Genomic DNA, 72,089 nt, shown 5'->3' on the forward strand with positions numbered 1-72,089 from the left:
GGAACCGGACATGGGTAGCACTTCAAGCACCGCGGCAGTCCTTTATGCTCACCACTGAACTGTGTCAATATTGGATGTGGCTGTTGAGATCACCCATCAGCAGCGCTTCATTAAAGTTAGCCCAGCGATCTACATACTCCCTGATGCAGTCAATGATATTCTCATTGCTTGCTCTTCTCCTGCGGTTGACTGCAAGATACACAATACACAACAAGGCACTGGGATGGCCAGTATGTCCCCGCTCGCCCACATATGTTCACTGCATGTGCTCTATCAAGTGCGGTCCAAGAGTAGTGGGATCTCCACAGGGCACCTATTCCATCGTCTTTGAGACTGTTCTGAGTCATGGTTGAGGACAGACGGGTACAACTGCGAGTGGATTGTATCAGTGGCTTTTCGTTCTCGTATAGGTGGGTCTTCGCAACAGCATACACAGGAATATCTTCCGCATCTATCTGCTTGTACAGTTCTTCCCATTTACCGGCTTTGCGCGCATTGAAGTTGAGGAAACCCACTTTCTGCGTTGTCTGGTGTGACAATGCTGGTTTCAGCATCAGTGAGGTATCCGCCAGCAGTCTTTGAAGGCATTCAGGTAGCTTCGCTCCCTAGCTTCGGCCATTGGAGGGGCAGGTATCGATGCACCAGGTTGCTGTCTATGCGGGAGAGATCGGAAGCATAACCAAGAGTAGGTGGCCTCCATGGGAGCGTTGCGGCCAGTAGGGTAGCTTGTTAATTTTTGAAATATTTCAGTATTTTCTTGAAAGATTTTCAGCAAAACTTATTTGTATATTTTTCTCTGACATTAATTATACCCTAGATCAGACAAGAGTAAGTTATAACTAGCTGTGTTTCCAGATCTGTTTGCACAGGGCAGTGAGCACAGCTTTGCCGCAGTTCATTTCACTTTACCTGGCAGTAATACCGAACGTGGTCCTGTGGTTTAAATAAAGGTGGGCGTCTCTGATAGTCACTTTGGGACATTAAACCTCATAAACCAGCCAACTAAATAAAGATGCTCGCATTGTTATTGAATAGCTTTTACTCTTGCTCAATATGTGGTGCTTTGTTATAATTGGCGAAGAATTTCTGCTTTTTCCCCAACACGTCCCTTACTGCGCCAATGTTCAGTTTTAGCCCTTCGTTGTCTCTTCAAGAGTTCAGATACATCTTTAAGTGTTTCACCATGGTTGCTGTCCTGGCGCCTTTTTCCCAAGCAGCCTTTGGTTGGTGAGTCTCGCAAGTTTAAGCCTGCAGTTTTTCACTCTCAGTTGGCTTATACTTTGTGAGCATAACTTTTCCGAGACTAGATTTCCCGTGTTGTCACTCATATCTGTATATGTCACAGGTGACATGTTGTGGCAGTCACTGTGGCCATCCTCAGTATGTGTTCTTACGTCCTCATCGACTGCCATCAATAGGCCGTCTCGGTAGTGTTCAGGGAGTTTGTCAAATCTCCATGCCTCGCATAGCAAAAACGAAATTACACAAAAGTTCTTACATGGGAGGTGGTGTTTGTGAAAGTCATGGCGGCTGTAGCTCGGTGTAGAGAAGTTCAATGTATAGACCTCTTTCACTCCGGCTACGTCACGAAAATGCGGTGGCGCTGTCGTCGTTAGTGACTTTCGCGTGGTAGGCAAAACAACGCTTCACTCGCCTTGCCTCCCATGATTGTGCGATGGCTTGCTGTTGCCGGGAAATGCAGAGTACCATGCCGACTAATCGCTTCACTATGACATGTGCTGAAAGGCACACAAGAGGAAGTTTAGTAAGCTTGCAAAGGCTTCTTGCCAACAATGGTCGCCGTAAACAGTTGTGGGCCGCCGCGGTGATGCGCCAAGGCTGAATACCGACGCCTCACTCGAGTTTGGCCTTTTTACGACGCGTGATGGGATCTTGGTGTGCGGGCGCGGGTGCGCTGGTAACATACATAGACGAGGCAGTCATATATATGTTGTATTGCGTAGGCCTGTTTCTTTGTTGGAGCATGCATAGATGTTTACCTATGTGAACTGTTCCTCAAGACCGTTTTTTTCACTTTGGTAATTGTATGTATGCGCAGTGAGCTGCTACTCGAAAGATCTGTGTTGCACTCCTTGATCCGTGACATATATGTTGCATGGCTAACCTTCGCCCCGTTCACGTCAAATTATTTTTATTACTTCCAGATGAAGACTCCCTCTTCACGTTAATAGCTAGTGATTTGGATCGGAGCTGCATTTTTTTATTTATGCCGAGCGCTTTTATTTGTATTCACAGCGGCTGATTGTGAATGAGAGTTGTGGGGTTTATCCTACATTACCGCGGCCACAGTGGCGAGACCGAACTGGGCCACCCTAACTACGGAACCACGGGTGAAGGTAAAAACGGCCCCTGAAAAGAGGTCCCCGGAAGATACAGCCACGAAACAAAGGCCCCTGGACTATATGGCCCCGGAAAATACGTCCAGAAAGGTCCCCTCAGGAAGCGGCCCCTAGGAAAAAATGTCACCGAAGAAATTGACTGAAATCTGCCCGGAACTCACTTCGCAAAAAATTAAACATCTTATGATGCCTTTTTTTTTTTTTTTTAGAATAGATGTGACCATTGTTTGGGTACTGGGTCCTCTGAGTGCTTTACGCGTTTACAGAAACTGGAGAAGACTTAGCATGAAAGCATATCGAAAAAAAAAAAAGCCCCACCACTACATAATATCCAGCGAGTATTATGCGGTGCATAGTTTCCAGTTTCCAAGCTGGGAAATATCGCTCTTTAATATAGGCCTAATCACCCGGCTAATATTACACATTCAAGAGACGTGCTTGTCCTCCACCGCACAAATTTCGGTGCCATAATGGTTTTATTCTTTTTTTTTTTTTTGAGAACGCACAGCATCAGTACCATGTATTGCAAATTTCAAGCGGACGGGTAGAAAGAAGCACTGTAGCCTACATTACTGCGGCTAGACTCGAGGAAACTCAGTATAGGCCTTTAGTAAAAGGACTACAGGACGTGAAAAAAAAAAGCAAAAAAAACAAAAAATGGCGGGGTTCAAAATATAAATACTGTTCAAGCTAAAACCATAAACACAAATGGCAGATAAAAACAGTTAAAGTTGATTACAATGAGCGAAATTTATCGCTGATAAATCAAGCACCGGGCAAGGCGAAAGCTCGAATTTGTAGTACGTTTAATTGCATCTATTTGGGGACATTTTATCCGAGGCCATTTTTTCCGGGACCACTTTTTCCTGGGACGTTTTTACCGGAACCCACGTAACCACATTGGCCGCTGCAGCTCGTACTTGTAATGCAAGCTAACAGCGTGACTACCCGTGATAAAATTGCTACCATTAACGACGACAGCCGCCCACGAACAGAGCAGATATAACAGACGCGCAGCGTTGTGATTTCAATGAATAACGAAATGATACGCAAGTCCGTGCAGTGTTAAGGCTACTGTTGCCATGCTGACCTAAATCACCTTACCCATACAGCCGCTCGACGCTAGTGAGATGCTTCGTGCTTACCAAGAACACTCATTTGCCGCTCGGTGTGAAGAATCATCCGATAACGCAATGATGCTTTGAGCGGACTACATCGTACGTGGTTTGCGGCGCTATAATGAGCGAAAAAAATCACTGTCAGCGTACTCGACTCAAAGTAGTTGTAAGCATCTGAAGCTTTGTAATTCTCTATGCGTTCCGCGCTTAATTTTCTCTGAGAAAACAGCAAATAGATGTCAACGTCGCTCATTTTTCCTGGCGGCAGCAACGCTTCTCTTGTGCGCCTTGAACCGAATCTCCATCGGTACGGCTTGCGGGTTCGTACGCTGCACGCCGTTTAGGTAGAGTTTTTCAATGTATCGCTTCTGTCCTCACCGCTGAGGGTCACGAATACTAGCACATGGTCATTTCGTCTGCCAAGAAGGCGCCTACAAATCACAATAACACGGCCTTAACAAGCTTGGCCACAGTGCCGCGGCCGCGGTCGTGCTTTTTGCCTACCGTGGGATCGCTGACAATAGCAGCGCCACCTCGATCATCTTGTTTGTTTGCAAACATGAAGGAGGTCTATAGAAGGTCCCTTCAGGGGTAGCACTTCAAGAAAAGTACCATTCTGGCAGTGGCAGCTAACTTGCTCTTTATGTGGTGTGCTACGCTGCACGGTCTGTGTGCAAGTATGGTATGATGTTGTCATGGTGCAATTTGTACTCTGAAGGAATGCCGAAATTTTTTTCTCTGAAAATGTACTTGTCTATCTGCAAGAAGTTTGTGTGTTGTAGCGTTTGGAAGGGGCCAGTCAAGCCGCGGTGGCCACTATGCGACCTCAGACCTCGGGTAGTGCTCTTTCAGCATCTTATTTTGTGCCTCAGTGCCATTATTTGCTGCGATTATAAGGCCAGGCCTGAGGTAGACTGCCCAGATGTCATTACATTGCATTGCATAATTACTTAATTACATTCATAATTTATCCCGGGACAAATATATGCGAAGGGAGTAAAGGGGGGACATGGAGATTGAAGTCAAATTCTTTAATTTTTGTAGTAGAGCAATGAAACATTGCATTCTTTTTGGAAAGTGTGCTGAATGGCTAATTACAAAGTTTCATTAAGATATTTCCAGCAGTTTTGACATTAGAAATTTGTTTTATTATTTTTCACCAAAATTGCAGGAAACCTGGTGCGACAAAAAAACTTTGTAGAAGCCCATAGTTGGTCTTATATTTTAGCCATGTGAATGGTTCATGCAGTGACATTCTCCAAATATTTTTATTAACCTGATTTCTTTTTACACAGAACGTTACATCCATGCTTGCATAATGCACTCATTTTCACCATTTAAACATAGATAAAAAGTAAAAAAGTGATAGTGTATTTTAAGAATATGGGAATGTCACTGCATAAAGAATTTATCAAGGAATATAATGCAGCAATCCTCATGAAAATCCATCAAGCTATTGCTTTGCTACGGTTTCTGCAAGCAGGCCAGTCAGGTCAAAACACACTTTTGAGAAAACTGGCACTAAAGCTTTACAGTCACTGCATGTCCATCAAAATTCCCCGGGGCTGTAATATTTAGTGCCTTTGCTTGCAGGGGTCTTCTTGGGTCTTTGCTCTTTCATTTTTGCTGCATTGCGTGATTTTCTTTTTCTTTACTGGTCTTTTTCTTCATCTCTTTGAAGGGCGAGGCTACCAAGTTTGAGGCCCACAGTTATTAATATACCGTAAAAACCCGCGTATAATACGAGTTTTTTTTCCAACTTTCAGCGTTCCAAATTTCCGCCTCGTATTATTTGCGGATCCCAACCAAAATGTCAAAGTTTTGCGAGAAGTTTTGGTTTCGTTGTTGCCGCGTGGCTACGGCTTGGCTTTGTTATCGATGTGCGGCTACGGCTTGGCTTCGTTGCCCTAACGTGGGGCCGGCGTTGCTGCGACCCGGTTGGAATAAGCTAGAAGCTTGGTGCAACCGGGTGAAAATAAGCAAACCGTTATTGCAACCCATGGATTGGCTTGGCTTTGTTTATTATTTGCGGATTGGGGTTTTTGCAGGAAAGCCAAAGGCAGATCACGTGTCGTGTGTTTGTAAACGACGTTTGGAATGTGTGGTCGTGTGAATCGCGATTTTTGCGTCGTGCACATTTCGTGCCTCAGTGCTCATCTTGCAGTTTCCTCATGGATTACGTTAGTAACGACAGAGGCGATAGACGCAGTAGAGGCTTCGTGCATCCACGGAAGTTGAAAGAGTGCTCCTACCTGCGAACCCCGTCGGTCTCTCCGTTCATTCTGCAACAAATCATATTTGCGTGTTGCTTCACGAACAGGGCGTCTTGGATTTATTTTTGAAGCATGAGTGGTGCACAGTGTGGCATACTAGAAACCAAGAGCGTATGTAAAAGGCCTGTATATGGGGATCGTGATTTGGTTTGTGCTGCCATGGAAGAAGAATATTCTCAACGTGTAGGTGGTCTTGGCTTTCGTTTTGAAGGTTGCGGTGTTTATGTAATCACCGTATGTGATCGCTTGGCTGATTCTGGAAGGGTGTTTATGTGCTCTTTCTTTTGCAATGCCGGGCACTCCAGATAAAACGAGTCTTTTCGAAGCTGCGAGCAGTTTTCCCAAAACTGCCTTAGCGAAAGGACACTTCTATTTCGCGTTATTCACGAGGTGTGCGCGTTCGCGTAGTGTACAAGAGTGTGTAAAAAATATTTAGCATTCACCCGTTCCTACGTTCCCTAAATCGCACAGGGTATAGGCACTAAGATGGAGCCGAAATGGTGCCTTTCGCCTTCAATATATCCCAATATTAACTTCGAAAAAAATATCCAGCAGGTTCGGTACTCGATTTTCTTTTACCGCTTTTCCCAAGTTGCGTCGCCTGTGTGCACGCATTTTTCACGTTGCCCGCATTCTGCTGAAGCTGCCTGAATTGAACAAACCTCTATCCACTAGTTTGATCCAAGGCTTTCTGACCGACCGCTCGCTGTTTGTTACTGCTAATACCCAGTCCTCTTTTTCAAAGTTTTCTTTCAGCTATGTGTTCCACAAAGCACTGTCCCTTATTCTTAACGATCTCCCTTCAGTAACTTCTACCATCCACATTTTAGTTGATGACTGTGTACTTTGCTGCTCTGTAACCAACTCGTCCGACGCTTCTGCCTTATATCTATGTCTAATTCGCATAAAATAGTGATGTGCTATGTGGCCTCCGTCCCTGAGAAGCTTTAAACTGTTGATTTCTTCTCACCACTGCCAAAACAACACATCCTACTTACAAAATTAACACTAGTACTACTTTTTCAAAGAATTCGTTTAAGTGCCTTGGTGTTCACCTCACTAATGGCTTAACATTGTCTTGCCTTGTAAGCCATGTAACTAATTACTCTAATAGAACTGTTGGATACCTCTGTCGTAACCTACCCATGGCTGGCACCTTCTTGTGTAAAATTACTAGATTACAAAAACCTTGTGTGATCACAACTTTAATATACCAATCATATACACTACTGTAACTTTACTGAACCTTATGAGCCTGTTCAAAACCATGCCACCAGTTTCATTCCCTCGAATACTCCTTCAGCATCTCTTCCATGAAATCTCTGTTACAGTCTCTGTTCTCGTCACTGTACTTCATGCCCCTGCCTTTATCACAAGCTTTTCATACAAGACCTCATGGCAGTCGTCTCGGCTAACCTGTGTATAGAACACCTTGCACAGGTCATCGTAAAAGTGGCATTTCACCGCATGCCCGCACAACTACATTTCATGAGTCATTCTTCGCAAGCACTGTTCACAACTGCAATTATCCCTCATCAGCGATCCTGTAAGCTTCAATACTGCCATCGAAGAACCTGTCTAATCATAGCCATGTATACCACTAGCCTGTCGCCATTTATCACTGTGCACAAGCCCATTCCTTCTGTAATGTCTTGCATTAGGACCTCTGAGGTATCAATAAACACATAAATAAAAGCATGGTTAATAAAGATTCCTTACAATATGGGAACTGTGATTATGTTCGGCAGGAATATATATATATATGTAACTGGATCATGTTGAACGGTGTTAAGCTTGAGCTTGGCACAATTGTCTTTCCTGTGATATTAAACTTAGAAATTAGGATACTGAGTGATAACACTGACATAGTGGCTTGCCTTTTGAACTTAGAATGAACTTAGAATTTAGAATTTGATTGCAGTATTCCTTTCTTTGCATTCATCCTAAATGCAGGGGTGGAAGTGCTGCTTCATTCTGCTCCAGCCTGCTTTCCCTCCTCCAAAATTGCTCCAACTCGACTGCATCAATGTTCTGACATTAAATTTAGTGGAGCACGGTTTTGCCGCACAGTGGGCCATTACTGGTATTGACAGCAAGAACCGCAATCTGAGACAATTAAGTTAAGCGACTATGAGAAGCGCAGCTGGGCAATGGTCTGTTATGAGTTCTGTATACAGGGTATCTGGCTGGTGTAGTCAAAACAATGGCAGCACACCGGTAGCAGAGGTGTAATGCATCTCACCCGAGCCTAATACGTACAAAATTTTAATATTACTTTTAGTATGCAGCATAATGTTTGCTTATAAGCAAATTTGAGGAATTCGTTACGGAAAATGTTCTGTGCACTTGATATGGCACCTACTCCCGGCCTTTTGAATCGCCTGTGGTGAGGGAAATGAGATCAGCGAGTGAAGCAGGTGCACCAAACTACTACGAGGTAGCGAAGCACTGGAAGTGGTAGACGAATATGTGTACTTAGGACAGGTAGTAACCGCAGATCTAGATCATGAAAGGGAAATAACTAGAAGAATAAGATTGGGATGGAGTGGATTTGGTAAGTATTCTCAGATTATGACTAGTATCTTACCGGTATTGCTCAAGAGTAAGGTATACAGCAGTTGCATCTTACACTTACTCACCTATGGAGCTGAAACATGGAGGCTAACGAAAAGGGTTCTATTTAAGTTGAGGACAACACAGATGACTATGGAATGAAAAATGGTAGGTGTAACGTTAAAAAATAGGAAGCACATAGAGCGAGTTAGAGAAATAACTTGAGTTAATTACACTCTAGTGGAAATCAAAAAGATGAAATGGGCAGGGCATGTAATGCGTAGAGAGGACAACCGATGTTCGCTTAGGGTAATAAACGATTCCAAGGGAAGCAAATCGCCGCAGGGGACAGCAGAAAGTTAGGTGAGCGGATGAGGTTAAAAAGTTTGCAGGAGTAAAGTGGATGCAGCTAGCACAGGTAGAGGAGTATCGGAGAGGCCTTCACCCTGCAGTTGGTATAGTCTGGCCGATGATGACTACGAGCCATTGGAAACTTGTCCAGCTGCAACAAACTACACGATTTGTTTGTAGCGATTCTGCTGTGAATACAAGCAGGTGCTTCACCATCTAGCCTGTCATGCCTACGACAGACAAAAGCACACTTGGAACTCTTATGGAGGTGATGCCACTTAGGTGCCAGTCACTAAATGTGTTTTCAAAAGTGTTGGAAAGTCATACAGGGTCTATCGCCAGTGTGTTAAAACTAAGATAGCTCAAGCAATAATTTGAGCAGCCACAGAGGGCCATAAAGTAATGAATTTGAAGGGGAAAAAGGCTATACAAAGTGCCACCTATCTTCCCTGAAGGCGTTACTGGCCAGTACCCAGAAATTTATCGGCACAGGCGCAGGATCAAAAAGAATATGCACAAGATAGAAAGCAGAAATGTACTGTTCATTGATGTGAACTTCAAACTAGTGGTAATACTTGAGCGCATCAATGTTGCAAAGTCCACCTTTCAATCTTACAAAACAGTATAAATCTCTTAGTTAAACAATCTTCAATTATGAAGTGTAGAAGGCAGCATTCCATTTGCTGCTATTGAACCCTTTGGCTGGTTTTGCCGTACAGGTGCTGCGGCTGCATGCCGTCCCGCGGCGTTTTTGCAGTACGGGTATTGCGCTAAACGCATAGCGTTTGAAATAGTTCGACACTGGAGGTGATTTTTTTTTTTTTTTTTCCGGAATATTCGACAGTCAAAGAGTTAAGTGAGGAAGCTAGAATTCTATTATTAAAAGCGAGTCTAGAATCTTGCTCCAAGACATAATGTGATTGCTCCGAAACTCTAGTTTTATTGCTTCAAAGCTGCTCCGAAGTTACTTTATTACTGGTCCCTGAGCTGTTCTAAAATGCTTGAGCCTGCTTCCACCTGTGTAAATATGATTACTTTCTTCCTCTGTACGGCGCTTCAACCAAGAAAAAGCTCAGTTATAATTTCTTTTCCGTGTTTTTTTGTTTGTGTGACTAAACTATTTAAACTAATATTCTGCCTTAAGGTCTAAACCAATTTAATAATCTCCTTAATAATAAGCGAAGCATATAAGCAGAAGGAGCGATCACTTTCACTTTGACATTAGATGTTGCAGAAAGTCAAGTTCATCATGGTTGACAGCAAAGTCTTATTCATTGTAATTTATGGCTGTATCAATACTTGTGCATGTTACTTTTGGAATGAGGTCTTTGAGATTGAGATAGATGTGGTCAGAGGTAGGGAGATGAACACAGCACTGACTGTCAACTGAGGTTTATTGGAAAACAGAGGAATTTATGCACATTTTCATAACATGTGACTCAGCCGAAGTCAAAACGTCATATACATGTATACCAGTTTTCTCTCCTAACAAAGCATTGACAAAAAAAAAAAAAAAAGTAACAATAAACAAGAAATCACAAAAATCCAAAACGCAAGTGAAGTAGTATACATCATGAGCAAGCACATGCCTCACCGCTAAACATTCGATGAAGACAAATGAAAAAGCCAGGTTGAGCTGTATATGGGCTTCTGTTGTCAAAATGTAAAGTATGAATAAGCAGGATTAAGTCGTGTCGTTAGCCTTAAAAACCACCAGATATAGAACCGAAAACTGCCATACAAGAAAAGATATAACATACTAAGCGTTTTGAGTAAGCCTACGCTACTTACAGGATCTCAAGTTCTTTTTCACTGAGCATTATCGAAGGTGCACTGACGCACAAGCCCTTTTTCTGTTTGATGACTCTTGCCTCCAGAATCTCTCTTGTAATCTGCTTGTTGCTTCTACCAATAATCTTTGTTTTGTGAAGCCCAGTGCTTAAAGTATGGCTCAATCGGAGGGGGTCTGTAGTGATTCGAGCATTGGTGGAAAGGGAAATAAAGAGAGAAAGTGGCTGGTTGCCTGTTTTGCAAATCGTTTTATACAAAGGGGAGAAACCATTACTTTTCTCCATCTCTGGTTTTTATTAATACTCAATGTGAAACTGTTGAAATGGTAGAGAAAAAATCTTCCAATTACACCACTGACAAGAACAAAACAATGGTTACCTGGTTTGTATTCTTACAGTCCTCATGCTTGAATTCAAGCTTGTGGGGATCTCGGACCCCTCTTAAATATTATGGGGGGGGGTCTCTGACACACCCCCTGGCTTTAAGCCCTGTAGAAGCCGGGGCATACAACCTGTGCACCTGCTGCAGTGCAAAGCAACGTTTCCTTCGCAGATGTTTCTTTTTTGCAAGTTTTTCATAGGTATAATTGTGTTCTCAGAGCCGTTCATTGAGGCATCTACCCATTTGTCCAATGTAACGTTTCCCACAGCTAATGGGATCTCATACACCACACCTGTGCTGCAGGGTACAAATAAAGTCTGGTGTTCTATGCTGCATGCACGTCGCTGCACACCACAAGTTTGAGTGATCCTACAAAGCTTCGATAACTTTTCCGAAGCTGTAAGAACTACTTCGATATTTACTTTTTTGTCTATTCGTTTCAAATCATGCAATGTGCTGTGCAGATAGGGTATTGCAACCAGATTTTGTTGTTGTATTCTGTCCACTGTGTTAGGCATAGCTTCCTTGCTGTTTGTTTTCATTTTTTTATAGGTTCCTTCAGCAACTGAGATGACACCATGTTCCGGATAGCCGGCTTCTTGCAACCTGTCAATTTGATGAATGAAGCTGCTTTCCAGGCATTTTCGAGATTATCTCATTCTTCTTTTGACTCCTCTTCCTTTCTTCTGTCACTAAATCTCATGTCAAACGTAAAATGGGAACAAATTTTCTCACAATCCCGGCACATTTCATTTTCCTCACTTTTGTTTCCCGACCTGGTGGGCTTGACTAGTCTTGCATCAGCTGACGGACTGGTTGGCCTTGGTGACCCGTACTCAGGACATTCTCGGTGCCTAATACTCCGTGTCATTAAAGTTTCTTCCTTCTTCTCCCAGTGCATTTCTTTCTTTACCGTTTCCACCTAAAGCATCTTGTCCCAACTATATCTCTCATTTGCATTAACCTAGAACACTGCTTTTCCTTTGCACCATTGCCATTCAGTCCCCCATTTATCTTGACTCTCCTCCTTTTAATTGGTGTACCTGGCTGGAGTCCTCCATGTCGAAGTGACAGATGGCCCTGGTTCTACAAGTTGCAGACCTCTTTGGCACTCATTTTTGTAGCCAAATAAAGTTTATTACTACTACTTCTACTAGGTCTTGAAGTACACTTTAAAGAGTTGAGGAAAGGTCTACAGGGACCAGCATGGCTGAAAGCGAAACTTAAAAAACACAATTAGACCTTAAACGTGGGTCATTTTATTTTGCAGTTCATAACTTATATTTTGGATAGTTCCAAAGAAGCTCTGAATGGTCGCGTTTGATCGTGCTTGTATACCTTAACATTTCTAACTGAAGGTATGAATGCATTCTAGAAAAGAAAGCAAAAGCCTTCAGGGCTAGACTTTTTTTGTGCTTCTAAGTGTTGCAATTTTTTAGAAAAATTTGGCATTGGCAGAACAGCCAAGTTGAGTATTAAATTTGGGTAAAATGAATTCTGCTTTAACCATACACTCTAAAATTGCCCAGTACTCTTGCTGAATTTTGAGGGTGCTATTAAAATCACTTATTTTCAAAAGCCTTTTTCTGTTTCTTCTTTGGCTGCATATATTGCAGCTAAGTCTCTTGATTTTAAGCGAGTATCTCAATTTTAAGGCACTTTTGATGACTCAGTACTCGCGCCTTTTCCTTTCTTAGAAATTATTGCCTCAAATTCAAGTTATTTATTTCATACAAAGAGGAAGCAGCCACAGTTAAGCAATTACTGTAAGTGTCTTGATGAGCTGGCCCATCAGGTGATGAGGAATGTTTTATATATACTGATTCACTAAATGAGAAGCATGGGCACGTTCAACTCAAATAAAATTAGCTACCTTTTCTTAATCTTCAAAAGGCATTTGATACAGTGACCCTTAAGATTTTAACTACCAAACTGAACTACTTAATTGTCTTCTGCTGTCCATTTATTGCTATTCTTATGAATTTTTGCATCAGATTAAACAACCAAATCAAACCTGGTGATAATGTATCAGTAAAGGGGGTTGTAAAGGGTGGGGTTTATTCCATCTCCCATACTTTTTTCCTTAATTTAATAGCACAAGACTCAAAATTTAAACTTCCACGAGTTTGTCCTTCTAGAATGAACAAATTATGTCACTAAGTGTTCTGACAATGCAATTTCAGTGAATAAGAATCTGTTGGCATTATGCAGGGGGTCATGTCGACGCCCATGTCAGTATCTATATCAGTGTAAACTTTCCCAAAACATAATTCTGTTGGCGTATTTAACGCAAGAAATTTTTATGCGCGGGCTAAATTGAAACCACTGTGATGATCGAGCGCGTACCTGGCCATAACCTTCTCTATTTTTTCGACCTGGCTCTCTTATGAGCCCGTTTCATATGTGCGGGTATACCTTGCTCTCGAAGCTTGCCGTCCCTCCTGTGCGCTAAGAAGGAGCAAGTGACAACTTCGGAGCAGTACGCTGCCATCTACGCTACCTGCTCGGGTAGTTCCAGCCGTACACAGGCGAAACCGAAACTATACAGCGGGTGAGCGCAAATCGCCACGCTAGTCATGCATGCTGAATACGCGCCACGCACCGCCGCGGGTGTCACTCCTTTCATAATGTTCGGGAGCGCCCGGGAGGAATGGCTAGCGAAGCGATCGTACAACGTACACCCGTACATATATATGCCGCGCGTACTAAATTTTCCTCGACCGAGAGGTTTCGTTTTCTGCCATACGCGGCCTAAATTCGCGTGCTAAAAGCGGGGACGATAATGGTGGTTCCAAAATTTAAAAGACTGATATAGATATTATAATTGCGACCTCAGCAAACCTATAGCTGTTAGTAAATGAGGCGCTAGTGCGCATGACTAGTTAAAAAGTATTGTCAGTTATATACCAGCGCCTGCTTAATTAATTGTTATCGCACCGCATACACGGGCACAATTAAAAGCCTCCAGCCAAACCAACCCGTGAAACTGCATGTTAATTCTGCAATGCCCGCAGTCCCGGCATAGTTTCTTTTTTCACGACTCGCACCCGCAGCAGCGGAGGCTGCAACGAATTGCATGCCGCCCGTAAGCGTGTACGTGGCGTCGATCGGCATTGCAGTGCACCGTTGTGATCATTTAAGAGCCAACAGATCCTGTACGTCTTTGTTGGCCAGCGTGTATAAACGAACTGTCTGGCGACTCGAGCAGGGTAAGCCATGCTAATTCGACCAGGAGGCGACTTCGTGGCAGGAATTGCATGGTTGCGATTTTATAGGAAGTCGAGACTGAATTGCGATGTCCCAGTGGAAGCTAGGTGGAACGGGACTGCATGGCCATGCCACAAAAACGTAGCAGCCGCGGGCAAAACCAAGCACCCAACAACGCAACAGTGTCTTCTCCCTCCCCCGCTGTGCTGGTGCAGTTGACGTACTCGACTTCTGTGTCCAAGGGTGTGGGATTCAATCCTGACTGGGGTGACTGCTTTTCGATGGGAGCGAATACTAACAAGGCGCCCGCGTGTACTGCGCGGTACGGTAAAAACCCAGCCAGATGGTCGAAATTCTCGGAGCCTTCCACTATATACGGCGTATCTCACAGCCTGATCGAGTTGCTTCGGGACCTCATAAACCAAACCAAACCATCTTTTGCAGTGCAGTTTAATTCGTCCCCCACGTACCCACCTCGCATACACAGCATATGTAACGCGACTCATTCGAACATTTGACCTCGAGAGCTATTATTCGAACTGAAGTGGAAGCGCGAATTTTCATGTGGCACTTGATCTCAGTGCGTGGTTATGCATATGTTTGTTGTGAACATAAAATATGGAAAAAGAAGTAAATTTTTTTACTATATATTTTGCGCGGCCGGATTTACAAGCAATGGTACATCCAGCAGCCAAATGACCGTGTTGTTTAAATTATTCCATGGTCGTCTCTAACAAATCCAATGCGTAAGATATGCATCAGAGTGCATCGCCGAACTTTCTTCCTCTGATGTGCTCTTTATTCGCTTCGCTGGTTACGCGACTGCCATAGGGCTGCGCTGTAAACTGAACTCGATAAAATATTTTAATTATGTGCTCAATTAGTAGAGCTGGGCTTACCTGCTTAGTACAATAATCAGCGAAAATTGATGTCCATTAGCAACCAAACTGGAAAGAGGGTTGAATCCGTGCCGCGGAGGGCGTGGCGTCGCTGGGAGAACCGACGGCGACGATGCGCCGGCCGACAGCTTCCAGTCGATGACCAGATAGCATGCTCGGTCTGTAGAGGTTGAGCACTGCACAAGTGCTGCCGATATTTTACGTCGCAGTCGACAAGGAAGAAGTGAAAGGGATGAAGTTGACTTACGTTGAAGTTGACTGGATATCTGAATTCCTCCAAAACCGAGAGTTTTACTGTGCACTAAATGGCGTCCATTCTGGCAGATATAAGCAAGCCAGGGGAGTGCCGCAAGGAGCAGTCCTTTCACCAGTCCTTTTCAACATACTACTCAGCTCAATACCAGTTAATTATGACGTTCGCACTTACGTATATGCGGATGATATTGCGTTTTTTGCAACTGCATCGGATATTCAATCCCTTTATCTCCACTTGCAAACGTACCTAAACTCTATTGAGAATTGGTTGTGTGGCTTGCGTCTCACATTAAATGTCAACAAAAGCGCAGTCCTCGTATTTAACATAAAAGATTCTGTAAGTCTGTCTGTAATGTATCAGCAGCAAATAATACCACAGGTTAAATCATTAAAGTATTTAGGGGTCACTTATGATGATAATCTTTCATGGCAGCCCCACATTAACCATATTGCTACGAAAGGGGCTCGGGCCGTGGGCATGTTGCGCTGAATTAGTCGTCCCAGGTCTGGAATGCGGAGAGATGTCCTTTTAATGATTTATATTATGTATGTGCGTCCAATTTTAGAGTTTGGTTCAGTCTTGTTTTCTGGATCAGCAACTTATAAAATTCGACCGCTAGTTCTGTTGGAGCGAGAAGCACTTAGGTCGTGTCTGGGACTTCCAAAATTTGTTGCCAACAATGTGCTCTACCTTGAAGCCCGGATTCCACCCTTGATATATAGATTACAAATTCTAACCGTTCAGACGTACTTAAGGATATACGAATCAGAGTTTCACCGATCTATGTCTATTTTTTGCTGTCAACCGACCTCCTTTTTCGGTGTCCATTGGTCTAAATTTCACACCCCGCAGGTTGTTATGGTCAAAAATTTGCTGGACCCTTTAAATGTTTCCCTTCCTAGTATTCTACCCATACAAACCATCGGTTCATCTATTAAAATTGTCTTTGACGACATATTCCCGAATAATGCTAAAAACTTATCATCCGTTATTCTAAACGGATTATTAGAAGACCATTTAAGAAGTCTTTCTGCTAGTTTAGTTGTAGCTACTGACGCATGTCAAAGTAATGAAAAGGCGGGTGTGGGTATATATTGTCCACATTTAGACTGGTCTTTTTCTGTCCGGCTTCCGGACTTCACCCCAATTTTTGAGGCAGAGTTTCTGGCGGTGGTACTCGCTTTACGAAAATTAGACTCCTCTTTTTCTAAAGTGGCAGTAATTTCCGACTCTCTATCCTTGTGTTCATCTCTCTCTTCGTCGGTGGATTCTGCAATAGTAAAAACCTTTGTCTCCCTGATCCCTAGACATTTGAAAATTGTACATATGGTATGGGTTCCAGGCCACAGCAATGTGACTTTAAATGAATATGCTGACAATTTGGCAAAGGAGTCCCTTAATGGCCCCGTATTATCTATCCTTCCGGCGACCGCGTACATCACCGCAGCGAGGTTTCGAAGAAACGTCCTATTAAATATGAAAAATGGACATCTTTTAAGATCTGATGACTACCTGCATCTAAATTATTCTTGGAATAGAAAATTATGTCATTCACGGCAACTTGAGATTTCACTAACAAGGCTGCGATGCCGTATCCCACCTTTAAATTTCTATCTTTACAGGTCTGGTTTGGCACTGTCTCCCGTCTGCGCATTTTGCGGTGAACAAGAAACATTAGATCACTTTTTATTGTTTTGCCGCCGCTTTACTACGCTGAGAAAGCAGTTGATGGAAAGGCCATTGCAACAGCTTGGCCTTAGTTTAAGCAGCCCGACATTGTTATCATTTGGCGCCACAATCCTTGGGCACAGTCACAGGTCTGTGTTAACTGCCATGCAAAATTTTTTACTGGGCTCAAATCGTTTGCCTTGCTAAATATTTAAACATCACTTGCTCTAAAATTGTAGTGTCAATCTCCCGTGAGTGTTACCACTTTTCATTTTATATTTCACTTATCTCCCGTTTTGTTTCCTTTGCTCTACCCCTCAAATCATTTTTTTTTTATGCAAGTATATTAAAAAAAAAATTCTTTGCTACCCAATTCTTGGCCGATCCCCCTCTGTGGGTATGTGCCATAAGTTATTTGGACAACAACAACAACAACAACGACTTACGTTGCACTCTCTCCAGGCGTTTTAATTGAGCAGTGGCCCGTTCATGTTTGGTGTCAGCGCTGCGTTTTCCTTTTTAGTATCAATCAAGCAGCTCGATCAGAACACTGTTAATTGTGCTTGAGGGAGTATGTATGACAAACTCTAAGTGACGACTAGATATATCAAATTTTCTTTATTAAAAATAGTAGTTGGCAGGGCTCTTACCTGCAGGTATACGTAAAGCCTGATAGCATCTGGTTTAAGCACCCTTCCATATATATTTCATGGAAATCAGGTTAAGCCTAGCTGAGTCCACTTAGAAAGGTACCCTCTCGCAAAACGTGGCTTGCCAGTGCGAAAGCACGAAGGTGCTGTATAGAAACTAGCAGATGTCGTCCTTGCATGATGGAAACTGGCAGCTTGAAATATGAAATCTATGTGTGCCAGGAGGAATTCTATGTAATATTAAGCATTGCAATACTTTGCTTGAAAGCATATGCTTATTTTTTGCTCATTAGTTTCATTCACAGTGCACATGGGGTGTCCACTCAGAGACATCTACTCTATTTTCCTTTTCCAAAAGCTTGCTTTGTCCCTGACAGAGTACTGCCAAATGTTTCACTTTTTTAGGCTAAGAAATTTCTCACTGCAAAATTGGAAAGTGTACCAAGCAATTAAGTAAGGCAACAATGCTATGCTTCAGAATACTCAGGCTACTAGAGGCATTAAGCTGAAGGTTTCATCATTAAAATCTTGTCAAACATGAGGATAGCCCGAAACTGAATTGATAAACTACTGAAGTTAATACTTCATTTATGGTTCCAAAAATGGCTGGGATCACACGTGCATGCTGATGGTACAGAGTTGCAACTTTTGCTGCTATACGTACCTTAATACTATTTCTCAATCTTTTGGAACGCTTTCATATTGACAATGCTATTTTTTTAACTGCTGATTTTACTTACAATTACTGTGCCTAAAGGTTAAAGGTGTGGGAAAGGTTATACCAGAAACTGAAATACACCTAAATTGAGCAAATGCAACAAATATTTCGGGGGCACTTCAGCACCGCTGTTAAGGAAAACATGCCACAGCATTTACGACTCCTGTATCCTCATCCCTGTACATTTAGTTGGCTACTTGTTGACTCACCAATCTTAGTTTGCGCTTTTATCACACATACCAATTTGTAAGTTTACTAATTATCACATGATGTGAATGAACTCGCAACTCACACATCTGACTTGGAATTCTGAAAGGCAATGAGTTTTTCTCATGCCAAAAGAGCTGCTCGAGTAGGCAGCTGGACCATACCATGGTCCCCACATCACCCAGACCAATCCATCCGGTCATACCATCTGCCAGTCATCCTTGTCGCTCAAAATGCCTTTTTTGGTAAATATGGCCTTTTAATGCAATCACATTAAATTAGGTGAGGGCTTCAACTATTGTTATATGGTAAGAATTACTGCACACGCTTTTGTTTATGCCCTTTTAGTATGCTGCCTCACCATCCCAGTAGCATAGAGGCACAGCAATAGCGTATTGAGAGGGTATCCAAGGTTAGAATCTCATTGCTACAAGCATGTCACCTCGCTATTGAACACAATTCACTTTGAAGGGCCAAGATTACAATATTTTAGTAAAGTGATTAGCACTGCCAAATGTTTGAGCATTACACGAGGTGACAGTATGGGTGTAAGTATCCCACAGACAAGGACATTGCAATTAAGTTGCTGCTCATTAGCAAAATATTGAATTAAACCACTCTTCTGCAATTCAACAAACACTGCCCACTTTGCCTTTCCATCACCAGGCCCCGTCTGCAGTTCCAAGCATCTTCATTGGGGCTTACCTCTAAATATTGTCTACGAAACATATCTGTGAACTTTTCTTACTTCACTGGTTTTGCAGATTATTTCCTGTCTCAAAAGGAATAACAGAAATACATGTGGTTCTATGACACATATAGTAAATACTTACCTTTCTAGGTAGGCTACAAAAGGGAAGTAATGCAGAAGGTAGGCAGTCTAAACATAAATGTGCGTGTCAACATGGTGTTTTGGCACTGGAGTGTTTATTACTCCAATCATGTGCATTATTAATGAATGAAAAGGCACATAGGTAGGAATACTTTATTTTGACACAGAAGCTATGGCCAACGTGTGTAAGTGAAGTGCAGACTTGTGAGTACACTGTTGAGCCAGTAGCACAGGGAGCAGTCAACTTGGACCAGGGAATGCCATGCTTTGAAAGGTGGGCAGCTGTTGTGATCTCTCGACTAGCATCAGTCACGTGCAGGATCGGCTGTCATGGGGAGAAAAAACAAAAGTATGCAAGCTCAGAACAATAACAAAACACTCAGAGAAATTCAGAGACGTACTAAATTTAAATAAAAAGATAACAGGCCTGCAGACTATGCAGCAGCTCATATATTCTAATAGTGGATTTGCATATGGTCACTACACCCTCAAAAAGGAAAAGCACAAATGCTGAATTCATGACTCGTCAAAGGAACCAGACCAAAAGAAAAGCGTGCACCATGTAGCATAGCTCAAGAATGAGAAAAGCCAAAACAGCAAAAAGGTTACCCTAAGTAAGGCCAGTACTAGTGCTCTCTGCATGCGTGCGACAATGTATCACTGCAGTGCACATGCACAGCAGAAATGTACACCGTGGGTGGTAAAGAACTGATATGAAGTTATCAACACTGGCCGCAGACATCAGAACAGACAGCTGATTGTGCTTTGGTATAACGCAAGCGTGCGGACTTTGGTAGGTTGTGAAGCATATAAATAAACGCTGAGACATCTTGAAAACCATGTGTGCACATTTTCATTTGCTGCTGCATCCAAGAAGTTTCACTTGCACTGTTCATTAAACGACATGCGTTGCTCTCGAATTGTAGCGTTTGTCGACTACACAGCATGATTCCAGAATCGCGACTAATTCAGCTGTGGACTTTTCATTTTCTAAACTTGCGAAATCCTTCCTATGGGCTGTGAAAAAGAATGAGGAACTGTTCCACCCAAATGTAGTCGCTCGCACATGAAGCAGCCACAAATCATTTTGTGCCAAACAGTAGTTTCCATACAAGTAACAAGAAGTTCTCAAGCTATGTGACAGGATCATAGCTATTTACTTTGAGGGTGGCCACAGCAAATAGGCAACAACCACAAGATGGCCAAATCCCTCACTGAACTGCAGCACCACAACAGTTGCTACAATGCCAGCATCATAAAACCTCTGGCTGTCTTTGATATATAGTCCTCATCACAAATACACCAGCTCATGTTGTTAAGGAGGCTGTCCATGAGCATCTTACTTCTCAAAGCAGCTGAAAGTATTGCAAACTGAGACCAACACTTGACTAAGTGCAGTAGCAGCACTACTAACATTCAGTGTGTTAATGGAGTATAGACACCCTGAAACAGATAAGACAAAAAATCAATTATAAATTATTTAGCGGTTGAAGATAAAAATCAGGTGATGATCTGTACAGACATGTCGTTAACAAGCAAAATGCGACCAAGATTAGGTGCATATGCTCCTGTAAGATGAAGTACTGCACTCGCCTAGCCCAAGCAGTGCGAGTACCTCCAGTCAAAACGCTTTCAAGTGCCATCATCCATGAGATGGTTGCCCAATAGCAATCGGAATTTTCATAATGCTGCGTTCCTTATCTTCAGCCAGCATTTTTCACTCTTCCCAATGGATGCAACCCTCCAAAACTCCAAACTCAAGACATCAATTCAGTCATGCAGAACTGTCAATAATGACCTGAACCACAAACCAACTTGGAGAGGTAGAAGCAGGCTCGAGCACTTTGAAGCTATTAAAACTGAAGTTTTGAAGCATTCAAATTGTTTTGGAGCACGTTTCTAAAGTCAAATGATTTTATTAGCTGAATAATTTATACCTGACATACCAAAATAACCTATTTGATTCCTTTTTATTCAAAGATCAATGCATTGCTGAAAATATAAGACTAACAGCCAAAACATGTACAGATATTTAAAATAACACAAATGACCTTAGAAACAATTTGGAACAAACTAGCAGAAAATGCAATGCTTGTTTCCATACTTGATGCCCGAACGATAAGTTTGACTAAAAACATGACTATTTCAGCCTGAGAAATGTGGACTATACCACTATGATGTGCTCAAGCACCACTGGACTAGTTCGGAGTTCACATCAATAAGCAGCACATTTCCACTCCCTATCGTGTGCATATAATTTTTTTTATCCATGCCTGTTCTGATAAAATTTCCAAGGCACTGGTCAGTAATCCCTTCAGTGCGGATAGACTGCACTCAAGGGTAGCCCTTTCCCCCTTCAGATGCCCTACTCCATGGCCTTCTGTCAGTAGCTTCTCAAGTTTTTGCTTGAGCGGCACCCGAGCTTAATTTTAACACGTTAATGATGGGCCCTGCATGCCTGCCCAACACTTGTGACATTTCTAATGATTGACACCTTCATGGTGTCACACCCATAATACTGTATGTTTTTGTCTACATACAGAGGTTCAATGAAATAGATCTATGACTGCCAGAAACGAGGCTCATGCTGGTCTGGCTCATGGGATTTAACGTCCCAAAGCAACACAGGCTGTGAGAGGCTCATGCTCTTCTATTTAGCAGAAAAGGAAAAATATATAAAGGCTCTGTTACGGCACAGGTATGCAAACCAACAGAATGAAATTGAGGAAGCATATAATTAATAAAAAAAAATCTGCATTGGTGATGAACGGTAATTAGTAGTGTATCTACTGTCAAATGAAAAATAACTCATTGCAAACTAGAAAAACAAAAACAAGAAACATGCCACCGTTGAGGTCCGCGACCTGCACATTATGCATCCCATGCTATACAAACTACTAGCTACAATGATGGCTGTGCAATCTCTTACTTTCAAGCTATTTATGTTGCATGTATCCCAACATAGACAGCGTTCACCAGTGCTCAACTAAACCGCAGCAACAGACGTGGGAATGCCCTGTAAATACAGCAGCAAGGTTAACAACTGGGCGAGTTGGTAATCATTCATTTTAAGCCAGCCAAAAGACTAGACACAGAGAAGCCAGCCTCATCTCGTTAGCTTCTATTCCCTGTCTCGTTTTTTGGCTGGTTTAAAATAAAATACAGCAAGTGCCAAGTAGAACATGATGTGGAGTGTGGTGTCTGAAGGGTTGTGTATGAACGAGCAGCGCCGGCGCGGCGCGCCACTGCTTGTAGTGTGCCCAACCTCCGACAGGCAGTGAGACTCACGGATTCGGGCAGTACGGCCAGTGTGACTCTTTCGTCTTCCCACGACAACTCTAAACTGTTAGAAATTCGCTGAAAAAAAAATGTATTAGTTTAGGCTGTTTACAGTCTCCAAACACACCACGAAATATGTCAGCTGTATTGAATTTCGCTTCTGCTTAAGGGGGGACATGGCTCTTAAAATTATTTTCCAATTTTTGACCAAATTTGATAAAACCTGGCATTCTGATTCAGTTTCTTGCACTGATTTCAAACATGTAACCATTTTTCCAGCTGCCCAATCAGAATACCAGGTTTTATCAAATTTGTTGAAAAACGTAGGAAAAATAGCTTGAAGAGCCATGTCCCCTTTAAAAGCAACCAGTTTGGCCATGATTTCAATTCGTGAAATCGCATTCAATTAGAATGAAAAAAAAAATTGTCATAGGACTTCTTGCGAGGATGCTTTAATATTTAGACACCGTGTGCAGCAAAATATAACTGATTAAAATCTCGAGGAAACGCAAAGTAGCCAATAGCGTGCGTATGTAGCACGCCATGCCAAAACTGCCGTTCGTCAAGCGTAGGTACCACCTCCGTCAAAGAAAGAGAAAGCCAATATTCTTCTCGATTTAATTTATCTGTGAACTGGAGGCAACGGCGGTAGACAAAAGACAAGAAGCTCAGGCGGCGTGCCCGCCCTGTGGTGTGCGAGAGGTGCTGTTATATCATAGCTCACAACAGCACCGCTGCCAGGGCCGGCACGTGTTCTGGCTGCAATGCTCTTCACTGATTCTGCATGTAGAAGGCCCCGCCCTCAATTTCCTCTGTCGAGAAAGATGGCGCCGCTGCGGCAGCAAGACTGTATCTGTGGCTGAGGCGTCATGAGTGTTGAACACCAACCTTGAAAAAGATAGCACCTTACCAAGCGTTCGAATGTTGGCCCTTCCCAGTGGTTTGTATGAGGTTTCCAGTTCCTAGCCTCCAGTGGTATATAAAACTGACCATATGTGAAAGCGCCTTATCGCAGACCAGACTGCCTGTGCTTGCTGATAGCTGAAACAGCCTCATCTGGCGCTACTCTAATTTATTAGGCGAACTCCCCGCTGCACCACACCAGCGTAACCCGCACATGGCATTTTACGCTTTAAAACATGCAAGAGCGGTGTCTGACTGCTGCTCTTTAGTCACCGAGGGGAGTAATTTCATATATTTGTTTGTATCGTTCAATGTGGCCGGCGCGCGCCTAATTGTTTACGACACTGATTGACTATTTAAAAATTGCTCATTAAAGATTTATCTTATTTCATCGTCAAGGAGATTTCTAAACTCTATCAAGCCTTTGCGGCTATTTCAGTTATGAGACGTTCCAATCAACAGATTAAAATGAAAACCATACCCACATTTGGTTTTGAATTTTCTCATGTGGAGAAAAAAAAAAAAGTGTACATGACGCCAAAAAAACAACAAAAGGGCTGTGTCTCTGGAGCAATGGTCCTAAACCGGCTCAAAGTGTGAGGACGCCGTAGCAGAGGCGTCCGGATCACTTCGGCCACCTGGGATTCTTCAATGAAGCTGCCATCATCAAGTATATGCCTGCCATGCTTTCAGCTTCGACCAAAATGCCGTCTCCCAATTAGGATCAGACTAGGGTATCCCAGCTCAGTACTCGAGAGCTTTAATGACTAAGCCACCGCGGTGCCGTAATAAGTAAATAAATAAGCTAAGAAGACTAAACTTCTTTCTCGGAGCGTATCATGGTCATTTCATCCATTTCGCTGCAGCGACGCCGCGAATGTGTATTTTACTCCGACAAAGTGACTAGAAAGGACATCGGCCCTCTGTGTACAAGCCCGAATCCGGCTCAGACCCGTACGTTTAAGCCCACCCCGAGTCCAGCAAAAATTTCCATGTGTCGGCCCAGACGGCCCGTGGGTTGAGCCGCACCCAGCTTTTGGGCCTGTCCATGCCCACACAGTGTCGTGTGAAGCGCGTGCTACCTTCACCTGACGCTTCTACATAAGGTTTGACGATCTTCTATTTTTTCGGTTCCTGGGGCTGCCTTTCAGTGGTTCGCTTTCTACTTTTCGATGTCTGAAAGGTAGGCAAGGCAGGCAGAGAATATAGTGGGGACCGCTTACTTTGCTAGCAACGCTTTGCAGCATATGCCCATTTAACTCTGTCGTCCATGTTTTGGACACAAACCTGGGCTCAAAGTGCCCCTCACAAACAGTGACAGTACAGCTCGGCCCTTTCTTGGCATGCCGGCCACCATAGCTGAAGTCGTTCGACATCTTTTCGCACCGAAGAAAGCTGACATTTTTCATTGCAGAATATGTAGCCTGTATTGCAGTGGTGAACAATGCACTTTTTTCCACATTACATTACATTACAACTTAGAATATACCATGATCGAAGAAAGGCGTGGAGCGGGGGCGTCAGCGAAAAAAACAAAATGCGCACCGATGCAAGTTGAGAACTGACTGGCAATCTTGCGGTGCCAGATAAGTTTGCGGGCTTCGCCCAGAAGGAGATTCCGAAGGGGCGGCCAAGGTCAAGGGGCAGCTTGACGCGGGCTGATTTACGACGGTCACGCAGGCGACCGCTTCTCGGAAGTGAGCCCAGAACACACGGCAGCGGGCGACGCTGCCGGCTCTGTCCGTCCCGCGACAGAGGCAGATCAGTGCAAGTGGAAGGCACAGCATAAGCGCAGTGGTTGTGGGTTCGGCGCTAACTGCTGTGTCTCCCGGTTCGAGTGGAGAGGGCGCGGAGGCCATAAATCCCGAAACGCGGCGTAACACGGGCCTGGCGAGAACGCGCTGTTGACATGTCTTCATGGGAAGACGCCTGTACGTCCCTTTGAATCCGCCGCCCGTGTGCAACCAACCAAGGGCAGGGATCGGAATGTTTGGGCCTGAGGTTTGCGTGTGTGTGTTTATGTGTGTGTTTTCAGAAGTGTAACCGTCGACGCCGTTTGTCTTTGCGACTGCTTGGCACCTCTTGCGTGGGAGGATTTTGGAGAGGGAGAAATCGCAGATGTATGTGTTTGTGTGCGCAACCACTCGCCGCGTAGTGCATGCTTTGTGTTTGTATTACTTAACATGCATAGGAGAGGGGTATATGTGGCACAGCGATTGGCCAGCCCATTTTGAAGGACTGCATGTTATTGGCCACAGAGTGACTAGTCGTTGATTGGTTAACGGACTAGACTCGAATTTTGAGCGCTAAGGAAGGAGCGTTGGGACAGTTGGGCTCGGAGGACGGTAGGGCTCAGACGAGGGCAGACGGGTTGTTCGAGGAGGGAGGCTAGGCTGACGGAGGTCTCAAGGGACTCCGGCCTAAAGTGTAGCAGAAGGCCAAGGTCTGATTCTGCTAGCCTCTGACCTCCGATCGTGCACCCAGTTGCAGTTAGCCCTCTATGTTTTGATATCACATCTGACGACGTTATTGTAAATAGTTTGTAAACAAGTGTAAATAAATGTGTGCAGTCGAGAAGGGAAGTCCTCATCTCCGCACCGCAGTGTGTTATTGAGCTACGGACGCAGCGGTGGTCACCAACACCACTCGGTACGAGCGAAGGCAGAAGAAACAGCAAGAAGCACCTGCTGTATAGGGAAGCCCATCTATTCCCCACGCCTTCGCCCGAAGAGTTTAACTGCACCCAGCGAACCCGCGGCCACCAACAGTCAATGCAGTCTCTCGACAGCCTACGGAAATCAGAGCATCAGTATCGTCACTTACTGTTCGGTGCGGAGCGGCCCGTTCACACACTTCTAACACCATGATGCGGAGGTTGTGGGTCCGGGCCGACCAGTGGCATATGGTAGCTTTTTGCTAAACAATTACCTTTCAGACAAACTCATAATGAATTATCCATTGACCCCCCCGCCATTATGGGCATAGAGCAGGGGGTCTCAAACTCATATTGCTATGTGGGTTGCATTAAGAAAGCTTTTTCTCTCATGACCCAGGAGCCAGAAATCAACAAAACAACAGGAAACAAAGTACAATAAATAACAATAAAATGAACAAAAATAAGCAAAACTTCGTTTTGTCAGACCAGGCCCTCCTATTACTGCAAAAGAAAAGCCGCTTCAGGATCGCTCTGAGAGGGTACTGAAATGCTACACCTGTTAATAAATACTACCACACTTATAATCCTCAAAATAAATAAATAATAATAAAAAAAAACTTGGAAATAAAAGAGAAGGCAAGGATGTCTGGCTCCTTGCTTTGAAGGCATAGTGATGTCAGATGAAAGTTCACGCAGATTAAGTGGTCAACGCTTTTTAAAAAATGAATGTATACTAACTGGTACAAAGTCCGAGTTCATTTTAGTTGGAAATTAGGGCTGGTGGTAATGCTTTCAAAAATGTCAGCTGAAAAGTTTGAGCTGGCGGACTGCATCACGCAGCTCCGCGGGCCGTGCGCCAAGGCCCCTGGCATAAAAGGATAATCTTTGATGAGCGGAAAGAAAGTGTTCGATGTTGGCGAGAAGATAGTGGATGGAGTGGAGAGGCTGCATTCCCCATTCTCAGCAAGGGAAACTAGAATGCTTCTTTGCTCGTCAAGTGAAGAGGATATACTTTAGGCAGGCATTGCCTCTGCTACGAAATGGGCACCACCCTAGGCAGTGTACACCTGGCCAATGTTTTAACAGTACCACGTGACCGTCGACTGCCCGGCGCTGCTGCGCCGGAAGATGCAGGACTGCGAGGGCGTGCTCACAATTCTTGATGCTGCAGTGAACCTCGTTTGCTACGCTGCTTTGATCAATGTGAAGCAACCCTGCCACAATTGGCTGGTAGGCATGTCGGTGCCCGGAGAAGCTGTCATTGTTTGTTTTTAGCCGCAATAGTATCTGCATATCATGCGAATGATATCTCCAAAGCACACACATTTCCAATAAAAAATCCAACTTTCCCCATAACTCTTGCCATAAAAAAAAAAAAAAAACCTGAGACAGTATTTGCAAATAGAACCAGGGACAAGTGTAAAATTTGGAACGTTACAAGCTTGCACAGATTTAATCCACAAGCACATAGCAGAGCGCGCTCAGAACTCCGATATGAAACTCGATTCAAGGGGTTGCTGCCAACAGAGCAGAACAGCCAAGCAGACAATACTCGCTGAAGCAGCACGATTACATCTCCCTGCTTGTTACCTCTCCTGATTTCCACTTTGTTTCTGCTCGGACAGTCGATGCTCGAGCGATACTGTTAAAGAATTGGCAGGGTGTATATTCTGTGCTGCTTGCCTTGCAAGCCATTGATGCCAATCTTGCAAACCTCATTTTATCTTTCACAGTGGTTTCCAAAGCTATAAAGTTCTTGCAGGAACTTTGTCACACACACACACACAAAAAAAAAAAAAGCAACACAACCAACCTGTGCAGGAATATCATTCGTTAAAGAAGGCAGCTTTGCCAGTTTTTCACAGCGAATTGAGAAGACAATATAGCGTAGTTTGATCTTCCATCTTGCGCAAACATTTGTTTGTTTTTGGAGCTAGTCTGGTTTTCTTAGTCTGAATCAACTGTTACATTGCACACTGTTTGCAATGCATTAATTGCAACTGAGAAAGAAAGGCTGCAAACTACAAGCTGGACACTGCAGCTGCAGGAATGCTTGCTTGTTTGATTCATTCATGCACTCTATGCAAACTGGGGACCTGTGCCCAAGCATGTTCCCCATGTAAAACAAATGACCAGTCGCGGTGGCACAGCAATTGTTTTGAAATTAAGTACAGGGCTCACCTTGTGGCGTTTGAGCATATGCTGTCTCCGCCTTTCATAGTCCCATTTGTTCAGCCTCAGCAAACAGCAAGTACATGCTAGACTCCAAAACACATACCAGGAAGGTCCCTGCGTACCAAATATTAGACGTCAGCTTATAAGCGATCTTCACACACACAAAACAAATTGAATTTAAAACAAGTACATGTTGATGCACTTTAGCGAAATCGCTTACCTCACCGTAATCAGAAAGCGGCCCTGCATACATTTGACCGTGCGCAGTCATAAAATGAGGTATGAAATCATTACACCGCGTCATAGCAACGAGGGCCACACAAAATGATAGTATGTCGCACAAATGGTTAGTACGTCGTGGTGCATCGAAACAAAAGCTTCCCACACAGGCCTGTGTGATCCTCGCCTTTCCTGCTTCTACGCGTTGTTTTGTCATGTCCTAGTACCTCCTAAAGTCCCTCTATCAGCTCAGAGACGTTACAATCATTAACTATTCACCCAGACAGGTGCGGAAAGTTTACCCAAGTTTCCCGCCCTTTTCAAGCGCACGCAAGACTGATAGTCAGGCGTGCTTTACATGACAGATTTTCGTGCGGTTGGCCTAATAAACGGTATTTAACCGCATGTTCCTTAGTGTCGAACTGCGTTGAGCTTTCGATTGAAACCTTCGATAATACACCTTTGGGGCGTTCGGGCCCACTGCCGGCCAAGCAGGCTCAATGGTCAACAGAACATTCGGGCGCACAGACGTTGAAAACTAAATGTAGAACTCTAGACAGTGGGCAATGACTCAATAAATGCATACTGAAGTATCTTAAGAATAGAAAAAATTGCTTACGTACCGTACAACACGAGAGCACACGGCTGACACGGCGACACAGCTCTCACGCCTCCCACCATGAAAGACGACGACCAGCCATTTTGCTACTAAAAGCAACACAAAACCCACAAAACAATAGCCGGATGTGACGTTTTTCGTAAACCGGATAAGACATCATGGGTTGCAGCAAGCATTTTGCTCCTGCAACCCGGTTGCAGGAAGCATTCCGCTGCTGCAACCGGGTCGCAGCAGACGGCGCCCTAACGTGGCCGCACCCCGCAGTGGCCACGACGTCGAGGTGTCGTCTCTTTGTTGTTGAGTCGTCGAGTGCGCACAGCATCAGCGCATGTGCTCTCGTGCAAACCACGGCTCGCGAAAAAGTGCACGCTTTTTTCTTTAAGTGAACGAGCAGGATGCCAGGGTCTCGGAAACAGTACTCGGCTGCTTTTAAGAGAAAGGTGATTTTAGTTGCTGAAAACATCGGCAACAGTGCGGCCGGGAGGCAGTTTGGCGTCACCGAGGGAAGCATTCGCGGATGGCGACGACAGAAAGAAGCCCTTTTCGCGTGCAAGGGAATGCGAAGAAGCTTTCGCGGGCCAAAGAATGGCGCATTCCCGGAAATTGAACTCGCTCTGACGGAGTTCGTACGAGAACAGCGAGCATCGCATCTAGCTGTGAGCGTAGAGCTTATGCAAGCAAAAGCTAGGGAGCTTGCAAGGGAAAAGGGAATTCCGAGCTCCGCCTTCAAAGCAAGCAAGCACTGGATACATCGCTATATGTGCCGTGCTGGATTCTCGCTACGCCGGCGAACCTCGATTTCACAAAAGCTGCCCGAATCCTTCGAAGAGCTGCTGGTGGCTTTTCAGCGCCACGTGATTTCTTTGCGAAAGACCAAAAACTTTCAGCTGGGGCAAATAGGCAATGCTGACCAGACGCCGGTTTACCTGGACATGCCATCGCCCCTCACCGTCCATGAGAAAGGCTCTAAACAAGTTTGTATCCGGTCTACTGGAAACGAGAAGACGCGGGTTACAGTCATGCTATCGTGCACGGCAGACGGCCGCAAGCTCCCGCCCTATGTCATCTTCAAGCGCAAGACAATGCCGAAAGGTGAGGAGCTGCCGAAGAATGTCATCGTGAGATGCCACGAAAAAGGTTGGATGAACGAGGATCTTGTCCTCGACTGGGTGAAGTCAGTGTGGTGCAAACGGCCCGGTGCACTGTTGTCCTTTCCATCCATCCTCGTGCTGGACGCGTTTCGTTGCCATTTGGCCGACTCGGTGAAAAGGCTGCTAAGCGACTGCCGCACAGAACTTGTTGTGATTCCGGGTGGGATGACCTCACAACTTCAGCCTCTCGACGTTTGTGTCAACAAACCCTTCAAGGACGCAGTCAAGCGATGCTACGCGGAATGGATGCGGTCAGGTGAGCCTGCAGTGACGCCGGCCGGGCGGCTGAAGCGAGCATCGCCAGCCACGCTGTGCAAATGGATTGTGGACGCGTGGGCAAGCATCCCAGAGGAGCTTGTGCGCCGTTCGTTTAAGAAGTGCGGCATCTCAAACGCCCTCGATGGCACAGATGATGAGTACCTGTGGGATGATTTGTCCGACAAAGAAATTTCCGAGGAAAGCGCTGCTGAAGATGAAAGTGATTGAAGTGTGAGGTCCGATTTCAATAAATGTCTTGTTTTTTCTCTCTCGTATTATATGCGGTAAAAACTTTTTTTTTCCATTTCGCGTCTCCAGAATTTCACCTCGTATTATATTCGGGTTCGTATTATACGCGGGTTTTTACGGTAAACAGCGTGAACACGAATACAAAGGACAAGATAAAAGAGAAAGCCACAGTACGAGCGCTTGTACTGTGGCTTTCTCTTTTATCTTGTCCTTTGTCTTCGTGTTCGCGCTGTTTTATTAATAATTATGAATAAGTACCAACTCGCCAAACAAAGTATCTTGGTAGGCCCACAGACTTGCTTATTTCAGTGTAGGCACGCAAGTTGCCAAAGTTATAGCGTGCAACTGCTTCGTGCACTGCCGTCTCTACTGCAAACAATGAAGCGTGCTGATCTTTAGAAATCAGTGCCCAGATAACTGAATGCAGGCTTTCTGCCGCATTCTGCGTCTTGTAGCCCTTGCACTTCTCCAGCAGTTGGGGATCAGAGAGGCGTTGGTAGACAGGCAGGAATGCCTCTGCTACTCGTCTCGACAGCTTATATTTATGAGGCCGTGGTGGCTTCATTTTTGCCGGTGCTGACTGATACCTGCACCAATTATTCGTGGTCAGTTTCGACCGAAGGCCAGAAAGTCGGCTTCGTGTTGGTTCTCCCTCTGGGTACAGTGGGAAGGAAGCAGTTAAGCAGCCATCATCAGGGCAGCGTGCATATTTAAAATTAGCCGCACATTCCTTCAAATTAAAGAACACGCGACCACTCCTCACACTGACAGTCCTGAGGGAAGCGGTCGCCTTGCAACCACAACGAAGATTAGGCAGGCAATCGCTGTGGGCACGAACGAGTGCCTGCACCTCATTGGCGCAGCTATACTAGGCTGCCCAAAGTCATTTGCCCTCGTTTCCTTTCACACTCCCACCGCCGACCACGATGCGTCCACATTACACGAGTGGCGCGCGAGTCCTTCCCGCATGGCTTCAGCAGCTCCTTGCCCAGGGGTGGAAGTAAAGTGAGCGCACTGCGGGATCAGCCGCCGGGTCAGTAGCTGGATGCAGGAGTCGAGCCAGCTCCAAGAAGGGGCTTTCGTGACGATGGTGATAAAGCCATTAATGGGTTGGCTGCAGGCAACGATGGTCTTGAGCCCTCCGGTGACTCCGACGCAGTCTACGTCCAGCTGTTCATGCCGACTGGAGGGCTCCCAGGTGGCCACCGAGGCAGGGATGGCGCGACCAGCCACCATGGGCTCGACGCGGGCAGCGATGATGTTGTGCCTCCCGCCGACTGCGACGCCGTCTCCGTCCAGCTGTCCCTGCCGACCGGCGGGCTCCTCAGCTTGCTCCGATGCAGGGACTGTGCGACCAGCTACCATAGGATGGATGCGGGCAACGATGATGTGCTTTCCGCCAACTGCGACGCCGTCTCCGTTTAGCTGTCCATGCCGACCAGCGGGTACCGCACCTGGCACCGACGTAGGGACTGTGCGACCAGCCACCATGGGCTCGATGCGGGCAGCGATGATGTTGTGCCTCCCGCCGACTGCGACGCCGTCTCCGTCCAGCTGTCCCTGCCGACCGGCGGGCTCCTCAGCTTGCTCCGATGCAGGGACTGTGCGACCAGCTACCATAGGATGGATGCGGGCAACGATGATGTGCTTTCCGCCGACTGCGACACTGTCTCCGTTTAGCTGTCCATGCCGACCAGCGGGTACCGCACTTGGCACCGACGTAGGGACTGTGCGACCAGCCACCATGGGCTCGATGCGGGCAGCGATGGTGTTGTGCCTCCCGCTGACTGCGACGCCGTCTTCGTCCAGCTGTCCCTGCCGACCGGCGGGCTCTACAGCTGGCTCCGATGCAGCGACGGTGCAACCAGTCACCATAGGTGGATGTAGGCAACGATGGTGTGCCTTCCGCCGATTACGACGCCGTCTCCGTCTAGCTGTCCATGCCGACCAGCTGGTATCTCATCTGGCATCGGCGCAGGGACGGTGAGACCAGCCACCGTGGGCTCGATGCGGGCAGCGATGGGCCAGGTGTGCACAGCTCATGATGAGGCTCGTCATCTGTAGAAGTCACGTGACAAAATGGGGCAATCACGGCCCTTTGCATGTCACTAATTTCAGTGATCTTGTGCAACGCTAAACCATAGTAGCTGGTCAGTTTTTTTAATTAGGTCCTGTGTCAGTCCACCTTTTCCACGCAATGGCTCCCCTTTTTTGCACTTCTCAGTAGTGTCTGGAGAGCAGTGCCCATTCTCTTTTGGGCATGATTTATGCAATCCTCCTTACTGAGGGGTATATAAAGCCCACCTTTCCCACCCAATGGCTCCCCTTTTTTTTGCCCTTGTCACTAGTGTGTGGAGAGCAGTGCCCATTCTCTTTTGGACATGATTTATGCAATCCTCCTTACAGGCACCAAAGGCATAGACCTCATTTTTGTAGAGTGCAAAATATGTTCGGCTGTCGCCACCACATATGATGTTCGTGTAGCGAAGGCGATAGCTGCTGATTGAGCGCCTGAAAAGCGCCAGTGTGTCTTCCACCTCCATTTTTCCTCAGCCAACGTCTGTGTTTTTCTGGCACTGATGATGCTCAATCTAAGTTTGGAAGCTAGGGTGACTCGACTGCTCGCCGGCAGCACCCAAGACAGAAGTTTGAGAGTATGATGCAATCCAGCAGAAGCCCAGTATAAAATTCTATGATGCAGCCTACACCAATATGAGAGGTTTGGCCTCGTGTAAGCCACGTGCCATCATAAACAACCGTGATGTTGCCTGGGCTGTATGGCTGCATCTTGCTGTAGACATCCTTTACTGCGAGTACAGCATCAGCAAAAATGCTTTGTGCAGCTTCCTCTACTCCCGTTTTGGAAGTTTTTTTTTAGATGTTCCTGATAGGTTTTTTGATGCAGCCCACAATGTGAGACGTTCATTGTAGCCCAAAAGTCATTCAGGGCAGTGGGTCCTTTTTCAATAGCCTTGATGGCTTGCATACCTCTTATATTCACCTCATTTTCATTTTGATGACCAATGTGAATCAATAGCGCGACAAACAGCACAGAAAAGCACCAGTTTTACTGCTGGGCTTAAGTTTGTCTCATGCTGCACTGACAAACTTTTTTTACCACAATTTGGGCAGCATGCATGACCTATTAGTGAATTCATTGCACTAGCCTGTATTAATGTGAACTGATCCTCATCCAGGGCAGATTCTTCCTGTCTCCGCTGTGCGAACCTGAACTTGCGCTCCATTGCAGACACCTCGCAAAGTGTATCGCAGACGCTGCACACTTGCTTCTCGGCTGCTTCCAAAGACACAAGTTGAGGTTCCAAGTGCATCTGAATGGTGCGCATCCGCTTAGGCAAATGTTCGGCGTCGTCCTGAAGAGCTGGTGCCGCATCGAGACTCCCCCCAGCGGGAACGAAGCTTCGCTTGTGGTGGAGCTGCCTCCAAAACGTCGCAGCTAGTTGATGACTCCGGGTTTTCAAATTCACAGCCGGGCATCAGTTCCGAATGCAGGTGCCCGTGAAATATAGGACTGCGGTCAGGCGGCAAACGTTCGCCGTCGTCCTGAAGAGCTGGTGCCGCATCGCCACTCACCGTGGCGGAAACGAAACTTCGCTCGCGGTGGAACTCCTCCACGACGTCACGGCTAGTTGATGGCCCCGGATCTTCGGATTCACATCCAGGCATCAATTCCGAGCGCAGGTTGGCTTCCGAAGACACATAGGAGTGACTGGATAGCGACGCGGTTCTCGGTTCGTCCAATTCAGTTGCTTCTGGCCACTTTTTTTTCGGAATAGGAGGCTTGCGTTTACGCTTTCCGTGCGCATATCTTGTCCGGTACTTCTGGCCTATGCGATGCTCCATCGCAGGCACACAGACGAAGCCGCACGCAACCGAAGAGTTGACAAAAATGTAGAACGTTCAGCAGTAGTGGATTCACAAACTACCGAGGCTTTTCAAAGCATGCGGAGCCAGGGGCGGAGCAGACGACCGGAGAAGCAGCATGCCATTCAGCAGCCACTCACAGGGTGAGCTGTGTACCACGTGCCGTGCCGCCGCGACCATTTGGCGCATAGCTGTGGTTTTGCGTTCGCCTTTTTCGTGTTTGTGCGTTTGTTTTTATCGTAGACATGTGGTTCCAGCGGGAGAAGTACTGCGGTGAAACGAGCTTTTCAGTGATACTAAACTTTCCGCGAGCGACAGTGAAGGCGCGGAGGTATTGCACTTTGAAATCTGCCATTTTCGCGCAGATTTTGGCCACGTTTTTGCTACCCGCGGTCAGAAAAACATCTTTTAGGCACACTTTGAGACTGTTTTCGGCGATAATTTTTTAGTGCTGAATCCGAATCTGCCCTTTTCTAAAAATCGATTTTTCACGCAAATTTCACGATTTGATCCCCGCGTCCTTTTACTTTGGATACCAACTAATTTGTTTCTTGAGATATTTGAATTAAATTTTCAGGGTAGACTCATGGCATATCAATTTGAATAATTGCAAAGTTTCATGGAGCTGCGCACATTGGTACTCACGTTACAGAAGTATATCAGAATGGTTTTAATGGGTTCCTTGTATTATGCCTGGAGAACTTGCAAAATGTGTTGGCATTATGAAATTCAATATGAAGGTTCCTGAATAGGCACCACAGGGCAAGACAGAGCCCTTTTTTTAATTTCCTTGTTGAAAAATTTTAGCATAGCATTGAGTTTAGTGTCACTGATTAGACTTGCATTAGCCTAATTTTGATTGTTTATCATAAATTTCAGACTCAATATTTTAAAAAATGAGCTTGTCATGCCCTCAGAAATGTATTCAGGCACAGAATAAAAAAAACCTGGAGGGAATCCGATAAGCGGTTCTAGAGATACTGCTGGAATAAGCAGCCACACCAGGAAAAAAAAATTCATTCTAAGAAAACGGCCCTTGAAGTTTAAAATACCATTTTCGGGTTGAAAATGCCTCCGCAGTGTAGTTGGCAGCGTCTTTGGGGACTTTCTTCCTTTGCTGCCTCTCAGTCTTTGTTTGATCTCTCCTCTGAGTGTTTTTCATGCGCAGGGTATCTTTTTCAGCAGCTCGCTGTATGGCTAGGTGGCCAGGTGTGAGCCCCATGGACAGAGAAATTTCTTTGGTTGCCCTTAGGTGGCCAGCATTAAACCTTATCACTGCATCATGCAGTGCTGTCGCCACTGCAATCAGTGGGGTATGTTTTTCCTTAGGCATCATTGACCACAGAATAGAATGAAAAGATTCTGAAGCATTTTGAGTCTTCGCCCCCTGGCACTGCTGAAGAAGAGAAGGCTCCGAGAGGCGCTGATAAACAGGAAGCAGAGCCTCGGCTACATAGCCTGGCAGATTGTGCCTGTGCCTTGGTTGTGGCAAGCCACTTGCCTCGGCAGCGTTGTGACGGCACCACAGTCGCACCCTCTGGGCAGAGGTCATAGCTCCGCATCGGTCAATGTGATGTGGTGGTAGGAAGCCATCACTGCAGGCTGCATTGCAGCCACATCATTGGAATTATTTCTCAAAGCTCAGTCATAATAGTCTGTCAGCTTGTCAATGAGACCTTTTGTCAGCCTACCTTTCCCTCCCAACGACATTTCGCTCTTTTGCTTGAGGTTGCACGGTGCACTTCCCATCCTTTTTTGCGCATGATTGAGACATTCCTCCTTCACAACAGGGACTAGCTCATAAACATTTTCTTTTACATGGGCAGAGTAGGTGGCACTGTCTCCATCGGACACCAGCGTTGTGTAACGAAGGTTATGCTTTGCGAGCGAACGAGTGAAAAGGATCAGGGCTGCCTCGACCTCTATCCTCCCAGACTTGGCATCTGCATATTTTTGGCAGACGTGCTGCTTACGCCAGCTTGAGTACTCGGTGTCTTCAGGTTTGGGTCCTGTCTGGCACACAAGGCACTGGTTCGACAGGACAACAGCATCGAAGATCAGGCCTGTGTGGCACTCGATCACTGCCCCAACTTCAGTGTGGGACGTGTGTCCACGCTTATGCCAGGTGCCATCGTAGACTACAGTAACGTCTCTAGTAAATCCTGGGCCCATTTCCTTGTAGGCCTTCTTCACAGCAGCTGCCGATTCAGAATAGAAGTCCTCTATGCACTCAGTCTCTGGGTCCCTGAATGCTTTCTTCAGATGCCTCTGATAGGTTTTGTGATGAAGTCCTCTGTGGGACACATTCATTACAGCCCAAAAGTCATTGACAGCTGTCTGCCCTTTTCCAATTTGCTTCATAGCCATAATGGCCTGGATATTGATGTCGAAAGCCTTTCCTTCGTTCTGGCGCAGCGAACTCCATGAACTTGCAACAATTCCACAATGTGGGCATATTAGTTCAAGCTTTGTAGCTAACCCAAGCTGGGCGCCTAGTCGAACAGTCTAGTTGCAAGGCAACGCTGGCACAAAATGTTGGCAAGCAATAATTACAGAAAAGGTAGTTTATAACACATATAGCCGAGATATGTACTTTTTGAAAAATGGACTTTCAAAGCTCGCGTCTCCCCATTTTTACAGTCCCTGCATTTGTGCACACTATTTCTGGTGCTACATGGACTTAAAATCCATGTGGCATGAGGGGCATCAAATACTGCAAAGGACTGCCAACTGGTGTTGGTCCGAGTTTTGATGATGCTTGAACAAGCTAAACGCTTTCGATGTCTTGAAAATGGCGAATTACAGCTCACCAACATTTGCCCCGAGTATCCTTATCCTTGAAGAAAGGTCTTCAAATGGTTGGGCGTTTTGCCTTGCGTCTTAGAACCTACCGCTGATAGGCTTTGAGAGGCCACCTTGTCGTACATTCCTCCAGTCCACAAACTACAAAGGTAGCGGCACAGGTGGGCTGCTACGAGAGTGCCTCCACTGCTCTGGCAGCTTTGTGCCTGCTACCTCTGGTGGCAGTTTCTTATATCCATTGCCCTTTAGCACCACCACCAGCTTCAATGCAGCTACACTGTGGCTACCCAGGCAGCAGGCCAGTAATCTGACAATGGTAGGCCATTGGCACTCTGGCCGACCGAAACTCACTGGCCCAATCTTGGCCGCCGAGCTCGGCCCGAGCTTGGGGATTGACAATGGCCAAAGAACGGCCGATCATCGGTCATCGAGATAGCGCTGACATAATCAGCCAACTCACAGACTTCGGGTCTATTAACCCAACCAATCTGCTTCCGGCTTGGCCGCCTCTAGCTGAGATCGGGCCACACAACCAAATAACCGCACCGCCTAACTTGGCCAGCCGAGGACGGGCCGTGGTACGCAATAAAAGCATAGCAAAGCGATGGATACAGCGACACTCTCTGAAAGGAAACGCACCCAAAATATGAGCGCATTTTATGAACGGAACAAAGCATCAAACATGCGTACAAGCAGTCCACTATAGCACTGACTGCCGTCACCGATTTGCAACCAGTGCTACATACGTTTTGTGCTGCTCCTATACTGTTTGCTTTCCCTCTCATTTCTTTTCCCCAATCAGCTCAACTCTGTCCATGCATTCTGTTTCTTAACAAACCATACCCAGTTATTTCTGGGTTCATCCAGTGTTTTCTTGACCCATGTGCAGCACAAAACTAAAATATATTAATTCACTTTTGTCAGATATATAGCCTGGTGGCGAAGGGCACTATAGCTTTCTTGGGAATGAAAGAAATTGCAATATATGTTAAGTCATACCTGGACATGATGCGAGGTGCAGTATATCCGTGTAAGCATGTGTCTTCTTGAGATGATTCATGTACTACTGTTTTATATCGAGCACCATGGCGAACCAGTTTCTTTTACAAATACTTCAACTGCTTCAAATTAGCAGAAAGGTTAAGCTGGGAGGGATATGGGAGAGGCCCTTGCCCTGTATTGCAATGTAGTCAGGCTGATTACAAAGAGCGAGCTCATTCATTACATTAGAATAACATCAAACTGGTAATGCATAAGCCCACATGAAATAATATGAAGCGCACCAATTTCGAAAAATGAGACATGTTGTTTACTATGCACTCATAAATTGACGATATTAGCTGACATAATACCTATTATCATTTTTGAAAGGCTAATTTTTCACCCCTAGAGCCTTTCCAACTAAACTCCATTTCTACAGACTTCGTCAGCAGACTTCTGAGTATGACTCTAATAAAATCGACCTCAGTTCTGCCCAGTCTCGAGAAGTATTCAACCTGGATAAAGAAAAAGTCCTAATCAGTGGCTTGGATAAAAGTGCGAATATTCATAATTCTAGAATAACATATTGGATAAGCCAAGCTTGTTGCTGCAGTACTTGTGCAGGTCAGTAAACTTGCGTACATAATTTGTTATAGAGCTGCATTTAATTTTTCATTTGTTTTCTTTGTTGTCTTAAAATATTAAATAGGGGTGATGTAATGGCTTGCAGCAGTAAACTTTGGGTACACAAGCTCGGCTTTAAAGTTATATCATGTTATATTGTTAGCAGGTCCAGCCTGCAGCTTCTCTTGCAGGTCCTCTAGTCACTTTGCGGTCGCCGAATCTAACTTTTTTTTTTGTGCCTCTCTTATCTCACATATATTATTAGCATACAGTCATAAACTACTAAGTTATGGAGAAGACCACCTAACAGATATCCATTGATACCCATTTAACTATTTAACTAAGTCATATACGTTTGCCTGCATGGCTTAAGAGTAGTGTGCTTTACTCCATTGCCCAAGGGTTATGAAACGCTTTATTTCCATTTCACCCACTCATCTGAAAAGAAAAGCCTGAGTTGGCAGCTCCTGCCTTGTTGTGCGGTGTAATAACATCACATAACCATCTGATCAACCAGTACGCGGTCATGGCAACTCCCGGCTACATGCTCATAATTTTTCGCTCACAACACCCATGCCAAACTTCTGGTCACTCTGGGCATGTGCCACTTTGCTTTTGTGCGCAAACTAAAAATGCACAACCATGTTCGTGTCACACATATTTCCCATGTCAGCTGGCCTTTTATATGGCCTTCTGGCCTAGCTTACAACCATCATGCACATGAGCAGAAAACAAGAGCCATCAGGGAAGCACAAACCAGATCCAGGAATATTGCATACCTCAACGACTTCACGCACTGCAGCCAAGTAGCGCATGCAACCCACCCTCGACAGGCTCTGTTGAAAGACCAACACGCAATTCCACATCTTCTCTTGCGCAATCTGGCACACATACGGCCTTATCGTCGATAATAGGCTGACAAAGTTGAGATTTCAGTTTTATGAGCCCCGCGTCAGCCCGTGGCAACGGCGGTCATTGGCCACGCATCAGCCAGATAACCGAACGTAGTTGCTCGACTTTTCGTGTGGCGGTATAGTTACATAACACTGGCTTTTAATTTGTTGCATGCATTCGCTTAATTTGTTGCATGCATTAAACAGCACTGTAGCTGTAGCCTACTATTTATGCTCTTCATCCAGGATGCTCACAGAAAAGTGCAGTAGTAATTGGAGCTCTTAAATTAAGCAATATGATCATTCTATAATGCCTCTTTAGTTCTTCATAAACAGTGTCCTAACATGAATTTTTATTTAGTCAGCCTGACTGTTGTCTCAAACCATTTTCATGCCACCAACTGTTTTTAAGCTTAAAATGTGAAATAAGAGAAAAACTGCTTTCGAAGATAATGCGGCTCAGCCTTGCAGCAGAGTCGCTAGTCCTAGCACTAGCTTATTTCCGAGAGGAATGGGACAGTGTACTGTTCCATTCTCATCATTTATGTCTTATTCCTGCCAGACTACACCGTCCAAAGAAAGAAACCTTCAATGGCACAGGTTGTTTCCTTACACCCAAACATTTTACTGCATGAGGTAGAACGCTGATGCGCCTTCTTGAAGAAAAATTGGTATTAGAGACATCAGAGTTGTTTATACATGAGAAAGCTGTAATTGGGATAGCAGATACTTACTTTTTACAGGTGAATCAATTTCTTGTCATGGCAACTTGCACCCACCAAAGACTTCTGCCTTTACAGCCAGGCTATCAATATGCTAGTGCCATGTCATGAGTAATTGTATAACATTATTATCATACCTCCTGACTCTCCCCTATATGGCTTTCAAACTAGTGCCACATCGTCAATTTAACGTACATGAACTGAGAATGTGAAATTATATTCATTTTTCAGCTCTTGGCATATCAGTGTTAAAGATTAAACCATGGATATTTAAATATACTAAGTGCTTTTACTCGCCTGCTGGACTCAAGAAGTCTGACAAGCCCTTGTTCATCATTATTGTGGTCACAAAATATATCTCACGGCTCTTTGCATTCTTGTTGAGCAATCCTTCACCCAGGAGCATGTAGCACTGCCAGGGAGACATTGTTCTCTTTCTACAGGTCCTCTGCAAGTTCCCTGTATATAAACCATGCTACAGTTGTAAAACGCCAGCACTTGATGTTGTGAGGCTGCAAATTATGCTAAATAAGTTACTACTGTCCATCTTTTAAAGTCGCACAGCTTAAGCCTTACAACTCCGAACATCTGCGGAAATAATATACAGAATGGAATGCATGGAACATCAGTTCCCGTAGTGTGAATCGCTTTAAAATTGCATGAGCAAACAGTGCTAGACATAAAATGACATAAGGTATGGTGAAGTATGTACGAAAAAAGTGATATGTGACAAATTCAGGGTTTCTGAAAGCAACTAAGAAAAAATGGTATGGGTACTGCATGTGCCTCATTCATAAGACCAAATGCAGAAAACAAGGGTGTCCCCTGTTTGTTTAAACAACAGAATTCACAATTCTTTTAGAGGGTACAGTATTGTCAGACGTTCATTTAAAAATGCTTATGATAACAGAATGCTCTCGAAACCAATAAAACAACTGAAAATCACAGTATGAGGGAAACATTGTTTTTTTTTTTTTTCTTGGGGCACATCGAAGAGGTAAATAAAAAGTTACTTTTCCAACTCGCATTGTCCTGCCCCCTCTGCTCTCGACCAGGCTTCTCATTATTTCCCTTCATTTACTTGTAACCTCGCTTCAATGCTCAAGTGTTTTCCATTTTTTGTAGAACTGTCTATCGGCAGCCATATTCTTTGCTTAATTCCTCTTTCAGTCTTTCCCACAGCTCATTATAAACATATGGAAAAGATACTGTAATACATGCATATATAAACAACACTATTTTGCCAGTCTCGTTGGTTGGGCTTTTTGTAGGTTTCTGTCACAAAAAAAAAGTCCTCCGGTGGCTCCACAAATCTTCATTCACAGTGGTGCCGAGCGCAGGTTTATCTTTTGGCTTACTTGTAATACTAAAGATAACAGAGGCACGAATCAATCGGTGCTTTTCGTGAATGGAGCGTGACATGCCTCAGTGGGAAGCGTTTTACAGATCTCAATTTGGCAGGGTTTTCTTGCTGTCGCTGTTCATGAATTTCTTCCAAGGGCCCCGCTCACTGCGCTCGAAAGCAGACGAAATCATTCGCAAAAGCATTTACAAGCATCAGCTGTTACAGCACAAAGCAGTTCGCTTGCGACGCTTTCATACCTGCATGATGAAAAGAATGCGAAACAGATTAACTTCTGGGCAGCACAAACAATCCCTGCTCGGGGCTCTCGACGCTTCTGTGTGTAGAGAAATTGAAGACAAGAAAGTGAAGATGCAAGATTCAAGAGTCTTACAGCTGTTTAGAGAGATTGTGTCATTGTATAGCGTACAATATCGTATGCAGGAACAAGAAGAGTACTCTGGATGCGCTCGGAGTCTAACTAAAATGGCCGCCGGCCCGGGAGCTCACTGGTTGGCGGGGCTTCTGGGCTGCCCGAGGAAAATCAAATGCCGTATAGCTGTCAGCAAGTAGTCCTGGACAGATGATCAAATATACCCACTGTTGACTGTTACCCAGTCTGTTTTTAGTGCTGAACAGTTGATCTCTTAGGCCGTAGGGCAACTTCAATGTAGCGTGGAGAAATCCGAGCCGCTGCTGCTGCTCACCAGTCTGCAATACAATAACCCAGTCTTGCAGTTGTGCGGCGGATTTTTCCCGACAGATTAGAACATGGTGGAAGGCCTACACTTCTTGAAGACGTGGTTGATGGTCAAAACATCCAATATCGTAGGGGCGAGCAAATTCCCCATGGCAGAGCCTGTCCTACGTGTGCTTGTTCCTGAAGGCCTCTTCTGAGGTAGTCTCTTTGAGCGTGTTGCCAGGCCATGCCTTGTAGAAAGAGCCCGTGATGTACATCTAGGCCTAGCCTAGGTATACAGGCATGGGGAGGACACAGCGATGCGGATTTTGGAAAACCCTTCCTTGATAAGTTGAAAACTTTTCTATGAATGTCAAATAGACAGCTACGCAAGTGTGCCAGAGGAAAATAAAACCAGATGTTACTACGGATGACCCAAAATGCCTTCAAGCGTTTCCTTGAGCGCCACAATTTTACACAAGTTTATCCTTCTTGCAGACATGGTTGATGGTCAAAATGACTAAAATAGTAGGGGCAAGCGAATTCCTCATGACAGAGCCTTTCGTACGTGCTCGTTCTTGAAGGCCTCTTCTGAGGCAGTCTCTTTGAGCGTGTTGGCAGGCCATGCCTTGTAGAAAGAGCCCGTGATGTACATCTAGGCCTAGCCTAGGTATGCAGGCATACGGGAGGACACAGCGATGCGAATTTTGGAAAACCCTCCCTTGATAAGTTCAAAACTTTTCTATGAATGTCAAATAGACAGCTACGCAAGTGTGCCAGAGGAAAATAAAACCAGATGTTAATACGGATGACCCAAAATGCCGTCAAGCGTTTCCTTGAGCGCCACAATCTTACTCAAGCTTATCCTTCTTGAAGACGTGGTTGATGGTAAAAACGACTGAAATAGTAGGGGCGAGCGAATTCCCCATGACGGAGCCTTTCATACGTGTGCTTGTTCCTGACGGCCTCTTTTGAGACAGTCTCTTTGAGCGTGTTGCCAGGCCATGCCTTGTAGAAAGAGCCCATGATGTTGTACATCTAGGCCTAGCCTAGGTATACAGGCATGGGGGAGGACACAACCCTGCCTTGATAAATTGAAAACTTTTCTGTGAATGTCAAATAGACAGCTACGCAGGTGTGCCAGAGGACAAGAAAACCGGACATCACTACAGATGACCTAAAAAGGCCGTCAAGCGTTTCCTTGAGAGCCAAAACCTTACACAAGTTTATCCTTCTTGAAGACGTGGTTGATGGTAAAAACGACTAAAATCGTAGGGGCGAGCGAATTTCCCATGATGGAGCCTGTTGTGTGCTCATTCAAAGCCTCTTCTGAGGCAGTCTTTTCGAGCGTGTTGCCAGGCCATTCCTTGTAGAAAGAGCCCATGATGTCATACATCTAGGCCTAGCCTAGGTATCAGGCATGGGGGAGGACACAGCGATGCAGATTTTGGCAAACCCTGCCTTGATAAGTGCATCATTGTCTTGTGTGTTAGCATGGAGGGCCACGCCTTCTATCTCCTCAGTGGGAATGAGGTCCTAGACCAGGTGCCTTCTGGCCCAGAACTTTCCCTTAACACGCTCGCCGTCTTCCTGAACCTTGTATTCGGCCTTGCCAACAGACGACGCTCCCGAGCGCTCCATGCAGCCCACCAACCAGTCTTTGAAACTGACCTGATGGCCTGGTTGCTTGCCCACTATTGCACATAGCCGTGCACGTCATCAAGTATGACCTGTTGGCCGTTCTTTTTATTGTTGACTAGGCCGTGCTCGTTTTGGCCTGAGTGGGACAGTTCTTTGGTTTCTGTAATGGGATCCCACCCGGCACTGGTGGCGTCATGGCCCCTTACAAACTGGCTACCTCGGAGAGGCCGCTGTGGACATTGGCAGGCAGGGCTACTCTCCTTTTTACTATGCCTGACAGGGCCTCATCGGCCAAATGAAAGTGCTCAAAGCCAACATCCAACAGGCCAGCTGCAGTTCTTATTCCGTAATTGATGTCGTGGTCCCTTTAAAGTGACTTCCTTCAAAGCTTCAAGACCCGAACCTGGGCTACAAGCGGCCTGCTTTTGGATGTGTCTTCATGTTTACCACCATTTGAATGTGACATGGTGAGACCAACTGCACACACTTCGATTTTTCCGGGAGTTCCCGGTTGGCATGTGGAACTGCTCTCTTGAGCTATTCCACGAGCCCCTCTGCTGGGACCACAGGAATCGCCAAACTGTTCAGACTTTTTGCACTGGTTTTCAACTTGGTCCGGAATCCCACAACTTCCATATTTGCTTTTACAAATTGACACTCTTTTAGGTGGACAAAAAGGGTTTGTTATTCTGAGAATGAACAGGCTAGTCAAGCATAGAGATATTTTGCAGCATTACAGGCTTGCCAGACTGAAATACTCACCCATAGACGAATCTCTTATTAGACATTAGGTATCAGTTTGGAGATGACTCCAAATGAACTCATTTCGAAACCACCGATTATTTAGCTTCTAATATGAAGGACTATACTTAGACTAATGCAAAATACATAATGATAGGGCCAATCTAAGTTATATGATTTGGAGCTGCACTCAAGCTTCACCAGCGAGCCAATTCGTTGAAGACTGAACACTGGAAGACACTATTGTTCAACTCCGACCCGGAGCCTCAACAGCTGATCTGACTGGTGAACGATGCTGCCGAAGCTCAAGGGCTAACGGCCGTTGTCTAGGCGGGAAAGGGGGGGGGGGGTGACCTGTACGTGACTCCCCTGTATCCATCGAACAATAAAGTTCTTATATATGTCCGTCCGAGACTGCCACGTAGAGACACCCCGTGCAACGGTTCAGTTCAGTTTCAGGTTTTAGTGTAAAGCTTCCAGCAATAATGACATAAGTGACTGGCATTTAGGCAAAGTTGCCTGCAACTGCCTCATGTTGCCTAACACTGGCTGCTGTTTTTGCAGCAGAGGCATTTGACAGATGGCTTTGCCTTCTTACTAGGCTTCCATGTGGATTGGGCTGTGCCTCTGCATATGCTTCTAAAATGTGATGCAAAATTTAATCAGGTGACATCCACACCAAAAGATACTAACTCGTGTTTCAACATTTCTGCACTGTCTTTTTTTTGTGACTCTTGTGTGGCAAGTCTTGTGGGACCTGCCGCTTGCTTAGGAGCTCAGTTGTTGGCGATATTTCTGGAGAGGTAGGAACACCAGGCACTACAGGCTGAAGTCACTTTGCCGTTTGATGATGACTGGGGGTACAGTGATTGGGCATCCATCTTCCGTTTCAAATCTTCGTGCCCAGTCTGGCCACTCCCAGGGGATGGTCTTCAGTGGCTGAGGCACACTGACCGGGGAGTAGAAGCTGCAAAACTGTTTAAAGGGCTGAGAGTTTACCGTATACCAGTTCATGGTAAAGATGCTCTTACTAATATGCTCTACTGCAACTTACTTAAAGCTTGGGTAGCCTGACATTTTTAAGGAATAACAGCGCGGAGACGAAGGACAAGGAAGAAGACAACACCTGCACTGTTGTGTAGCCTGATATTCTACAACAGGTTCTGTGACCAGGACCACCGTACAGCTGAACAAGTATCCCTGGCATGGTCATACATGCACCTTCCAGAACTTTCCGTCTTCGCTACAAGATGAACTAGGAGAAAAGAGAAGGTAGAAATACTCGATGCGCTCTTTGTCAGGAAGTGAGAAAGAGCACCTTCCAGTGACCTTAATTCTGACGAGGATAGGTTATGAGGCTCTGGCCATGGGTTTGCTCACGTGAAGCGACAAGCTCTTGCACTGTACAAGGGGCAGCTCCTCGCCTAGTTGCACTGTAAGCGCTTGCTTCCACTGTATCCAAGTTTTTAACTGGCGGCCAGTGGTTTCCTTCCAGTCAGCAGCCGAATTTTGAGAGGGCGATGCCTAGCAGGGTAGAGGGATCCCATGAGGTGTGCTATTGGGGTATGCTCAAGATCACCTATCAATCGGATCTCGGATAACCCTTTCTCACCACTGAATGCTGGAATCGTTGAAGATAAGTCTGGCTGAGTTTTTACATGCAAAACTGGTTGTACCTCAACCGGTTGGTACAGAGCTAGCGAGACGTCGCAAGAGTAGACTAAAGCAAATGAAAGGAGAAGGACAACACTGATACAACACCTGCATTAATGGAGGAGCAACATAAGTAGGGGTGAAGAGGCATTTTTCTGTTATGCCTAAAGGTGACAAAACAGAACTTTTCTGTCTTCTTTGTGACTGTGCTGTGTGCAAGAGTTCTACTTTTGGCCATGTATGCTGTTGCTGTGCTGACACATGTTTGTCCACCATGGTCAGTTGCGAGTGCCTCCTTGATCTCACGCACCAGCTTGTCTCTACTTTTTCCAGTCACTGTGATGTGCTTGATTAATACTCCCAATGATGCAAAGCAAGGTTTGCTGGATGGGGCTCCTTCGAGTGAATTTAGTTGTGACATGCACTGCTGTTGTAGTGTCTTTGTATAGTGTCAAGGCTAGTTGCTTCTGAAGGTAGACTGCAATATCTGCGTGTTCGACGCTCAAGACTGGCATAGCTTGGTTTGTGGCAGCGTAAACAAGAATGCCTGAGATAATTTGGTCTTAAGCACCAGTGTGGTTCTCTAAACTGCGTTCGGATAGTTGACCTCGAAGAAAATCCGCTGAATCCAGTGAGGTGTGAGGGGTGCCTTCATCCTCATTGGTGAGTGGCGTGGTGGAGGGGAGATAGGAGGTGGGAATTGGTTGCTTGGATTCTGACACACTAGACTCACTTGGCTTTTGAAATGGCCAGTAGCTATGAACGGGCAGGCTGCACAGAAGTTAGTGACGCCGGCTGTGCCATATATATATATATATATATATATATGATTATGAAACTGCATTTTGTGAAATAATAAAGTTGCCGCCATGGAACACAACATGGTAGGCCACTGTCTCCGTCGCCACAAGGTGACTCAGACGGGCCAGGCCAGGCGATGGCAGGCTGCTGTCGTCCAGCGGGTCACGAAAAGGGGTATAGTACTCGTAAGGATTAAAGTCCAACTCGGCGGCAGCTTTGCGGAGCCTCGCTTCGAGCTCAGGATTCATGCAATCCATGGCGACCAACGCGCAAACTGCGAACGATAAGGGGAAAAAAAAAATCTGAGTGCCACTGGAAGTAAACCAACTGAGAGTCAGTGACGCATCACGTGCGGGGCGTCTCGGACATTTTTTTTTTTTGTTGGCACATCGGCGTGTATGAGTTGAGGGGTAGTGACGGGAGAGGAGGAGCATCATTTTTAATTTGGAATATGTGCATTGCGCTGTGCTGACTAGTGAAGGAATACTGATCACTCGGGCGCATTTCTTAAGTATGGCTTCAAGCTTTTCATGGGCCCTTTAATAGGGGCTGTGCGAGTATTTACTGTGCAATAGGGCTGTGTGAATATAGGGGCTGTGTGAGTATCTACTATGTTATAGGGCTGTGTGAATAGGGGCTGTGTGAGTATCTTCTGAAGCGTCGCTCCAGAAGCCCTAAGGCGTTTTCAATGGCAGCTCTCTGTTGACTGTGGAATTTGTTGAACCTCTTCCATGCTGGAAAACTTGAGACATTGTAATTTATGGCATTAAAAGCCAAGGCAGCAGGGGATACGCGGAATCTCTGAGTATGTAAGAGTCTCCACATTTGCCTCCAGCTTCCTCAAAGAATGTGCTTTCCCGCAACACCCGAGCATTGTGTGCTGAACTGGGAAATCCAACAAATACATCCAGAAACTTGTTTTGGTCGTTGTAGACAGCTTGTAAAATCGATGGAAATTTCTTTCCATTTATGTATGATCTCTTTGAATCTTCAGGCTTCAGTATTTCGACGTGACAGCCATTGATGCATCCAACGGTGTTGCGGGGGCCTTTTGCACTGCATTTTGAAAGAAAGCCCATTTTACTGCAAGCTATGTCAGCAGAACTTGGCCAGCATATCACCTATTCACTGATTGAGTGCAGAAAGTTTAGCACCCTTTCAGTGCACAGCACAACCGATGACTCGGACACGTCGAATCTGTCAGAAACTGAATACACACTTGTTTGAGCCCTAAGGTAGCACAAAGTAATCAGGCAGCTTTTCTCTGCTTTGACTTGAGGACATCCTGAACACTTTTCGGAAAGTACGGTGGCAGCCAAAACAGCGTGCAAAAATGTTTCGTGTAAAAGTCTACACAGTTTCTTGAGTTGAAAGTCGAAGTATTTTGTTGCTGCAAGTTCAGAGTAGCCGTTCACTCGACGCTCGACCCAGGCCACTTTGCACAAGGCAACAGAAGAAGTGGTGCCAAATTCATCATCACTGTCTGAGTCGACGAGCTCCATTGCTGCTTCCAAGTTCCACCAGACGGATGCTCCATTCATAAGGAGAACAGGCTTGTCAAGCACCTTCCTTTGCAACCCTTGCATGCATGATAGCCGCCGTCACCCAATCAAAAGCCCTGCTGATATCTGACGGCGCCATGTACAAAGACCCGTAGTGGCGCTCTTTTTGTGTAACACCACCGTCATCAGGTAAACATTTTCTGCACAACCATCGACAGGAATGAACTTTTCTCACATCCAGTGGGGCTTCATTTTTCTGTCGGGCGGCCAGCACTGCTTGCCATCCACTGCACTTAAACAATGCGAAAAAATCCACTTCATGTAGAATCTACGAGCAATCTTGCCATTTTTCAGTACTTGGAATGTGGAATAGAAATTTGCCTTGTGATCAGGTGCACATCATACAGAAACTCTCGGAGCAATGGTGTAAACAGAGCTCAGTATGTTTTGTGGCAGTAGTGATGGTGTCTGTATTTAATTCATGCGGTCATGGTGACAGCAGGGATATGTTGACCTAAGACCTCTATTACCTAATACAAACAGTGCTAAACTCTTTTCTTACACAAACATTACACAAGTGTTATGCACTTCTAATATGCATTATGCAAGGTCTGCCAGCGGAACAGTTTTATAGAACCATTTTAAGCATTTCTTGATATTCAAACTGTTTTTGTTTTTCCAGTTTAAGTAAAACTCGAATTCATAAACATTCATACCTGCATAGATTTTTGGTGCTTTCCCTAGTAACACTTGAGAACCTAAAACTCAAGAACTGCCCCATGACACAAAGCATATAGAACAAGCATGCAATTCTAGTTTCCTAGTTGAAACTTTGTGCTCTTGCTTTATGCTGGCACAGTTTGGTTTTTATTCATGTCATACCAACTCGCCCCTCATCCCACAGTCTTGAGCATATTTACAGCTCATACCACTGAATTATGTCCATAGTGGATGCATACCAGTTTCTATAAGCATTGAATAAAAAAACTGTTGATATTGCCTGCCTCCCTGAAAAACAAACTCGTTATCACTACAACATACAACATATAGTCTTCAGGAAGGCATGACATGCACCATAAGGTGGCGGTTCCACGGTCGCCATCTTGAGTAGTTCAGATCCTGCCACCAGGCTACGCTCTTCTTGACCTGCGCTGCCTGAAGGCTTTTCTTTTCAGATCCTGCCACCAGGCTACGCTCTTCTTGACCTGCGCTGCCTGAAGGCTTTTTTTTTGCTGCTGCCGCCCAGGTTTTCAAAGATTTTTTGGCTCCTCAGCGAAGTCCAGGTAGAGAAGGGAAGAACTTTTGTCTTTGTCCTGCGCAGCTTGGGTTGCCTCATTCAACTCCCCTCTTCACCCTGCCGCACCGCTACTTCTAACAATATTCGCCCAGGAAATATGACAAGAGCCTTCCCTTACCTGCCTAAAAGCTTTGTCTCACAAGATATCTGCAGCACTGTGAAAGGCACATGAGCCCTTGCAATTGTTGTCCTAAGTGCATCTCACCTCTGCACATGATAACAACGCAAATTTAGTACCAGTGAAAAGGAAAAGTGGATGCAAAAAAAAGGGGAAAGTGGCGATATCATGCAAATGATTTGTTTGTCTCTCATGCATATATTTCTGCAGGCTTCGTCAATGAACCTTAGTTGAAGTCAGCGCCTGTCTTGTATTCTTTCGATCATCGCGCTGTGCAGCCACGTGATCATGAACTTCAGAATATGGAGACTCTATAGGTTAGGGGGATAATGCAATAGCCCGGCGCAAGTGCACATGCCCAGTGTAATTACCGCACCCCTCGCCTCTTCATCCCAGCACTCGGCGCGTGCACATTGTTGCCGCGCTATTACCCTATCCCCCTAAGCGGTAGGGGCCCCTTATTCTAAACCTCCCTATTGTTGATGTCAGATATAGCAGGGACCAGAACACTCCTCGACTGGAGTGGAGTGTGAATAAACTGCCAGCTCTTGTGGTCAACAAAAAATTTGTTTTATCAAACGGTATTACGTATATGATAATATAGCTATGATTTGCTGAACTTCAGTCAACATAAATTATGATGAGGCAACCATAAAGGAAAGTAGAATAACAAGCTTCAGTCAGCAGTTACCCTTATTTATTTTTTGTTTGTGCTTGTGCAACCTTGGAAACTAGAGTTAGCAAGTTACAATGTGTAGATAAGCGAATGGCGCCAATTTCTTTTTTCCTTTTGAGATGAATTGATATTGTGAAAGAGACATGAAGTCCCCCCAAGAGACTATGTACCGTGCAGGATGCCGGCATGTATTCATGTTCACCTCGGCACTGAAGAGGCGGATTCACACTAAATTATGTGGGAAATGGGAGAAGGGGAGAGGGGGGGGGGGGTGTAAAGGAACGTTGCCAAAAGGAAAGACCGAATGGGGCCAGTTTTGTAGGGGCTTATGGCATCCGCTTCTCATCTTCCAATTTGATGCTTCGCAGAGTCCTCATTTTATTTATTGTACACTTGCCCCAGCAAGCAGCGAAGGTCAGCAGAGCCCTGGGATGGGGGCACCAACCCTGTGAGAAGAAGGAAGATGAACCTCTTCTTTCTCGTCTGCTACTAGCAAAAGACCTTTCTAGAGCAATTAACGTCTTTCCTAACCTATCTTATCTGCAGCTGTGCATTACCAACGCATGTATATCTTCCAACAACTACAAAAAAAAAAAAAAAAAAAATCTGGTATGATGCGATACAAAGGTCACGGATAATGTTTTCTCACTTTTCTATTCTTTATTTGCTTTATATTGTTTTCCTTATAGCTTGTCCGGCAATCCTTGTTTGCGTAGATGGCAGTCTGAGGGAAAACCTTCGCCGTCGGCGATGTGGTGACCGCTAATTGCATCTGCTCTGGTTGGTACGATGGGTCGGGAGGGAAGTCCAGCGTTGCTCATACTTTTGCCAGTCCATATTCATAGCGCACATGACAGACGCAACTTCTCTTCAGACGCTCTCAACAATCGTATAGCAACTGCAGCAAGTTCGAACTGGTGCGGAGTCAAGGGCACGATCCAGCCTAACTGCCGTATGAAGGGGGCGACAGCAGTGCTGTCAGTTGCTGCTAAGTGTTGTCAGTCTGCTTACTTTTCTAACACACCTCGTATATCTGAAAGTTGATGAAATGAGAATGAAACATGTAATGCCAAGTGCTATTTTTATGCAAATATAACATTACTGATAAAACAAACGATATAAACAGTGATAAAATAGGACAATATATTTCAGATAAATTTTCTCTTCATACATTATCGATGGATGCCTCAATATCAGCTAATGATGGACATATGACTGCCAACTTGATATCAGCCATACTATCACTACTTGCATGTGAAATGCATGACTGCCTTCACTGGCTCAAACACTGGTTTAACACGCCTTCACAACATTACCTCAGGTTGGAACTGACACAACCCTGTTTCCACACCCACAATTTTTTAAGCATTTGATTATACCACTTGAATATAGGAATCTAATCAATTCCTGCTCCCTCTTCGAGATCCTGAATGTCGTAAACACCACAGAAAAGGCCGTGGTTAAACTACGGCCTAATTATTTGGACACACTGTATGCTTGTGACATGGGAAGAGAACATATTACTGCTAAGAGGGCAGTCTGGCGGGAAACAATCAAATAGAACTAGTGGCTAGTGCGAGTCGAGTAGTTCTCAAATAGGCATTTCTGTTAACTACTTTTACTACTTTTATCACGTAAAGTTGCTCAGACCGCCTGTGCTTTTTTGCCGATTCACTGGGCCAGCAGTTTTGCATTGGTACGGCATCTCGTTTGAGGTGAGCTTTCTTCATTTCCATGTCGAGGCTTCGAATGACGGCGAGGTTCTTTTCAGACTTCCAGTAGAAAGTAGTAGTCCAAACACATGAACTCAATCTGTATGCTGAAACTTGTGAAGGCGAACGTTACTTCCATTGGGAGAAGTCCTGCTGCAATCTCGCGACACACACGATTGGCATAGCAAGCACTCAAACCCGCACAACATGCCGAAACCCAGACCCTAATAGGATCAGGAAAAAGAGGTGAAGATTGAGTACAACAGAAGCTGTAGGAAGTATAAAGGGAGCAAACATGAAAGAATGCGGATGCGGGTTCAGGATGCAGCCATTACCGCCTGAACAGCTGACCGAGTAGACTCGATCGCGGTCACGCGCTATAAATGGATAAATGCACGGAAGATATTTGTGCGAGCAAATAATTAGTCCACTCCTTTCTTACTGGCTAACTTTAACAGATAGTGGTGAAGCAATAGTTCTAGTGAGAGAATTCAATTTTCTCAACAATGCGGCAGCACAGGAGTGGCTTTAATACGAGTTCAATCTCCTGAAAGCCTTGAAGGTCCTCGATTCATTCAATGGCCAATCAAAAGTGAACAAGTTACTGCTATGGGACCACTGCTAGCAATGACTTTAGTGATGCCAGAATGTTATGCCTGGTTTTTAAAAGCCTGAGCAGTGGAAGACTTGCAAAAACTTGCACTATGTCTCTGCAATGCGACTTACGAGATTTGGCGACGACGACTGCCTCACACAGTGTCCATTCAGGCCCAGGGTCCACTTTCTCCTCGGAGTATTTCTCTATTTGTTGTTGCCGCTGGCCAGTGGCATGTAGCCTCATCTTCGGACAGCCAATTGGCACAATTGGCACAGTCATCCAATTCGCACAACAGCCAAACTCTCCTCCTCAAGAGGAAATTTTATTACGGCAAATAACTTTGCCATTCTGCAAGGTGAAAATAGTTCTGAGGTCAAGTTCATCGATGTCATGGGCTGATGCCCGTCTATAAACCTTCACTCTCAACAGGAGTGCTGCCTACAATTTTATCTGCTTTTCAAAGAAGCAGAGGGAAGTCACTACAGGGTCCTCACACATTATCACTTACCTCAGGCACTGAAAGTAATGTCGGCGTTTCTGTTGATGGTTGTTCTGGGACTCGTGATGTCACTATGGCTTCTGCAGACGATGGCAACAATTGTTGGTGTCCGTGCTGATTAATTGACCAGTCTGCAGCTTGGCCCCTGCATTTCGCTGCCTCGCATTTCGCACGTCGTAAGGCGGGTCATCTATGGCCATGCGCGTGAAGGTGAAGCTGTTCAGTGTCAGAGGTAGCTGGCGATTTTGTGCCACTGAAACAAACGAGAAGAAAACAGCACACCACTTTTTCACAGGCACCCATTTAATAAATCTCGTATTTGATAAAGAAATTATCTTTGAATAGAACACATAGGGATATCTGATGCGCTGACTTTACATCAGATAACCAACTCTTGGAACTAAACTTCTATTTGCAGTTTTGCAACATCGCACAATCATTTTTCAGCCTTTTTTAAAATTTGTTTTTAAATTTGTCCCACTTCCTTTCACAAGAAAGCACCTAATATCAGCCTTTGTGCATTTCATTTCATTTCATTTATTTTACCCTCAAGGCCCGAGGGCATTTAAGAGGGGAGTCTCTCTCTTTTCACTTTCACTCTCACCTTCCTTCCCTTACGGCGCGGTTGACGCGTCCACAGAAAACAAGTGAGACAGTTACCGCGCCTTTCCCTTCCTATAAATCAATCAGAGGCAGCGGAGGTGACTCAGCTGCAGAGTGGTAGAATACAATAAATATATATACAGTGCAGTAGATATGCAGTTATGTACAGGGTGTTACAATTCTAATCATACAATATTAGCTAACGCGGAACAAAGACGCTGATGACCAATGATGGAAGCAGTAGTTCCGGAAAGGTGGCTCCAGTCCTTTGTGGTTCGCGGGAAAAAAGACTCGGCTGCATGTTTAGTATTAAAAAAAGGAATACCGATTTTATGTGAATGATCAACTCGTGACGAAACATATGATGGGATAGGTATAAGATCCCTGCGCAGACTGGGGTTATGAAACATTATTTTATGGAGTAAACAAAGACGAGAGTATTTTCGACAGCCAGCAAGAGATGCTAACTGTAATGTACTCTTCATAGATGTTGCGCTGGCAGTGCGGTTATAGTTCCGAAGGATGAAACGTGCCGAGTTATTCTGAATTAGTGCGAGGGTGCTGATTAGGTTTTCAGTAAAGGGATCCCAAATGGATGCAGCATATTCCAACTTACTGCGAACTAGAGCTCTTACAAGAGAGCTGCTCATACAAAAAACAAATGCCAAGTTTATCATGAATCAAGGAAGCGATGGCACAAAAAAGAATAAATGCAAAGGAACCAAAAAGAGCATTCAGAGAGGAACCTTCCTCATGAGGACTCTCATCAGGATGATGGACGTATCTAGCAGTGTGGACATTCACTCCATATGCACGTGACGAATTCAGCATTCTGAGCACATTTTGCGATGGCAATGTGAGTATTTTATAGCCCTCCAGAAAGTGTGAGCCACTGGCATGGCTTATTTCTCCACATGTAGGTGGGCAGTGAAATCCAGTCAGCTCATCTGACATTGGTCTACCTTTTCATGTCTCAAAGGCAGAACTTTTCTATTTAAACTTGAAGACTATGATAGAAGCAAGTGAAAATCATTATTTAAACTGGTTCTAGCCAGGCAAGGCCAGTATTTCTGATGTTCATGTCCCAACCAGCTGGTTGTTAAGTAATTCTGCAGTAGTTAGAGTATGCTTTAGGTTAAATATACAAACCAGGAATGCAGTTTGGAATTTAGTAACATGCCCTTAAGTTTCAAGGCAACAATCCATGACATGTTAGCCAAGCTCTACATCCTAACCAGCTAACTTGGGCTTATTTAAAATTTTCTCTCCTCGCATAACACTTGTGAAGCCATAAAAACTATCATTAACTCAAAACCATGAGTAAACAGCACTACGGTGAAGTGAAATTTCAGCAGCTGCTGCCAGCATACACACCACATGAGGTGTGGTCCTCCGAACGCTAAAGGCAACCAGGTCATGATAACAAAGACTACTAATTTTTTGCAACTAAACTTATATTTGCATTTTTGTGCCATAATGCGATCATTGATCAATATTTTTTTATTTTTCTGCCTTTTATAAATATGCTCTTAATATGAGCAATCACCTGCTAATTACTGCGATATGAGCTGCTTGTATTTAAAAAAGTGCTAAGACAAGCTCTACATCACTGAACTGAAATTTCTTCTGCCTAACATGACAGTGAGGTTGCTGCCTCTCGACCGAGGCATTATAAAGGAATTGAAGCTCAGGTACAATAGGAAACTTATTAAGTGGCTTTAATAACCTTAAAACGGGATCCAATATGAAGATTGACTTTTCCATTCAAATGATCACTGGCACCTGAAATGATATAAAGCAGGCCACAGTGGTCAATTGTCACATGAAGATGACTAAGGCATTCCGCAACCTCGCACGTTTTCCGGGTGCCGACCCACCTGAAATCACAGTAAACGATTTTGTTAACCTAGACAGCTATGTTGAAGCTGTGGCCGTCCTGGCTGGTGAACAGCTTGTGGCGAGAGTTGCGGGCACTCACGAGAACGGCGATTCAAGTGCAGGGGACCACCGTGATCAGGATGAAATGAAACTCCACACAACTGTGAAGCTGGCTTCAGCATTCAGTTTGATTCGGCGTTGTTGCGGTGAAATCGAGGGCACCGGCCTTTTGCACCTGGATAGTCTGGACAAGATCAAGAGCACCATTTTCAGCTTTATTGCACAGAGCAGAGTCTGTTTGCATGTTCCGTGCACGAACTTCTCTTGTTCAATGCTCAGAAAGGTTAACTACCGATATATCACATAATGAACAGTTCTTTCAAAAAATCTTTTTCATATCAGTTTAAGGAGGAGGCTTCTTTACGCAAGCAAAAAATTGACATATATTTTGCATTTCGTGCATCCTTGCATCATAGATGTCGGAGGCATTTGAAAACATTAACTTGCTCCTTTTCAGCAGCCCTGCTTGCTTTGCGCTGTCACAGAGGCCCACTAAAAAGCGATTTCGAAGAGCCTCCTGTGTCTCGTCTGCCCTTCTCTGTCCGTTGTGAAGTTTGCGCTGTATTGCTCTCCTCTAGAAATTCCCCGAATTCACAGGAAGTGGCCGAACGCCTTAACTCTACTGGATATCTTGCTGGCACCGCCGATTAAATTTGAATTGTTCTGCGATGACCATAGGCTTCGATGGGAAATGACTTCGCAGCACTTCTACCAGTTCCGCATAAGTCTTGTCGTCTGGCTTTTGAGGCTCTAGCAAAGTCTTCAGCATCTTCTAAGCCTTCTTGTCTATTGCCGTTATAAACATCAAGACCTTGAGGTCGTTGCTCACCTGGGAGGCCTTAAAAAAGTGCTGGAATCTTTCCACGTAGGACCCAAAGTCCTCGTTTCCGTCCTTGACGAACTGCTCGAATCTTCCAAGCGTTGCCATCTCTAAGCCTCGTCGCAGCACCTTCCGCAAACGTTGTGATGCAGTTTACACAGACCGGCAGCGTCCCTTCGCGAACGCTGTGATGGGTTTCACGCAGTCAGGCAGAGTTCCATCCTTTTTCCTCAGTCCGGCAGTATCCCATCCTCGTCGCTGATTGTGTTGTAGCCGCGGTGAGCAAAGCGGCAGAGCGACTAAGCAGCATGCTTATTTGGCATGTTGGGCTGTACAGAACAAGACTAACTTGAGCGATAATGATAAAAGGTGGATGTCGTACATCAGAGTCGCTCGAGAGGGGATGAGCGGTGCCACAACTTTCGCCTTGAAAGGGTAACATGCGTAGAGGGTGTCGTAAAAAACGAGCTGTTTTGGAACCAACCTCCATAGTGTTGATGAAGGTAACCAATATGGACTTGGTGCGTCCTAGTTGGCGGGCGTCGGCGATCGTGAAGTGCCGGTAGAGTTCAGTGCCACGAGGTCGAAGATTTCTTCTGAGGTCTGGTTATAAACTGCGTTGTAGAGTATCCCTTTGACGGCTGTGTCAGGGGCAGCGACGTATGTTTTAACTGAGTACTGTTGGTCCTGAATTCGAAGTTCTTGAATCTGGACATAACGCTTCATTGGGGCTTCTGAAGGCTTATTTACGGTGAATGAGTCATTGTAAGGGTTCAGAAGTCGGAGCATCTCCTGGACCCGAGCTTCTGCATAGTCAATCTCTGTGCCAGTGCAGATGGATGTCGTACATCAGTGTCGCTCGAGGGGGGATGAGCGGTGCCACAACTTTCGCCTTGAAAGAGTAACATGCGTAGAGGGTGCAGTAAAAAAACGAGCTGTTTTGGAACCAACCTCCACGGTGTCGATGAAGGTAACCAATATGGACTTGGTGCGTCCTAGTTGGCGGGCGTCGGCGATCGTGAAGTGTCGGCTAGAGTTCAGTGCCACGAGGTCGAAGAGTTCTTCTCAGGTCTGGTTATAAACTGCGTTGTAGAGTATCCCTTTGACGGCTTTGTCAGGGGCAGCGACGTATGTTTTAACTGGGTACTGTTGGTCCTGAATTCGAAGTTCCTGAATCTGGACATAACGCTTCATTGGGGCTTCTGAAGGCTTATTTACGGTGAATGAGTCATTGTAAGGGTTCAGAAGTCGGAGCATCTCCTGGACCCGAGCTTCTGCATAGTCAATCTCTGTGCCAGTGCAGATGGATGTCGTACATCAGTGTCGCTCGAGGGGGGATGAGCGGTGCCACAACTTTCGCCTTGAAAGAGTAACATGCGTAGAGGGTGCAGTAAAAAAACGAGCTGTTTTGGAACCAACCTCCACGGTGTCGATGAAGGTAACCAATATGGACTTGGTGCGTCCTAGTTGGCGGGCGTCGGCGATCGTGAAGTGTCGGCTAGAGTTCAGTGCCACGAGGTCGAAGAGTTCTTCTGAGGTCTGGTTATAAACTGCGTTGTAGAGTATCCCTTTGACGGCTTTGTCAGGGGCAGCGACGTATGTTTTAACTGGGTACTGTTGGTCCTGAATTCGAAGTTCCTGAATCTGGACATAACGCTTCATTGGGGCTTCTGAAGGCTTATTTACGGTGATTGAGTCATTGTAAGGGTTCAGAAGTTGGAGCTTCTCCTGGGCCCGAGCTTCTGCATAGTCAATCTCTGTGCCAGTGCAGAGAAGGAGAAGAGCACCACCGTTTATGAGACACAGGTCGAGGCGACCACCCGGGCGGAATACGATCTTGAAATCTGAAGTTGGTAAACTGGAAATTGGAGCGTGGGTGGAATAGACACGCCTTGCAGCGATTGGGCTGGCTTGCCTGGACCTGCCTGGGAGCTGGACTCTTCTGACACGTCATTTGACGACTGCTTCGTGGTGGGTTTCAGACGGCATACTTAGCGCAAAAAAACACGCACGCACACGAGAGAAAAGGCGGGACACGGGACAAGCGTCTGAAGCTGAAAACCATCTAGCCCGTCTAAAAGTTCTTTTATACCATTGGTGGTGGGGTGCAGTTTGTTGCGGGCCCGTGGATCATTTTCGAATTCTTGTGGGGAAACGTCTTCGCCTTCGACAGGGTACTCCATCTTGGATGATGTAGACTCGAAGACGAATGTGGCGATGAGCAGCCGGCGGCGGTGCCACGTCTGGCGGACAGGCAAAGCTTTTAAACTCGCTTCCAGTGGATGGAAATGTTCGAAAAATGGTTAGTAGAGGTGCACAACACTTTCACTGATTGTGTCCGATGGAGCCCAGGTCAGTTCAGGTTGATATTCCGCCGCGACGAGCATACGCTGACGGAGCCCATATGAAGCGCGTCCGCATGTCTCGAAGGCAAATGCAGCCCCCCCTTTTGCAAAGGAAGCGGTGCATGCGAGTTAAATTGAGCATGTTACGGTCAGTAATTAATTGCTTGTGCAGAATCTGGCTGGTGCTGGTCTTAGTGCAGCCACATAGCTGCGCTCATAACTTCCTGCTTTCATAGAAATCACAGATGCCTCTGTCTGAGAGCGGCAGGATCAGTTTCGTATAATGAACCATGACAACTGTAGAGCCACAGGGGAAAGCAGCCATTCACTGTTGGCCTGTTGCCAAGTGTAATCAGCACAGGAGCTGCAGTATTTGAGTTGATGTATCGATTGAATGCCACTGCTTTACTGCTTGCTGCACCAATGCCAGCAACGCTCGTGCACTCACTTTCCTGCACAATGGCGCCGCAGTACACTGTTGCCAGAACATGCTACATTTTACAGTGTTGCTGGCATTTATGCAACTGGTCTATACATAGTTGCTTCAGCACTCACCCAACCAAAAGTTCTCGGTGGCCCCGGAGTTACGAGCTACCAAGTCAGGCATCCCAGATTGTTGAGATTGCCCCTTAAGCAGTCGCATTCATGCCTGACCTTCACATAGCACTCCAATCAAGGCGACTGAGCCACATAGCGGAGCTTCATTGATCCCTAACCAGCAAAGACAGTCTCCTGTCTGCAGTTGTCCAACAGCCTTTTCTATCCCATTGCTGCCATCAGATTCCGCTTTTCTATCCCACTGCTGCCCCCTGCCCACCTTCACTTACCAGCAATGTTGTCCAGTGCATTTTTGCAAAGAGAGAGTTGCAAGGGTGAAATGTTTATTGCACAGATTAATACAACTACTAATGTGATGGGTTGTACTGCTTCCCTTTTAAGACCAAGTCAAAACGTGGCTCAGTAGCACTCGGAGCCAGTCTCATATCAGCTGCCAGGTCAAGACTGCTCCTGTGCTTGATCTTCAGATAGGCGAGGGCTGAAAATGCCTTTTCACATGCATATGTAGTTGCAGAGGGAAGCAAAATGTCCACTGCCCTTTCAAAGAGGCATGGAAACTGGAGCAGTCCCCATTCAAAATGTCACCAAGCCTTCACCATTACATTTCTCTTTCAGAGCAGTGCTTGCCCTGACTCTAAAAACTTGTTCTCAATTTCAACACTGTCAGTATTGAAAATTGTCACATCAACATGAAAAGGAGATACTAGCCATTTGACCATTTCAACTTCTGGGAAGTACCCAGCTAAGTGAGCCCTGAGAGTGCTCAAGCGTGCTGTGAACACAGACATATCAGCAGATGAGACTTCACAGCCACGAAGTCTTTTGAACGGACTAAAGTCACCTCTGCTCACGCGGCTCATCCAGCCCTGCAGTTTGCTGCAAAATCCTTTGATTTGCTCAGAAGCACTAAGGTGGTTTGTTGGCCTTGCAAGCTCTGGTTCAATGTATTGAGATGCTCGAACATGTCTGCAAGATAGGCCAACCTTGCCATAAAAGAGCTCTGCATGAACGGCTCAACTAGTGCATTTTCTGAGAGAAATGTGACCAGCTCATCCTGCAGGTCGAATACTCGGCTCAACACATTGCCGCGCGACAGCCAACACACTTCTGTGTGTACAGGTGTTCATGAGCTGTGCCTGTTCCATTACAAAGTGCATTGAAAAGTTCCATTACAAAGTGGCTTTCGGCTTTGCTTTGATACAGTTCACAGTTTTCACAACATGGCTCATGACAGCCATAAGATCAGGGCTCAGTTCCTTCGAGGCAAGGGCTTCGCTGTGAATCATACAGTGTGTGAAAACAGTGTTGGCATTTACTTGCCTTATTAAAACTATTAGCCCTTTCGCGTGCCCTGTCATCGACTTCGAACCATCCGTGCACACGGCTACGCATTTGCCCCATTGGAACTCCTATTATTGCGTGTGTTGGGATCTATACACTGCCGAGATTAACAATGCACTTTAAAAGATTCAGAGCAACATTCAGAAAGTTACATGTACAAAGTAGTACAGTAACTGCTTTTTGCAAATACTAGAATGGAGCAGGCCAAAGGAAATGAAAACAAATTTGTTTAGCGCGTCAAATAAGTCCTTTCCTGTGGTAGTTGTCTTCAATTCAAGGCAACACAGAAACTCCTGCACAATGGCATCATTGGAAATAAACCTTGAAAATGCCACCAGCTGCGGGTGCCCAGAAATGTCGCAACTCTCGTCCACGGCGATTGCAAATTTTGGAAAGCTTTTAGCACTATTAACTACTTGCTCTTCCACATCTGATGCCATTTCGCGGATCCTCCGGCCAGCAGTGTTGTTTGAGCATGGAATTTGCACTACTTTTTTCGATTGTTCTTCAAGCACAGTCTTCACCACATCCTGAATACAAGGCATGATGAGGTCTTCGCCGATAGTGTGCTATTTCAGTTGCTTGGCGATTTTGTAGCTGAGGAGGTACGACGTCTTTGTTTTGCCGAGAGATGTTGCCGATTTCTGCAACAAGATACGCTAGTGTCAGAAACGCGACTTCTCTATCATACTTAACAAATTTTCTTACCTGGTGGTGAGAGTCCAGTTTTTGCGCATCAAACAGTTGCTTTCTTCTTTCGAAATACTCGACTGGCCTGTCCTTAAAGGCCGGATGCTTTGTAGCCAGGTGACGCGACAGCTTGGCCAGATTCATCGAGCTGTTAGCCAAAACCTTGCAGCATATAACACATTGCGGATTTCCTTCACTTTGCGTAAAGCCGTATGCAAGATAGCTGCTATCATACAATCTTCCGTTTTGCTTTCTGGCTCATGATGTTAGGGGAAAAGTACTGCACGTGTTAAGATCCAGCGGCTACCTCGGCGACACGAGCTTCTTTTTGCTTGTCTAGGCTTGGCTTGGCTTCGCGGCGGCAGCGTGGGTAGTGCCATCTGGTGATGACAAACAGAAGTGCCTATAAAAACGCATGGCCTTTGAGTTTACGTCTGCACGCGTGTTTCAGAATCGCGCGCAGACGTGATCTTGGAGGCCACGGAAATGGGTAGGCGTGTGAATTCGATCGTGTGCGAAAAGATGTCCGCTGTCGACGCCTGCTATCACATGCGTGACACACAAGATTGTTTTTTGGGGCTACGAAGAGTAAAAATTAGCTTTAATGAACCAAGCGCTGTTTGGTTCGCGCGCGTACACTAAAAATGAACTTGAAACTGGGATCGGCCTGTGAGGGTTCTCGCGGAACACAAGACAGCCCGCAGAACCCAGTTTGAGAACCCCTTAGAGCTAAATGACAAACATCAAGTGTCGAAACTTGCAAACGTCAACTCATTTGGGGACATTCAAAGTATCCATCACACCTCATAGGTCAGTCATAGTCTGCGGAGGGATCTCCGAAATTTGTTTTTATGGAACTCGTTGAAAAATGCAGGATGGACTTGCTGACCAAAACTGATAGCATTCCTGAGGATCAAAATGAAAGAAAACAAAGACATACAACCAAACATCTCCTGACATTCACCTATGTCACGCTTGCTGAATCTTTCTTAACTATACTAAATCTATTTTTCTACGATATACAGATAGAAGTGCGTCTCTATATCCCCAATCCTCGCCGTTGCTTCAAGTGCCAGAGGCGGATGCCAAAGTTGCCCCGGTCACCAAACATGTGTGAAATGCTCTTCAAAGGATCACACTTCGAAGATATGTGTATGCGGGGCGATGCATCACACCAGCCTTCGGCACCTGCACAGACCACAGACAGTGGAGCTGTAGCAGAGCCATCCTCGCCCTATGTGGCAGCAGCTCATGCTGCGCCACTACCTTCAAAGCAGGCCACGCGGCCTTCAGGGTCAGTGGGCTACAAGACTTCTGCCTATGAGGCGAGGTGAAATGCAAGTGTCCACGTGCAGCATGCGCCTGCGTGCACCGTCGACGACGCAATGGACACGACCCAAGGAAACGACAAAACTCCTTGGTTCGATCAACAAAAAAAAAAAACAAGGCCCGAGACAACCTAATTTTTCCTTTTTCATACAAAAAATGGCATTCCTATTTCATTTGAATTGAGCAATGTTAAATAATTTAACCGACATTAAAGGCATCTTAGCATCATTTTCCCCTGTAGCCCTGTGCTTGCTTGCAGGAAACAAACCTATGCCCGAAGCATACTATGCGGCCTGCGTGGCTCGGCGCCAATTTTTTCACCGCTATGAAAATGTACTTGGTGTTCAAAAGTGCAGGGATCAATCAAAAGGATGCTTATGAAACCATTTTATAGAGTTGCACGTAATCTTCAACTTGTTGCAAGGCTACATGGGTAGAAGCTTGAAGATGCTGTCATCGAGAGGTTCTGTAATTTTCGAAGAATTTGACGATAAGACTTTATCATAAATTTTCTTTAGAAGCACCCTCTGCTGCATAACTTCTGCCATGATTTCGTTTAAGACTGGCGTGATGTCCTCCTGCACTCCTGGAAAGTAAAAACAGTTGACCTGTCTGCACATATGGTGCTATAAAATTGCTAGCTTTTTGAAAGACCTGACCAAATCACAGATGATTTGCTCATATACAAGGCAACACAGAGCCATCATTTTCAAATGCAGGAAATAACTGTCCATGTCCCAAAAGTGTACAATACCTTGCTGTTGTTGACCTCGCAGGGAGCATCTGCTAAAGCAAATGTTTGTGTTTTGTGCGATACCATGGACCCCGAGCACCCACGCTTAGCCGTGCATGGCATTGCCGTGTCTGGGAAAAAGGGGATCCTGGTGGTTGCGCTGATGCCAGTGTTTGGACCTTAAAGGTCCCTGTCAGTCTGAGAATCTGCAGGTGGCAAGTAGGGTGGTGGTCGAGCAGCACTGGTGAAGCTGCTTGGAGGAGCAACACAAGGGCAATCTGGAGGCTGCGGATTCCTGCTAGATAGTGCTAGGCTGCACACGCCGTGATGATCATGGTGGCTTTCTCGGGCTTGTGCTGTATAGCCCCATGTCCAGACAAGGAAACCGTCGCTTCCACTCATCGAAGGCCCGCTCAACGGTGTTACGAGTCTTTATATGGGACTTGCTGTACCTGCACAAGGAAGGTGAAAAAACTTCACTTTTGTGAGAGGTGATGCAAGCAAGCTTCTATGGCTACGTAATGTGTCACTATGCTAGGAAAGTAATTTTCACTGAGCCTTTAAAAATTTCTGAGGGTTTTCTGGATTACAAAACATAATATGCAAGTGTTAAGTACGATTAATAAAATGCCTGCCATATCAGTTGGCAGCAAGGCTGCAAAAATCCACTTGCACAGTAAACAAATTAACATCAGTACACCTCACTTCTTTATGGGCAAATTGGTGCATATTGTACGTTATAGATAGAGCACAAAACACACGCAGACAAAGTAACGACACACAGCAAAAGTGAGGTTGGTAGTGACGACTTTTGCTGTTTTTTTTTTTTTTTGCTCCAACTTTACAATATCAGTATCACTGTATTCATGTTGACTTACCTTGCTCGGGGTAAGCTGGGCCAGGGTCTGCCAGAGGCGTCATCAGGGACATCCGGATGGCAGGCATATAACCAGCAGCACTCCAGGGCACACGCCGCTCCTCAAACAGCACCCGCACACGGGAGTTGTCAAAGATGCGGCCGTCATGCACCGACCTGCGGCAGCTGGCTACAATGTCGTAAAACTGCAGCTGTGGCCCGGTGACCGCCTGCATCAAATGGGCAAACGCTAGTCAGCACAACTCGCGGTAGCTGTGCATTTTCTAGGCTCGTAAACTAAAGCCTGTAGTAGACTTTTCTTTTTTTTTTTTCAAACGTCAGTTAGCGTCGATATAACAGTTTAGCTATGGAAACACCGGGAAAAATATGTATTGGATTGCAAGAACGTAAATGCATGCAGAAGTAAACTTGTCCAGACCTCCTTTCCAAAGGAACTCAAAAAGCGCTGCGCTATTATTTAACTTTATATTTGATCCCCTGCTGTAGCGCTCGAGACGAGCGGACATGTGTTGTAAAAGAAAATGCACGAATGCAAAGCTGTGCGGAGGGCATCACTGCTTACCAGCACGTTGATTGAGAAGTAGCCCTTTCGGTTCAGGAATACTTCCGCGTTTGGACCACCGGGGCTCTTGATGCGTACGTCAGTGCAGTCGATGCACCCCGAGACGCCGGGGAATTCGCCTACACTGTAGAAGTCCCTCATCACCTTACGAAACTGCGACACATGAGGGAAGGTAACAAGCAAGGGGCACAAATGCTTTGCAATCAGGAATGTCATTTTCCCGACAGCATGGCACACAGTAGACTGCGGGATTCGGACGAGATCTCCAGTCATGGTCTGAAATGATCCCGCGCCGTAAAATCACAGTGCCAACAGCAGCTGGAGCATGGGAGACACTGGCTGGCCCCTGTTGTTGTCGCTTTCCTGCACGGCCAGCATAGCGAGCAGCCTTCGCGCCGTCGTCTTCGTAAAGCGGTACCGTGCTAGAAACTCCTGATCGTCGTAAAGCTTCATCGGGTTTCTCCGATCACGAATAGGTGGCCGAGGTATCACAAGCATACAATATGCCTCCGAGAACGCGACATCCATGGCATCACACGCGAATTCAAAGGCAGCAATACGGCGAGCGACATCTCTTCGGGTGGCGGACATGTTGAAAAAGCGAAGTCAGCTTCAAGACAGCCTTGGGGCTGTCTTGAAAAATGGCTAGACTTCGCCAAGATAGATCTTGACTTCGAGCGAGTCAAGTCTAGTGCAAGTTGCCATTGAGGTCAAGTACAGTTTATGGCACGCATTGCGGCTGACTTGACCGCCAGAAGTCAAGGCCCAAGTCAAGTTAGATTTCGCTGCATTCGGGGGTTAGAATGGCTATATATACTGGAGCTGGACTAATGGCTTGCTTTTGGCTCATCTTATATTAGAATGGCTGCAACAGTGTCTGTATTTTTAATCGATGGCGCTGGGAACGACATACAGCGTGCGTTGCGAACTATAAGGGTTTCAATGAAATGTGCGTCGCTACGTAGACTTCTCACGCTCACGTACGTGAAACTAAAACTGTCTATTATTTGTGCGCTTGAAGGAGATGAGTAGTTTGCAGCGTGGTTCAAAGCTGAGCGCTGAGTCCGCTGTCGCGTAGGAACACGAGGAGGAGTTTTAGGGTGCATTCAACTTTATTTATCACTTTCCTGTCCGTGGGAGTTTTTGGGTATTTCTTTAAAAAAAAAAAAACTTGCTTCGTACAGGAATGTCTAGTATCAAATTGTGTAGGAGGAACTGCTATTCACAGTGGTATTACTGACAACCCATATATATATATATATATATATATATATATTTTTTTATCACTTATAAAATAAATAATGGATTGTCACTATCAGCAAAAAATTGTGTTTAAAAAAACTAAAGTATCAGAGCTTCTCGATACAAGTAAAATAAAAACTTTTCTAAATATACTTTTTTTGCAATAGGGACCAATGCAATATTGCAGTAAATCCTAGCTTTCAGTTACAGTATTCGCTGAGTTAGGAAAGAAAACAGTAGTCAAGGTCGACTACGCTAAGGTCGACCCCTGGCCGTCCTCTAGCGGAAAACAAGACTCCCTGCGCTACCCACGGCAAGTAATATGTGGGTTGGGCAAACTCAAGCAACACTGGGCCGTGCACGGCAACACTGTGAGCGCTGCCATGGTGAAGGAAAGAATTCGCACCATTCATATCCATTCGCACATTCATGAGAACTTACGTTATGCTGTTTCCGCCCACCGGCAACGGTGATGTGTAGCAGCATTCGCAAAGCCATTAATGTACCTTTAATGCAGTTCTGGGACGTTTGTCATCAGCCAACGCACTCGTGCATCCCACTGTGCAAACAGGTATGTGCACATTCGATTCCTACATTCGTAGTGAGCGATATTAGAGGCGGTGTCACTTTTATGTATGTTTATTGGGGCAGTCAGGTCATCTAGCTAACTGCGATGAACTGTGTACGAGAGATAGCAATTCGGTAGTTGTTGGTTAAAGTGAACACGTGGAGAAACGAGCTTGACGCACCCAGGCAATGCATACGACTCGTGACCCCGCAGTTTGTCAACGACTCATGACGGCGGCAAAAAAAGGCAAGGTTATGCGCGTGCTTCGGGTGGACACGCACAGCACGCGCGGATCGAGTTTCCGTGGTCTAAAAAAACGTTTATTTGGGCTAGATGGTTCTTACTATTTGCGGGTTGAAGTAACAGCGCAGAACTAAGACAGAACAGAAGACCGACGCAAGACAAGCGTTCTTGGCCTGCGGCGGTCTTATTTGGGTCTTGTCTCAGTTTTAAGAGTTTACATGCTTCGTTGCACTTTTTTTCTTTTTTTTTTTACGGCCTGCCCCAATAAATACATCTGATATGGGCGCCGCGACTTATGGTCATGACGTTTTTCTGCAACCAAACTTTTGCAATGTGTTTATGCCTCGTTCATAAGGAAATTCACTGTTCGGACAATGGAAAAGGTATGAATTCAATTTGTCACCTTAATATGTACCTTATAATTTTCCTATTGTGTGCATGAATTGCTGCAAATGAAACTCTTAGAAGCTTGTGCAAAGTATGAGGCCAAGTTAAATTGCTTGCAGCTGAGTGCCGATGCCATGCATGTGAAAAGTTGAAGCTGAATCCATACTGCATACTGCATTCATACTGCACCATGCTCTAATATGCATCGATCGACCACTCGACGCATCAAGTTGCATCACTTGATTTCAGTCGTAATGGTCTCGTGACGTAAGAAGCTGGTAATTCCTAAAGTAGTGTTTCATACAAAAAATGCGTGTTTCATCTCTTCGGCATGTGAAAACTGTAAGCGTAGCTCGAGATCAGCAAGGATTTTGTGAAACGAAACTCCTGGGTCTTTCTTTCTGGCACTTGACGTGCACATATATACACAACAGTATCGCATGATGGAAGGTGATCATCAGAAGAGCCAAGGTGGAAAAGCAGGTGTTTCAGCTGTCACAGTAAACAGAGTGCGTATACTGTGAATATGAAGCCTTGGTTTGGCGAACCACGCCGACCACTCCAACGTGCAGCGTGATGGAAGGTAGTGTCAGCTGGCAGAGCCACGAGAGGTGAAAGCGGTGATGGGGTATGGGCCCAAATGCTTGTGCAGGTTGTGTAAAAAGTTGTGCTGGCTGGCCAAATAGCTGTGGAGGTGGTGGTTGGTGAAAAATCGGCTGGGCCAAAGAATGTATAGGCTGTGCCATTATTTGGGCTATTAATGCCTGTGTGCCTGAAAAAAAAGACGTTGTAATTTGGGCCATGGTTTCCTGAAATTTTTTGTTTTCTTCTTCGAGGAGCTGTCGCTGCTGATCAAAAATCAGCCTCGTTTGTTCTTTGATAAGCTCGCTGTTCTGTTCGTGCTGCTGCTTTAACAGCTCAGCAAGCTCCGAATTCCGGCTGCACCTTGGCCGCTTTGGTAGTGGTGCAGAGCTGCTGGCAACATTTGCTGCGGGTAATCGAAAAAAAAGGCAGACAGTAAAGTTAACCATTAGGTCAACTCTAGTTCAGAGAACAGAATTATTTCAACTCGCAAAGTTGCTTTAAAGCATGTCCTGTAGACTAAACCTGTTGAGAGCCTCCTGTGCATCACTCTTTTTGCTTTTATACAATCTGGAGGCACATTTAATAGGCAATTAAATTGCTATGGTATGTTATCTGCTTTTGTTGTGTAATTAACAAAAATAAGCAATGTTACTTGATATTGCAGTAATTCTTGGCTGCCTTAAGTGCTTTAACATGCAATCTGAATGCAGTGTGCATAAAAACTTGTGGTATAGCTAATCAAACATATTTACTTCGAGCATGTATTGCTTAAAGCACAAGGAACGCAAAAGTTTTAAATGAGAACCTCAAATTCTTACTTACAGTGCGACGTGCTTCCAGACAACTGCGAACTGCTCTGAGTTGAAGTTTCATCTCCATCGCTTGTGTCTGTAATTTAACAAAGGCACCTCACAATTAACAAATTGATGTGTCCATATTGCTTGAAGATGTTTTTTTACATTGTCAATAATTGTACCAAGATACAATTCCACACTTATATGTTGCACAACAGAACACGACAAATTGTGCACAAACATGACAAAACAACTGTATTGCCCCAATGCAGAAGCAATGGATACAAGACGCCGTTAGTTCCAAGAATGACAGCCGATTGGAATACGTAACCTTGCGGGGTGGTTACTTTATCGTCACTCGAATCATTTATATCCGCAATTGGCCCCAGCCAGTCAATTTAGTGTATTTGGTGGTTAGATTCTTCGAGTGTTGTGTTTGATGTTTCCTGTTTTTGGATCAAAATACAACGCGTATATCGTGTTTATGTAGTGACTTCTTTCTGCAAGCTTTCTTTTCCGATGATGTTGTTGCTGTCTGTGACGGATTAAGCACTATGGAATTATGTACGTACCCCTGCCTTGGCCACCAAAAGGCGGCTGGCAGTATTGAAAAAAATAATAAAAAATGCTTTGCCGTCTCAATAAATTGAAGAAAATGCTGTCTGATACAATGTGCTGCTGAATATATCAAACACAATTTCATTGGCATTGCTAAATACATTTAAGAAACTCAGATCGGACGTGTTCGCGGCGCGGCTTTGGCGCCGTTCCCCTGCAGCCAACCGACACCGTGCATTCCGTGCTTGCCGGAGGGGCCTGACCGGATGTCTGCTTACGGCGAGTGTGGGAACATTTCGCTTCGCCCGAGGTATACATGATACTCGCACACAATACAAGACCAGGTTACGCAGCTGCCGGTCAGTTTCTGCCAACCGTGGCACGCAGCGCGTATGCTAGAGCGGCTCCCAGCACAAGTTCAAAGCTTCACAAATTCCCTGCCTGCATTTCATGTAACGAAGAAAGGAAGTAGACTCTCCATTAAATATACTGCGAAGCTCGTACATTGCTATATTACCTCCCTCAGCATAATTTGTGTAGTAAACCGGTAACATTTTGAAGTAATAAGTTCTAATAGAATTCTTACTGCCACCGTAATATACACTGTCAGCGACTCCCACATTTGTAATTACTCCTGAATAGCCGCAAAGTGTAATATTGAAATGATAATGGCACATCGGGATTTAATGACGCAGCGCGAGTGCGTGGTGAAATCTGAAAGAGCGCAGCTGAAAATAAATTGATGAGCGGACAAAGAAGTGCGGAAGAGAATGGCAGCACGCGATCATTCCCGCAATGCGAGAACACGCGTTTCTACTACTGTTTCTAACTGGCACAAGGATAAAAGCAACCATACATGAAGCGCGTAAGCACTCTCATCGCTAAATTAATGCCACCAGTTAACTGGTGGCATTCATTTGTGCACATGCATAAAGCGACCAGCAGTGGTCACGCCACATGATGCATGAAGGCTCAGAAATCGGGCATTTCACTCCACCTCCTATGCTGTCGTCCTCGCCGGTTGCGTTGCTGTCGACTCCATAAACTTGCGCTTGAGCCATGGGGCGGTGCGACAGGATGGCGCTCATCGCATCATACCATTGCCACTTGGATGGCGCCGCACCGCTGCGGTTCTGTAGTTCCCTTTCCTGCGGTACACAAACGAGGCACCTTTAAAATAGGAGTGCTGGGCAAGCCCTACTCGTTATGAACTGAGTGCAATGGATTTATATTAAGAGACGTACCTTGGTATACTTCGATTTCAAGTTCTTTCAGTGGGTGCGAAGTTGCTGCCAAGTCCAGTGGTAGCCCAATTCTTCCATTTTCTCTCTAATGAGTTGGAAATGCGCTTGGTTGCGCTGCCGTCGAGAGTCCAGCAGTTGGCCGATGTCAATCTCGCTAATGATGGCGAGAAATGACGCGGTTTCCTCGCGGGAGAAGAGCGTACGTCCAGCGCACGCCGCGTTATTTCCGTCCGCCGACATCTCGCACAGTCTGTACGCCGTCTGCGCGCGCGGAGGCCAGCTCTCTCCGGAAGTGAGGAATTGGCGTGCCTTCCCATAATTCCCAATACGATGCGCCCGCCTGTTTATATGCAGCCCGTAAGTCGACTTCTCTCTCTCGATCTACCCCGGTCTGGCGGATTAATACGATGCGCTTTCCCGGCGCGTTATGCCGGTTTACATGAGGGCGATACGCTAGAAAGTTAATACGATGTGCTGTTGTCGCATCCATGTAAACACGGCTTCTGATGTTTTGAGCAGTTTTGCAAGAGTTGCTCCCAGTCTTCTTAAGTGGTGGCACTTGCTCTGCTGCCTGTTTCTCGCCATGTTTCCCTTCGAACATCACCTATAGAAAGCAGTGGTCATTTACTGAATGGTCACTTAAGGGGGGAAGAGGGTATTAAAAACTTTATTTGCTGTCCTATTTTGCTGCAACTTGGCATGCAAGTAGATTGCTGAACGCTGATTCCAAATA

At 45.4% G+C, this 72,089-nt stretch overlaps 2 long non-coding RNA genes and 2 pseudogenes across 2 annotated transcripts; 1 reads left to right on the plus strand and 3 right to left on the minus strand.

The window, feature by feature from the left end:
* Window positions 1-5,027: 5,027 nt before the first annotated feature.
* LOC146178616 (uncharacterized) lies at window positions 5,028-34,637 on the minus strand (annotated as a pseudogene).
* On the plus strand, window positions 5,404-11,717 carry LOC146178617 (uncharacterized). Its single transcript, XR_014700623.1, has 2 exons — window positions 5,404-5,934; window positions 11,380-11,717. It is a non-coding gene; the product is annotated as an uncharacterized LOC146178617 (long non-coding RNA).
* Window positions 19,404-29,325, minus strand: LOC146178618 (uncharacterized). Its single transcript, XR_014700624.1, has 3 exons — window positions 29,120-29,325; window positions 28,284-28,391; window positions 19,404-19,589 (listed from the first exon to the last, which is right to left on the minus strand). It is a non-coding gene; the product is annotated as an uncharacterized LOC146178618 (long non-coding RNA).
* Window positions 34,638-35,679: 1,042 nt separating the features above from the next.
* On the minus strand, window positions 35,680-37,154 carry LOC146178619 (uncharacterized; annotated as a pseudogene).
* Window positions 37,155-72,089: the final 34,935 nt, after the last annotated feature.

The sequence above is a fragment of the Amblyomma maculatum genome, chromosome 9, assembly GCF_055883805.1.
Source record: "Amblyomma maculatum isolate TAMU_Amacu chromosome 9, ASM5588380v1, whole genome shotgun sequence".
Lineage (NCBI taxonomy): Eukaryota > Metazoa > Arthropoda > Arachnida > Ixodida > Ixodidae > Amblyomma > Amblyomma maculatum.